The 72,089-nt window shown below is 29.7% G+C and overlaps 5 protein-coding genes and 1 non-coding gene across 13 annotated transcripts in view; 2 read left to right on the top strand and 4 right to left on the bottom strand.

Moving 5' to 3' along the window:
* The window catches only part of LOC103487494 (uncharacterized transporter C405.03c-like), a 2,771-nt gene extending 258 nt beyond the window's left edge, over positions 1-2,513 (top strand). The window contains exons 2-8 of the mRNA XM_008445821.1: positions 1-351; positions 978-1,195; positions 1,279-1,349; positions 1,749-1,850; positions 1,978-2,095; positions 2,189-2,324; positions 2,424-2,513. The exon at positions 1-351 is cut by the window's left edge and continues 87 nt beyond it. Coding sequence (XP_008444043.1) covers positions 1-351; positions 978-1,195; positions 1,279-1,349; positions 1,749-1,850; positions 1,978-2,095; positions 2,189-2,324; positions 2,424-2,513 — 1,086 coding nt within the window. The remainder of the gene's footprint in view (positions 352-977; positions 1,196-1,278; positions 1,350-1,748; positions 1,851-1,977; positions 2,096-2,188; positions 2,325-2,423) is intronic.
* A 593-nt stretch (positions 2,514-3,106) lies between these two features.
* TRNAR-UCG (transfer RNA arginine (anticodon UCG)) lies at positions 3,107-3,180 on the bottom strand. Its single transcript has one exon. It is a non-coding gene; the product is annotated as a tRNA-Arg (tRNA).
* A 1,216-nt stretch (positions 3,181-4,396) lies between these two features.
* On the bottom strand, positions 4,397-7,143 carry LOC103487402 (uncharacterized). The gene is made up of 4 exons (XM_008445705.3): positions 6,758-7,143; positions 6,137-6,180; positions 5,806-5,998; positions 4,397-5,111 (listed from the first exon to the last, which is right to left on the bottom strand). The coding sequence occupies exons 1-4, from the start codon at positions 6,816-6,818 to the stop codon at positions 4,795-4,797; spliced, it is 615 nt and encodes a 204-aa protein (XP_008443927.1). The 5' UTR covers positions 6,819-7,143; the 3' UTR covers positions 4,397-4,794.
* A 38,016-nt stretch (positions 7,144-45,159) lies between these two features.
* On the top strand, positions 45,160-49,955 carry LOC103487401 (pyrophosphate-energized vacuolar membrane proton pump). The gene is made up of 8 exons (XM_008445704.3): positions 45,160-45,620; positions 46,893-47,467; positions 47,556-47,935; positions 48,017-48,103; positions 48,201-48,531; positions 48,771-49,181; positions 49,279-49,338; positions 49,432-49,955. Exons 1-8 carry the CDS (start codon positions 45,365-45,367, stop codon positions 49,636-49,638), a joined length of 2,307 nt encoding a protein of 768 aa, XP_008443926.1. The 5' UTR covers positions 45,160-45,364; the 3' UTR covers positions 49,639-49,955.
* A 486-nt stretch (positions 49,956-50,441) lies between these two features.
* LOC103503160 (jasmonate-induced oxygenase 4-like) lies at positions 50,442-55,704 on the bottom strand. 8 transcript variants are annotated; one of them, XM_051081593.1, is made up of 7 exons: positions 54,442-55,704; positions 54,053-54,300; positions 53,638-53,965; positions 52,397-53,561; positions 51,771-52,018; positions 50,890-51,226; positions 50,442-50,792 (listed from the first exon to the last, which is right to left on the bottom strand). In XM_051081593.1, exons 1-4 carry the CDS (start codon positions 54,712-54,714, stop codon positions 53,325-53,327), a joined length of 1,086 nt encoding a protein of 361 aa, XP_050937550.1. In that variant the 5' UTR covers positions 54,715-55,704; the 3' UTR covers positions 50,442-50,792; positions 50,890-51,226; positions 51,771-52,018; positions 52,397-53,324. The 8 variants fall into 8 exon arrangements, with proteins under 8 accessions (XP_050937550.1, XP_050937551.1, XP_016903407.2 ...); XM_051081594.1 differs by having other exon boundaries at positions 50,890-51,222; XM_017047918.2 differs by having other exon boundaries at positions 50,890-52,018; positions 54,442-54,731; positions 55,051-55,704.
* On the bottom strand, positions 50,556-51,162 carry LOC127148291 (jasmonate-induced oxygenase 4-like). The gene is made up of 2 exons (XM_051081764.1): positions 50,890-51,162; positions 50,556-50,792 (listed from the first exon to the last, which is right to left on the bottom strand). The coding sequence occupies exons 1-2, from the start codon at positions 51,160-51,162 to the stop codon at positions 50,556-50,558; spliced, it is 510 nt and encodes a 169-aa protein (XP_050937721.1).
* Positions 55,705-72,089: the final 16,385 nt, after the last annotated feature.

The following is a 72,089-nucleotide window of genomic DNA, read 5'->3' as shown; positions in this document are numbered from 1 at the left end:
AAGGAATTCATAGGGAAGATGGTCAGAAGCCATTTTTCAAATGGAAACTCTAGAGAAGTTGCAGATCTTCTCCCCCCATTGTTGCAAGCTATAGAAGAAAGAACAAATCAACGTGATAGTAACAATAATATAATTTCAGAGGTGGAAAATAATGATGTTCGATGTATGGTGAACATTATTCAATATGAAGATGTGAGAAATAATAATAATAATAACAACAACAATGGTGGGTGTGAATGTGAAGCAAAAAATATGGAGATGAGAATATTGAAAACAGTGGAAGCAAAATTTAATACAAAGCAAATTGCTGTGTTGGCTCTCACAATTGGTCCCATTTGGTTTGTTTCTGAGGTTAGTAAATGATTTTTTGTCTATTTTGTTCCATTTCTTTTTAAGGAAAGTTTGATTTTGTTTTCTTGTCAAAGCTTTCTAAATTTGTTTAATTTTTTCAAATAAGTATATAGCTCCATTAGTTTAGGTATATGTCGTCGTCCATTCAAATATGAAAAATCAATTATTTCTTTAATCCCACACCTCATGAAAACTTTAAACTAAGTAAACAAAAGGTGGAAAGGTGTTACTTTCAATTTCTTAGTTCACATTTGCCTTTGGACATATATTATTTTTTTATTATTTTAATTTTGAGTAAAATAAAATTACAAAAAAAATGTGAATAATTCAAATGTTAATATCACAATACTACCCAATATTTTCGTGTATTAACGAAGTTATCTAAATATTTCTTCTTTAAAAATATTTTTAAGCATAAATAGTTGTGAAGATTTGAACATAAGACTTTTTAATTTTCAAATATATATTTTAAATTATAACGATTTTATTTTGAATTATTCAAGATTTATGGATGAAATTAGAAATTTATTCAAATATACATAGAAACATATATTCGTACGATATTTCAATACGAACCGCTAATATTTTACTTACCTCATTTACAAATTATTTCTTAATTTTTGCAGTATTTTACATATGCAGCATTGGCAAGAACAAGTGTAGCAACCACAGCCATATTATTCTCAACATCAAGCCTTTTCACACTCATATTTGACGCTTGCTTGGAACAACAATCTTTAACTACTGTCAGAGTTGTTGCAGTCATCGTTAGCATGGCCGGCGTCGTCATGACTACCATGGGCAAGACTGGGGCTCGAGATGAAGCTTCGTCCTCCTCTTCTGTGTATGTTTGATAAATTGAATTAAGTAGGAAAGAACGTCTTCATTAATACATTGCAAAGTAAGGAATGTATCCTCGATTTTTAGGCACAAAAAGCACTCGTTTATAGGAGATGGATTTGCTCTACTCTCTGCTCTAACTGACGGACTCTACTATGGTTAGTTTTGCATCCTAACTTTTCACTTTACTTAAATAATTTTGGATACAACTAAAGATTTAATTCATAAACTTTGATTTGTGACAATTATAATTTTAAATGTGCAATAATTTAGTATATAACGTGATACTTTAGAATTTTAACAATTTAATTCTTATAGTAAAAAAAAAAATCATCAAAATTAAATTACTTCATTAATTTTGATTATGTGATTCATAATTTATCTTATTCTATACATGTGTATGAAATTTTTATTAAAACTTATTAATATCTTTTATAGTAAGGACTAATTCATTACAAATTATACAGCAAAATTGTTGCTGGATCATCCCAATCACATGTCCTAATTTGAAGGTTTGATTAGTTGGAATTAAGAATATAAAAGATTTATGGATGCAGTGCTTTTGAAGAAGTATGCTGGGGAAGAAGGAGAAAAAGTTGACATGCAGAAATTTTTGGGATATGTTGGGTTATTCACTCTCACTACTCTTTGGTGGCTAAGTAAGAAGACCCATTTTTAATTATTAATAATAATCATATCAATAATAATAAAATCTCTTTTCTTATATATATCTTTAAATTCTCCATTATTAAATTTAAGGGTTTTTTTTTTTTTTTAATTTTTCAGTATGGCCATTGAGAGCCATTGGAATAGAGCCCAAATTTATGATACCTCAATCCACCAAAGTTGCTGAAGTTGTGCTTACCAATTGCTTTGTGGCTAATTTTGTCTCAGATTACCTTTGGTAATTAACTATAAATTTTAGCTCAAAATTTATTTTGTTAAATAATGTGTTTTAGTTATTAATTAAGTTCAATTAACAATTAATTAATTTCAGGGTAATGGGTGTTGTTTGGACAAGTCCACTTGTAGCTGCTTTAGGTGCATCTCTAACTATACCACTTGCCATGGTAGGAGACATGATCCTCCATGGTCGCCATTATTCTTTGGTTTATATTTTTGGATCCATTCAAGTAAGTAATAAACCAAAAATTTGAGAAAACAATGTTATCTGTAATTTTCTATACTACTTTTTATCTTCGTGAAATAATTATTTGTAACTTTGTTTTTAGGTATTTTTAGGATTTATAATTGCTAACTTTTCGGATTGGATATCACCCAAGTTGATATTGAGGAAGAAGTTCTTCAATAGAGCAAAGTAAATACCTAACAAAAGTTGTTCAAATGATATAATATTTAATTTTGAATTAATTGATAATTATTAATTATTCATGTGATTGTTATATTATATTTAGGAGTAAGACTTCATGCATACAAATCTTCACTAAGGGTATATATAATATTTGTTATTTACTATTTTTCTTCCCCTTTTACTCAACAAAAAAAATTAATTATCTTTTATTTCTCTCTCTTTCTTTCTTGACTTATTTATGTTTATTTTGTGGTAATTTTTTGAACCGATATTCATTACTTACCTAAAAACAAAAGGCAGGCTGAGGAAGGTGAAAGTTTGGTAAGGGAAAAATGGAATGAGTGAATAATGAAGGTTGTTGTTTTGTAGTTGATATATATAAATACATTATTGGACATTTTATACAAGAACACATTAATTTCTTATATATGGGATAATTGAGGAATTTATATGTATGTTTGAGGATAAACTTATGTGTTCTTTTTTATTATTTGGAAGAGTTCGAGTTTATATTTTGCAACTTTAAAAATGGAAATAGCTTAAAAATCGTTGGTAATTAAATTTAAACTAAGCAACTTTTTAAGAAGAAGAAGAAAAATAAACCGACCACAGTGGGAGTCGAACCCACGACCTTTTGATCCGAAGTCAAACGCGCTAATCCACTGCGCTATGCGGTCATTTGTTAATAGAAAACAATTATTTTATTTATGTCCCATTATTTATTATTATTATTATTTCGGAACTAAAATCTCTCCTTTCATTTGTAGAGATTTTAACATTTCTTAGGCCCAACTATCTAACAATAAATAATTTCAAATGTTTTCGATTTTCATTTATTCTTAATACCTAAAATTTCAGCTTTAGCTGTCCCCAAAAAGTAAATAAATAAATAAACTAATCGTCGGTACTCGTAAAAGTTATTAAGAATTTGTTTGGAATGAATTAGCTAGAAAAAAGAAATGATTTTCAAATATACATTTTTATTTAAACACTTTTGATAAAAAAAAAATTGAAATAAAACACATGTATTTGACAACTCTTTTTCAAGCATGTTTTTATGTAAAAATTTGTTTGACTTATTATATATTAAAAATATTTTTATTAATTTCAAATTACCATAAAAGAATTTATCAATAGATGTAATGGTCAAAGTTGGCCGAAGATCTTTAGTGATGGTGATCGAAGTTGAATTGAAATTGATTGTTGAAGATGGTAGCTATAGTTTGGCAACAAGGTTCTTGGATGTGACGGTCGGAGTTTTTCTTACAAATTAGAAAAATTAACTATTAAACACTAAAAAAAATCATTATTCTAAAAGTGCTCGTTCTAAACCAATTTATTTTATAAATTTTTTTTTTTTTCATAAAATCCATTCTAGGTCCTGTCATGCATATAATTTTTTTTCCAAAACAGTTTTTTTCTTTAATTTAATCACAGGTATTTCAAACTTAACATTAAAATTAACTCCAGCGGAATACAAATACTCAAAACATATATATATATATATATATATATATATATATAAATCCATGGTAAACTTATGAAGCTCATATTAATTATACATTTCCTGAGTCTCTTAATTTTCAATCACTACCTTCACCTACAGACTTTTATGTCAGTGCCAAATCAAACAAACACAACCTTAAACAACCTTTGAAATAGATTATATTTTCTTTTGGTTTAAAAGTAATCATTGATCCCAACAAGTTACCACTTAATTCTAAGTACTTTGTTTAAAATTCTAAACATAAATGAAGTTAATGATTTGTACAAAAACAAGCTTTTCAAAAAATAAAAATTGACTAAGAGATGACTTACTCATTGCCATCTTTATTTTTTCTAAAAGGAAAACACAAAAATCTACTTCCATGATAATTTCGCTAACATCAATACTTTCTAAACTATACGATTTTAAACATTGATGTAATAAGAAGTACAAAATACCATGAAGATGTCTCAACTAAAATCCTCTGCTGCTATGCAAGATAACAATATTCCCACAAGGTAGCAAAAGATTTCCATATGTTAATCTAGTTCTACACAAAAAGAAATCTAAGGAGGGAAAATCCTCATTACCTTTTGACCCATTATCCTATTTTCTGAATGGTTGTGATTCAAAGTTACTATTTTCTGTTTCTAAATCACAGCCACCCAGAAAAAACAGTGATTGATTAGTTTGGAAAATCAGTCGAGGATGCAAAAACTCCACTTTTCAAGATGCCCATTCAAGTCAGAACCAAGTTCTCTATTTCCTATGTTGGTGCTATGTGATAACATATGTACAACTCAACTCATTCTTGTTCTCCTCCTTTCGAATCGTCGACTTCAGGAGGCAGTTTCGTGCACAATGGACAAGGTGGGTCGCTTCTATCTTCCACACTTGACCTGTTCTCCAGACATTCTGCATGATAGACATGGCCACAAACTAAAACCGCAGCAACCGGAAGTTCACTAGAAGAAAGTGTGTTCCCTAGAAAGCAAAGCTTTCGTCTCATCAGCTTCTGGCAAATCCCACATACCATTCTCATTAAATGAGATGAAATAGCATCCTTCCCCAAGGAATTGTACCTTATCCGTTCTGGCCCCCTAAAGGTGCTCTCAATGCTCTCTAAAATTGAGGCAAAAATTTAGTTAATACAGAAGAACAACATTATCAATGTAGAAGAAGCAACTATCTTCCCCCACTAGAGCGAGCGCTTCAAATGGTGTGGGATCACAGGCTAATATATTGTTTTATACTTCACTAATCATTTTGTAGATGATCGTTAGGATTTAATTTGGCTCAGGTCTGATACCTATGATATGTTTATTTAGGACGTTTTCCTTTGTAAAATAAGTGTTTCATGCCAAACAATTGACTGTTTTTTATCCAGAATTCGAGAACCAGAATCACCAAAACTACAAATAAATCAGAGAGAAACACTGGCAACTGATATCTAATATATTTAGATAAAAAAGAATGAGAATTGCCCATGTGGCATGACTTTCTAAATGCTTAAAAGCACACATTTTTATAAGTCACAAGTCAATCCAAACACAGTCGAAATATGTTTGAAAGCAAGGTGTCTGATCATTTAACTAAAAGAAACGTTGAAATTTAATTAACTTGAGATGTGGTGTACTTACATAATACCTATTTCTAGCATTATTTAGGTTTTCAGGTCTTCTCGTCTGATTAGAGAGAGCCACATAATAATATATACTATATAGGGTATGAATTTTCAAATATCTTTATAACATTTAAAGATCATACAAGTACTTAGCATGCCATCGTGAGAAGTACTCTCATTCAAAAAGGGTACCTATACGGTCTGGAAACTCTGAGTTGCAATGAGCAGCAAATTTGAAAGCGGGTCGTTCCTCAAGGACAGTTCTGACTCGATTTTCACGGGACGTAGATGCATTTGCTTGACTGGTTGAACCTCGCCGACAATATTGATGGCTATAGTGATGACGTGAACGTTTCATGAATATTGGACGGGCAAGACTCGTATCCTGTTGATTCAATGCGGTGTAAGTTTAATAGAATGTGGTCCACTAGCAGGAAAAAAAAAACTGACTTGAATGCTCTCTACTAAGGGAAAGCATTAAAATATTCTGTCTACTCACTTAAGCAAACAAAAGAGTACAGACCTCTTCCGACCGAACATCCGTTTGATTGGAAAAAGGAACCATACCTACAACATGCATACAAATCATGTTACATTTCATCATTCAAAACATAGGATAATTGGAATTCCATCAAAGCATAATAGAGTTAACTTAATCATCGGTTCTAAAGCGTAAAATTAACTCAATCCCACCTTGATATCTAGAACAACACATCTCGATCTTGATAGAATCAAATGAAAGACAACCCAAATGCATCCAACCAAAGCTAATACCAAAAGATATTAAAGTAGCCAATTGACTTAGATTGGTCAACAAACTACATCTCTAAATCAGAATGCATCCTTAAAAAGGCCCCGACCAACTCCAATATTACTTAAAAAGGCAAAGAAAAACTACCTTCATTCTTTATTTCTCCCAGCTCTCCAAAATTTTCATTCTTGAAGAGAAATCCAAAAATGTCAATTACTTAGAAAACCCATATACCCCATTAATTCTCAAAGCTCAAAACAATAAGATTCATCGTATCGAGAGACATCCCACATAAGAAAAACCGTGTACGTATACGAATGAATCATCTCTTTCAGGCATTTTATCAAATAGAAACAGAGCATGATTATGTGATCGGAGAAAAAAAGAGCATACCGGAGAGATGAAGAGGAGGATCGTGGTGGGTCTGATCAGAGCCTCGCTTGCGCTTCCCCATGGTAATTAAGATTTTAATGAAGCGAAGAGAGTAACGATTAATATACTTTGGAGCTTGAATTTAGGCGATGATGCTTTGAAATGGATTGAAAGAATGGTTTTTATTTTTATTTTATTTTTTTCTTTTTGGGGGACCTTTTTGGAGCAGAAACAGAAGAAACGTGGATTTGATATAATTGTAATTGATGCGGATTTACGGTTCAAGGAAATGAGTAGAGAAGAGATGAACAATTGATTTGTTGTATGATTTATTCGACTTCTTCTAACCCTCTTCCTTTCATATTATTCCCTTTTTCTTTTTTGACCGATGCCCTTTCAAAATCGAAATCCCAATTACCTTTGTTTTTCTTTTTCTTTATTTTTTTCTCTAGTTTATTTTTTAAAAAAACTTAATTCTCTTTTAATATGATTTGAAAATCTTGATTGCTAACAAATTCATTGTCATTGTTAATAGACGTAATTTAATAATTATAAACTCGAAAATTAAATGTTTAAACATGATTAGTTTGAGTGATTAGAATTGTTTTTTCAAAGATTATTTAGACTAAAGAGTGGAATAGTGAGAGTAAGGAATGTCCGTTACCTATATCGTTCAAGCTTCATTTATTGGTGAAGGCCAGAAGAAGTTCATACAATTACATGAAAAAATCAAAGGTCAAACTTTATTGGTGTCTACATTTTTTCGTAGGCTAAATAATATAACTTATTATGTTCTTACTCATAATAGTGATAGGCCAAAGAAGGTATTAAAGAACATTATTCTTGTTGTAATTTCAAAGTACATATAAATGTTTATAGATGAGATATCCTCAAATATCTTGATATTATATATATATATATATATATATATATATTTATTTATTTATTTTCATGTATTGTAAACTGTATAAATAATGGTAGACCTTTGAAAGTATACAACAAAATATACTGTATAGAATACATTCACTCCCTACTCTATTTTGTACTTGGACAAAATATTTGAAATTCCATTATGTGAAAAAAAAAATGTTAACAATCACACGTGATAATTTTCACCGACTTTGGTTGCTAGAGCATTCTTGCAAAGTATTATATGTACTACTCACTTAATTGAGTTGTATACTAAAATTAAAGGCATATTGTTTGAAGCCTACCACTTTCTTAACTTTTAGATACAGACAACCTAACAGATTACATAAAATGTAACAAAAATACATAACACTTCTAATATTTTGCAAAAACCTAACAAATTTTACCTTGGTAAAATAGTAAAAGATCAATTTATATCTTTTGCTACCCTTATTGTCTTTGCCGACAATCATAATTCTCTAAGTTCCTCAACTTGGAGGTTTAGATTAACTTGCTCCACCACAAAATGTAGACGACGTAAAATACCATCTTCAAAATTTCCCTTTTCCGTCACATGTAGCTTGTTTGAAATTGATAGTTATTCAACTTCTACTTCTTCAACTCACTTAACCATGAGATAACTTCCATCTCACGATTTGCATAGCAGCCAACTCAATGTTTGCGTACAAACTTGGTGGAATCACTAAAACCATGTCCTCTATCATAATAAAGCAAATATACCATGAGGATGAACCAATCTTTCGATCTTCATAAGAATGGATCACAATCATTCGTGATGATAGAGATGACATTAGCATATAATTCAAAGCATTTTGGGTGAACATGCTCTGTTTGAATAATTCGTTTTCATGTATCCAAACTATACACGTTCTCAACAACCCTTTCTTCATATGAACTCTTTATTCATATGAACTCTTTCTTTTTACTCCAATTGTTATCTACCGGTACTAAATTATCCTTTGACGTCGACGTATGTCTTTTAGTCCATCAATCTTCTTTCCTTTGACAACTTTTACTAGTGTCTCTAACAAAATCTTGAAGTTTTCTTCTCGTACGTGAAGACTAACTTCATGTGTGATCATAAGGAGGAAGTGACAAAAATAAGAGTACTTTTATCTTTATAATTGATCTTTACTATGATGATCTCCAACTCAAAAGCAATACCATTAAATGAAAAATACCAAAATTATCTTAAATTTTCATTCCTTGAACCTTTACTCATTCAAGTATAGTTGACTTGGAATGTTATTTGCCGGATGCACTGTTTCAAGCTTCTCCTAAAGATCTTTGACCATCAAAATTCCATGCACAGCCACAAGAGTACTACTAGCCAAATGTAGCTTGATTACACACAGACCTCAAAGTTGATATCCTCATCACCCATGTGGGACTTTTTAGAACCTTTACTGTGGAATTGTTGTTGGACTCCCCTAAACCAGTATCATTGTTTTAACTCCCAAAGTACCAATGCTTATTCTTGCCTTCATGGTCTTGTTTGTATCAACACATATCCTTGAACTTGAACTTGCCACAAAGTCAAAGTTATTGTATTTATTAATTTATTGTAACACTTTATAAAGGGGCAACTTGAGGATCGGAGTAGCTAAATTTCACTTCCCATTTTGTATAAGTTCATATGTTACCAATATAATGTTGATTGGACTATTTGAACTACTATTCCATTCGGTTTATATTTTGTATATATTGGTAGTAAACAAATATAGAAAGAAGTTTTGTCATACTAAACAATTTTAGCTTTTGGATATGGCTTTTCAGGAATATTGAACATGTAATAGTAAACAATACAATATAGAAATTTTGGCATGAATTGATAGAGTTAAGAGAAATATATCAAAAGTTAATGAGTAATGTAATGTTTAAGTTAACATTACGTAGTACTCTAATCTCTATATCCTTGATTCCTTGTAGAATAACAATCCAATAAATCTATTGGGCCGGACCTACTATTTGGGCCTAAATTAATTATGAGGCTCATTCTGCTGCCTTAAATATAATATTATCTTTTGCAAAATATTATTTTTCTTTTATTTTTTTATTTTTTTATTTTTTTATTTTTTTATTTTTTTATTATAACTCAATAAATTTATATATACATGAAAACCTTTTTCCTTTTATTTTCATTCCATTCTCTCTTTTTTTTTTTTTTTTTTGAACTTTATTTTCATTTTTATAAGTTCTCTTTTTAGAATTAAATAATTTTTTTCTATGTAGGATATTCAAACTAGATTTGACATTTAAATTAATAATAGAATGTTTAATTAATTTTCTAAATTTATGTTGAATATTAAATATATTTATTTTTTTTACAAAAATCACACCGTTACAATTTTAGAAATTTAAAGGACATTTGAATTATTCATAAGTTAATTTATAAAAATGAAATTAAGGTTCAAAATAAATAAAAAAGAGAACAAATGAAAATAAAAGGAAAAAAGATTTCATGTATATATATAGTTTTATTGAGTTGTAATTAAATAAAAAATATATAAAACAAAAATCAATATTGCAGTCTTTTGTAAAGACTGAACTTAAAAAAAATTAATAAATTGTTTCTATTTCAATCTTTTCTAAAGATTGAACACAATAAAACAAAAAATACATACTATTTTTTGCAAATAATTTTCATACATCTTGTTTTTGCAATTTCTTTTTTTCCAAAATGGACCTATTTTAATAGTTTAGTATTATCTACTTGTATTAATCTAATCTTCTTAACCATTGAGTTGTCGTTAATCAAAACTTTTGGACCCATTTGGTAACGTTTCTGTCTATTTCTATTTTTGTTTTCATTTATTTTAAGAAACGAAGTTGTTTGGTAACGTTCCTTGTTTCTCATTCTCAAAAAAGTAAAAACGTTTTCTATTTTATAAGAAATTATTGAAAACTAAAAAAAGTGGTTTCTTCCGTTCTGTTTCTCAATTATTTCTCTGGGTTTCCTTTTCCTTTTTTCAATATTATTTTTAGGGGTCCTTTAAAAAAAACGACAAATTATTTATAATTTATAAAACAATTCCGAAAACCAAAAAAGCCTAGAGGTCCACTGTGTAAAATACCAATAATGGCCTGTCAACCACGCGTAATATGTTTGTGATCGTTTAGATTTGGTTATTGTTTGGTACACGATCTTTTAGATTTTGCTATTTTTTTGTACAGTCAACCAAATGTAAATATGAGAATTGTTGGGAACCAAAAAAATCGTTTCTTCCTTCTCAATTTTTCTCTTGGTTTCCTTTTCCTTTTTCTAAATTATTTTTATCGGTTTCATTTTCCTTTTTCTCAATTATTTTTATTGGTTTCATTTTCCTTTTTCTTAATTATTTTTATTGGTTTCATTTTCCTTTTTCTCAATTATTTTTATTGGTTTTCATTTTCCTTTCTCTCAATTATTTTTATTGGTTTTCTTTTCCTTTTTCTAAATTATTTTTATTTGTTTTTCTTTTTTTCAATTATTTTTATTAGTTTCTTTTTCGTGTTTCTCAGTTATTTTTATTAGTTTCTTTTTCGTGTTTCTCAATTATTTTTATTGGTTTTCTTTTCTTTATTCTCAATTATTTTTATTGGTTTCCTTTTTCTTTTTCTGAATTATTTTTATTAGTTTTTTTTCCTTTTTCTCAATTATTTTTATTAATTCCATTTTCCTCTTATCTCCATCATCTTCCCCAAATAACCATCTTCTTTCTCTTTCTCTCATCATCTTCCTCTTCACGTCGTCTTCCTCTTCGCCTCTCATCGTCTTCGTCTCTCATCGTCTTCTACTACAACCCATACTCTTCCTCTTCACGGGATCCATAGTTTTTGCCTGACTCTTCCTCTTCATCAAATCTGTAGTTTTCGTCTTCCTCTTTGCGTGAATCTAGGTTTTCATTGTAGGTTTTTCTCTAAAACATCATAGGTAGCAAAGTTAAATTATTTTGTTTTGTTTCTTTCAATTCTGAATATTGAGAAAATAATAACTTACTTTAAAATTAATATAACATTTTAGATGTCACAAATATCGATGAGGTTGTAGAAATTGATGGATTAAGAAGTGAGTCGACATCATCGTAGAGAAATGTCTCGAGTGAGAGATGATATTGACAATCAAATTTGGCAACATTTGAAGAATAAATACAATTTTATGTTTGTGTTATTATTTTTATTTGTGCATCGGTACTTTTTTGTAATAAATCAATAAACTTTTTATAATTTTATTTTTATGTTTAACGGATGACATATATTTTTGTTTAATGTTTAATTGAATTAGATAGAAATAAAATAAAAAATAGATCTAAAAAAATCAAGAAACAAGAAACACAGTTATCACACATTTTTTATTTCTGTTTCTTCTTTTTTTATGAAGCAAGAAACATAAACAATTATCAAACACATTCATATTTCTTGTTCTATAAAAAGAAGAAATAGGAAACATGAAACAAAAAACAAAAAACAAAAAACAGGAAATGGAAAATTTACCAAAGGAGGCTTTAGTTTTTGAAATTATTTGTTTCTAAAAGAATTCTTTTCAAATATAATAAAAATATTAAAAATATTTATAAATGTAGTAAATTTTTACTAGATATACATTTATTAGTAATTTGCATCACTAAATTGATAGAAGACAATTAACTTTGTCATTCAAAACGATTTCACTAAATCTTTTATAATTTTTAACTAATATTTAAAAAAAAAAAAAAAAAAAAAAAAAAAGGACTAGCTATGTTTCATTATTCATTAAACTTCGGATTATGATAACTTGATAAGCTCTAGAAAATATAAAATAAAAACTCGGATTAAGATGATGCATGGACACGTTGGTTCAATTTGCGGCTTTGACCTAGTCAATCAAATTAGAATATAAATATCTGTGGATTATTGACTTCTTATCTCTTGATTTTTTTTTTTTTTTTTTTTTTTTTTGCATTATTCTAATCTTGCACGCAACAAATATTAATTTGTGAAGTGCGATATGTTCATGTCAAGATATTTTGTATATTTTAATGTAAAATATTAATTTCATCTCGACTTTTGTTTCGTTTAATTCTCGTATTTTTATAAATTGTAAATATATATATATATATATATATCTTTTTTATGGACATATTATTAAAGTCTCGAAGGATAAGCGTTTATGATTTTGAATGATTAAAATTTTTAAAATTTAGTAATTATATATAGATTAAATTCAACGTTATAAAACCAACTTGAAGGGAAAAAAAAAAAAGTGGAAAACCAAAATATGATATTGGGGTTTGCTGTATTTAATTTAAAAAGGGAAAATGGGTGGGGGTTGTTGTATTCCACTTTATTTTATTTTATTGTTGATTATTGATTAAATGAAAAGGATTTAGGGTATGTGAATTATTTTGTTAATACATCGTTTTCTAGGTGTGAATAATTGAATATCACGTGTTAACCTCTAAACCTCCACTACAAGAGACGTGGGTACTCCCGACGCACAAATACGTCGGCGAAAATGCAAAGAACGTCGGGAAAGGATATCCCGACGTACAAAACGACGTCGGGAAGAACGTCGGGGGAAAACCTTATTCCCGACGCCGTTTATGCCGACGCATCTCACGGCGTCGGGAAAGCCTATTTTCCGACGTTTTTTTCCCGACGTAATGAACGTCGGGAAATATTTTTTATATATTTTTTAAAATATTTTATTTTTACTTTTTTCCTTATAATATTTTGCTCAAACATTCACAATGATGTTCGGATTGCTCAAAAAAATTTGGCGACGTTTTGGATTAAATTAATAAATATACAAACACAAATTAAAAAATAGAATTAAAATTAATAATACGAATAAGTTGACTACAAGAAAATATAGTTTTCAATATACAAAAAACATAAACATAAGACCCAATCTCCCAACGAGGTGCGTATGCGCGTCATTCTACACCTTCGGTCCTAAAAATGGTATAAAAATAACTAAGTTTAATACATAATCATATATTGCAAAAACTTAAGAATAATAGAGACATATACGACGTACCGCAGGGCTAGGGATCATGTGGTGGTCCCTGTTGTGCACGAGTTAGGTCTTCAATCATCTTTTTCATAGCTTCCACTTGTGAAGCTAATGCTTGGTGATTTCTATCTTGTACTTCAATCCGTTCCAAAGCTTCATGAAGTTTAGCTTGTAATTCAATCTCTTTTTGTGTGGACTGCGAACAAGATGTCGACGAACTGCTTGCACTTGCCGTTCTGCGGGCCTTCGGCTTGGGTCCCCAACCAAGGCCTTTTGAGTAGCCTGGTCGTCGACCCAACACCTGATCGCATATCTCATCCTCAGAGAGTGGCTGACTACCCTCTGGGGTAGGCTGGGATTGGAGTTCCAGCATTTGATTCTGCAACAAATTTAAAAATTATGTTAGGTAACGCGCTAAAATATATAATAAAAGTGGATAATTAATAAGGGTATAACTTACATGCGCATCCTCGGCGGCCTGCGACACGAATGTCCCAGCTCCAAACTACAAAGGCTACCATAACTGCAGGATAGCCAACACAAACATAAACAAATTCAAAACAAAAAAGGCTACCATAACTGCAGGATAGCCATCCCAAACATAAACAAATTCAAAACAAAAAAGGCTACCATAACTGCAGGATAGCCATCCCAAACATAAACAAATTCAAAACAAAAAAGGCTACCATAACTGCAGGATAGCCATCCCAAACATAAACAAATTCAAAACAAAAAATGCTACCATAACTGCAGGATAGCAAAAACAAATCTTAACACACATATTACATTCCCAATTCAATTTAACTATTAACTCCCCCCCCCCCCTTCAAATTTCAATTTTTCATTCAACTATAAATTCCCCTCCCCCCCCCCCCCCCAATCTCAATTTTCAATTTAACTTAAACCCCCTCCCTCCAATTCAATTTTAAATTTAACTATTAACTCCACTCCCCCCCCCCCTCTCCAATTTCAATTTTCCATTCAACTATAAATTCCCCTCCCCCCCCCCCCCTCAATCTCAATTTTCAATTTAACTTAAACCCCCTCCCTCTAATTCAATTTTAAATTTAACAATTAACTCCACTCCCCCCCCCCCCTCTCAAATTTCAATTTTCCATTCAACTAAATTCCCCTCCCCCCCCCCCCCCCCCCAATTCAATTTTCAATTTTCAATTTTCAATTCAAATATAAACCCCCCTCCCAATTCAATTTTCAATTTAACAATAAACCTCTCCCCCAATTCAACCCCCATTCAATTTTATTCAATTTTCTAAAACAAAAATCCTAAACCATTCAAATTTCAAATTTCAATTCAACTACAAATTACACACACTCTATACAAAAATACATTTAACAAACAAAAATCTATTCCAAAAGAAAATCCTAAACTAATTTTCATAAAAAATAACCCTAAACTAATTTTTATCAAAAAAAAACCCTAAAACATAAACTTAAATCAAATAAATTTACATATTTCACTTACCTAACGTGGCAGACGGCGACGAGGAACAACGGCGAGGGCGGTCGGCGACGGACGACGGCGGAACAAAAGGAAACAACGGCGGCAAGGCGAGGCGACTTCTTTCTTCTTCTCCTTTCTTTTTCTCCTCTCCTCTCGGCTTCGGTTCTGTATTCACAGAACCGAAATGAATTTAAAGGGGATTTCCCGACGCAGTCACGAGGCGTCGGGAAATCCCCCAAAATGCGTCGGGAAAAGGGGAATTCCCGACGCTCATTAAACCCCTTTTCCCGACGTTTTACGTGGCGTCGGGAAAAACCCCTATTCCCGACGCCTCTCCCGACGCACTGTGCACGGCGTCGGGAAAAGTCCCTTTTCCCGACGTATTGTTGCCGACGCCTTCGTGGTGCGTCGGGAAAGATTGTTTTCCCGACGCATCTCCCGACGCGTTATTGATGGCGTCGGGAAAGCCCTTATTCCCGACGTTTTTTATGCCGACGTGATTTTCGGCGTCGGGAATGGGCCATTTTCTTGTAGTGCTCCCTCAAATCTCACATTATTATTATTATTATTATTATTATTATTATTATTATTATTATTATTATTATTATTATTATTATTATTATTATTCCAACTTCATGAATTATAATAAATAATCACTTTTAATTCTGCTTAACACCAACCTCCCTCAAAACTCAAACTTAATAATTTTTTAACAAAAAATAAAACTATCATTACATTTTATTTACTTAAAACATCTATATTACACCATCGTGTTTACGGCTGGTTATGAAAAGGTCAAAATCACTTTATTTATTTTCAAAATCGCACTAAATATCCATTTAATTATTTAGAAAATAAATTTGGTGGTAAAAAAAAAATTACATTTAAAAGTTAAATAATTTTTAGATAAAAAGACATGTTCTCTTAAAAAAAAAAGAGTGAATTTAACAACTTTGAAATTACGAAATCAATTTAAAACTCTCAAACTCACTCTTAATGCTTTTTTTTTTCATTAATCGATACTTGGAATAAATTTTTTTTTTCTTAATTTAACGAGTAAATCTTACTTATTGTCACATAATTATTAATTGGATAAACCCCACGTTAATTTCTCTTATTTCAACTCTAAAGTGTAAAGAAAAGTGGTATCATTAATTACAATAATAATTACACGTGATATTGAAGGGAATGTGGATTTAAGCAATAATGCATTAATTAGCATATGCTGATTAAGTTAAGTGTAGTTTGGATATCATTGTTATTAGAGGGACATAAATAAATTTGGAAAATTAGTTTCTTTTGCTCATTCGCACCTTTTCTACTTTATTCTTGTAAATAAATTCTTCAGAGGTATTGAAATTTGAATACATTGCTTTTTCCTATGGAAAAGAAAAGGTTTTTGTTCAGTTTCTGTCTTGGTTTGGCACAATAATATTCTATGAATATCAGCAACTTTTGAGATTAGAGTTGATAATTATTGGTTCTATGGGGAGGTTTAGATGACCTTTATGAGTTATATTTCATTGACACTTTGAACGAAGGAAACAAGGAATATGAATTTTTTGCTTTCAAACTGTAGTTCTAAAAGCAAATCGTTGTTGTAACATGGAAGATTAACTGTCTTGATAATAAAATTTGACGTTACTTTGGTGCTTGTAATGGTTGCACTCCAAAATTTGCGTAGCCTCCAATTCAAAATATGCACTCGTTAAAGAAAGGAATGGAATCAAGAAAAATATTTCACTTATTATCCAAAAGTACAAAAAAGATGGAGTTAGAAAATTCATGTTTAACTTGAGAGGGGTTAGTAAGAATATGAAAAAGAAGATGAAACTACTAGATCAAAAATCAAATCAAATTCAGTAATAACCGATGATTGTTCTGAAAAAGCAATAAAAATTTATAAGTAAAAGAAACTTTTTTTTTTTTGTTTCAAACTCGTTTGTCCAAATCAATGATAAGTGGGTTAGGCATTTATGGAGAAAGCTCATCTACTTCCACCACAATCACAATTTGAAAGCTCTAATGTAATTCTTTGTATCAAAATCCTTTGGTTTATCAAAATCTTCCCATGTTGGACAGCTTACTACTTTTCTCCCAAAATGTATTATGTTTTTTGCTATATGTGCGAAAGCTCAAGTCATTCTCTCAATATTATGGACGATTTTTGAGCTAAGAGGTAGAAGCAACGTAACGAAGAAGACAAAAGTAAATGCACCAAGAAAATGACAGTACATAAACAAGCAACTGGCTAAGAGAATAAGATGGCTTTAAGGAAAAAGGATAATTTGGTTTGGAGCTAAAGTAGCTTGATTGGCCTCAACCATGGCCAAGAATGATGCTAATATTGACTCTCTTTGTTTGGTGCATGGAGCGTTATACGACTTATGTGGGTCTTGAAAAGAGGATAATTAGGGTCAAAAACCCAAACCACCTTCCTTTGCCAAAAATGAGATCAATGTCAAATCTTCAAATTTAATGAATTGGGCATGCCAAATGCTCGCCCTGATCCATTTGGTTTAAGAAATGACCTGAAATGACTAAAAAACTCTGAGAAGAATAGTATGGGTCAGGATCTCAATATAATATATCATTATGACTTTAGAGGAAGTAAATTCATTCTAATAATACATGTACTCTTTATTTGCTACGCATATACACTTTCCGACTTAACTATCTAAGTCTGTGCAGCGAACATTACACAAACGTTCAAATGATCTTTTGATCTTGTAGATCACGTTTTTTTTTTTTTAACTACAAACTAATTGTTGCAACAAGAAAGTTAGGTGTGTTTTTCCTTGTCCAAATTTTGGCATCGAAACCCAATATGGTAAAATCTTAAATTTATTCTCCACAAAAACTTCCCTTAGAGGGATTAAATTTAAGACTTACGTTAAAAATATCGAAACTAAAATTCATCTTTAAAGTATATCGATCAAAATAATATTTTAACATTGATTCTTTTTTACTTAAAAATTTTCAAATTGCTTTTGTCGATTTATACTTTGGTATGCAACTAAAATTGAACTATAAAAATATAGAGAGCATTTAATTCTCATCAGTATAATGTTATTAAGTCTCATTTAATAGAAATCTTTTTAATAATTATATAACAGATTTAAAATTTAGAAAATTTTTTAAAAAATATAACAAATCGGTAAAATATTTAGACTCTATAAAACAATTTCGAAAACGAAAAAAACACATAGGCCCACAATAGGAAATACCAAAAATACTTCAGTCAACATGCGATTAATTGATCATAAGCGCTCGTATATATGTAATCTTCTTCTAAATGATCGTGCACTGTATTCTAAACGAATGATCTACAATCATTTAGGTCATGATACACGATGGTGTAGTTCTTTTTAACAATGGAAAAAATGCATCAATTTTAAACGATCATGTTGATCATGCTAAACGATCATATTGATGATAAGTGATTTAGATCACATCCACACGATTGTGCAATTCTTTTTAAACATTGGAAAAAATGGCTTCAAATCTAAAAGATCGTGATGACTATGCTAAACGATCATGTTGACTATGGTAAGTGATTGTTTAGATAATATCAAAACGTCATGTAGTTCTTTTTAAACGAAGAAAAAATGGCTTCAAATTTAAACGATCATGTTGACAATGGTGAATGATCGTTTAGATCATGTCAAATGATATTTAAAAGTACAATCTTGATTTATCGAACATGAGGAATATGAAGTAGTTTCAAAGAATCTTACAAAAAACGATGAAGATGAAATAAGAGATTTAAACAGAAGAATAAAACATTTAAAAATAGAAGAAAGAAAACATGGAAGAGGGATGAACAAATCGCAAAGAGAAGAAAAAATCGTTCGCAATATTCAAGGATAAATCTGAAAATTATGAAAATATTATACCACTTTCATGGAGTTTTGCTTTTTGTTACACAGAACTTAAATATTTTTGTATTTTTGCTAGATTTATAAAAATTAACCTAAAATTTATGGGAGAAAATATTTTTTACACTAAGCACAAATTTTTATATCAGAAGATTTGAAAAACTTCTCGTCTCCGATATGTTAATTTTTTCTGTACAGTTTTTTTTAAAAAAATTCCAAACTCAATTTTATTAAATAGTTGCAATTTTATTTAAGAAGAAAAAAGAAAACGAAAATTTTGGTTCTTTAACTGGAACTAATTCTTAAAATTTATTTTACCTTCAAAGTTTTTCTTTCTCATAAAATTTTTGTTATTTTCCTTAAACTTGGATTAAATAATTTTTTTTAAAATGGTAAACAAACGAATTGCGTTTCGTATAATGTACTTCTTACCGTTTCAAAATTTTAGAATGGAAAATAAAAAACTTATCTATGAAAAGAGGTGGTACATAGGAATGGTTTATTCTCAAGCAAAGTGTTAAAGTGGAAATAAAACTTAAATTTCATTATCGTCTGTACAATAGTTTCCATTTAAAAAGTTAAATTTTCAACTAAACAATTATCAAAATTATTAAAACATGTTTAATGAGGCAACATGAGTACGTACACTACTCAAACTCGTGTGAAATATTCTTGATAAGAAGGGTAGATACTTGAATCCTATACTATATTTGATGAACTTAATTAAAAAAAAAAAACATGTTTATAAATGAAATTAAGAATGTTATAAAAAGGATACGCGGGTTGAATTCAAAACATAGAATTACAAAACTTTAGATTAATTTTTGACATATAGTACAACCAATCGATTAATTTTTTTAAAATGATACACAACACAATTGACATAATAAAAAATATTTAAAAATATGAATAAATAATTTTTTTGGTCTCTAAAAGGTTTTAAATAATGGAATATTATTTTAACTTTAACAGCTAATAATTTAATTAGGGTAGATTTTAGTATAATGATTTAAGTAATAGTCCATTAAACAATATTTTGATTCTAATTAATCAATCTTTTTCATTTAAATATTGTAAGAACTTTTATACGTCTATCCCAATATATTTTTCATTTAAACATTGTTTATAAAAATTACTTATTTATTAAAATAAGGAGGAAAAGAAAACATTTGTGCCTTCTGAGTACCTTTTTTTTTAAGTATTTTTATATACAAATATGTTTTGATTCGCTGTGTATTAAAAATAATTATTAATATTAAAATATCATGTTAGTTTCTATATTTTAAAATTTGTTCAATTTTAATTTATGTATTCAATGATATAATTATATATTCTTTCTGCAGTACAACAATAACATAAAGATTCAACTTTCGATCTCTAAAGACAAAAGATATGTCAATATCATTAAGTCAAATTCATTTTGCCATCAAATAATTTGAGTTCTTACGCTTTACATATGATCTTCCAATTCAATTTATTATTGATTATTTTTTAAATCTTTCTTTTTTTTTCTTTTTTTTTTTTGTTATAGATAGTATTTTTTACAATAATTTCTGAAAATGTATTCACAGATTATATTTTCTAGCATGAAAACTAATATTATTATTTAATCAATTTTGATAAAAGGTTAACTTTAAGAGATAAAACTTAAGATTTATTAAACCATAGATAGTATAATTAAATATTTGAAAGTATAGAGACTAAGGTCCGTTTGAATTCCCTATTGAAAAAAATGTTTATTTAGGAATACGTTTTCTAAAAAACTTTTTTTGTAAAATGAGTTTAACATCTAAATACTTACATATTTGTTTGTGATTTCTTTATAAATGTTTATATGAAAAATTGTGTTTGGTTTGTCTTATACTAACAATGTTTATGCTTAGATCAAATTATCATAAAAGACTAGTAAATATTATGAATTAATTTTGTAAAGAAATACATACAATTTGAATCTTTTTTTCATAAATATATTTTTAAAATTAATCGCACATCATCTTAAAATTATTAATTTTTTGGTTACTTGAAACTAAACATTAATATCATTTTTTGTACTAATTTGTCTGAACAATTCAATTTTAAAAACACAAATATCTTGAAAGGTAAATACATAACCATAAAGAAAAATAATTGATTTCCAACAACAAAATATAAATAAGATAAATAATTTTTTCCATACAATATAATATCAACTAGACAAGAAAAAATACAATTCGATCACGTTCTTTATTCATCTTCGTTTCACGAACCGAATGATTATGTTCTTCATTGACATTCTCATAATTCCTTTCACAAATGTTAAAGTGAAGTAGATTTGACAAGAGAAATATTTGCAAATCCCTATATTTATATGTATGCAAACACATTAAAAAATATTCAAAATATTAAAAAAAAACCGAACGATAGAGTGAAAAGCAGAAAAGAAGAAGAAAAATAGAAAAAAGAAAAATAGATATTTGGGAGGGATTCCTCGTTAAATACCAAATAAACATTTATTCTAAAATTTGGTTGGATGTATTTTCTCTACAATGGTTTATTTCATAATCTCATTTTTTAAAATATTATTTTAAATCAATGCAAAACACGTACTCCAATTTATCTTAAAATGAATTATTTTAAAAATTAAACACTTTCGAAATCAATCCTAACTGACTCTAGATCTAAACAAACTTTAACATACAATATAAAAAAATAAATATAAAACACTATAAGCTAATAATTTATGATTTGCCCTTCAAATTAATCCTTTGATGTGAGGAGTTGGTGGAAGTGGTCGGAAAGAAATTTTGTGTGGATTAAAATTGTTTTATGTAGCTTATGGAATCAAAGGTAAAATGGTAAAAAGATAGTAAGAGAAGAATGAAAAAGTGGACCGAAGAAAAGTTGGAATAATCAACCTCAACCCGTGCCAAGGTCGAGTTCCAAATACCAAAGACCCATCGTAAACTAGGCCTAAAAGAAATGAAACCATAGCACGTGTAGGAGGGATTGTTGAGTGGTTCAACTTTGATCCAAGTTAGAGAGGTAAAATGGTGATGAGATATGAGTTAGAAGTGATAAGTTGATGAGTTTAAGTAAGAGTTGTATAAGGTGTAGAAGAAAATCCTGTTGCTCACATAATAATAAATAATAAATAATAAATGAGAAGAAAAATGAAAGGGGGGGGGGGGGGGGGGGGGGGGGGCAGAAATGGGGAGGTGATAGATAGATCATAAAGGGTGCAAGTTGAAGAAAAGGTATCCTCGAAGCGCATGAAGGGATAGGATCCCTTATCTTTTGGGGCAGCTTAACGTTTTGAATACTCCAAAATGCCTTTTAAACCTATTCCAAATTTACTCTTTTCTCCCTTCTACGTTCTACCCTACCTACCTCCAATTAATTCCCCCTAAATCATATTTTGCCCTTTTGAGGGAATTTTATGTATGGCCCCCACTTCCTCGTAAACCAAAAATTATGTGAAATCACTCCCTATTCTTATTTCTTTCTTTCATTCAATTCCCTTTTTACCAATATTTCTTCCTCTTTTCTCTCAGATGCTTCTCTCTCATGTATATTCCTTTTCCATCTTTATTTTTATTCTTCCAACTTCTCTTTTATCTAATTCCATTCCATTCCATTGTGCACTTTTTATTAAATTATTTTTATTTTCTTTCATTACGATTAGTTTAAATTATAAAATAACTTTCCAAAATATCACTATCAATTCAATGAACATCATTTGTATTTGTTTGTTTATCTTACCATTGGTTGTAATGTTTTACTATACTTATAAAAAATATTTAATAATTATCTAGTTTTTATTTGTATTTTAAAAAATCAAGACCAACTTTTAGAAACTAAATATAGTCCTTTTAAAATTTATAATTAAAAATTTATTTATGCATTTCAAATGGGTGAAAATTATAATTGATAAATTAAAAATAAAAGAAAAACAAACATAAAATTTACAAACTAGATAGGTGAGGAGTTATGATAAGTAAGTACTTGAATAGTTAAAAGTTTCGATTGCAATCTCAATCACCACAAAATTTTAGTTCGAATTTTAATTGTTCCCCTTTAAGAACGCCTTTTTTTTACCAATTTGGAGATTTTTTTTCTATTCTTTAGCAATTACCTAAGTTAATCTAGTCGATTGAAATTTTCACCTCCAAATTGAATTGGTATCAATTTTGTTCTCTTTACTATTCATGTACCAATAAGCTCTATGTGTTGTTCGTATACGAATTGTCTTTTCGTTTAAGTAACTATTTTCAACATAAGATTAAAATTATTAAAATTGTGAAATTAGATGCTCGGAAAACATATTTATCGTATTAGACACTATACATTTTATGATAAACAATTTAGAATTATTTAATGTCTCATTTAGTTTTGTAATTAATGGTAAATATTTGATATTATTTTGTAAATATTTTCCTTTTTTTTTTTTTGGCTATAGTATCAATATTAACACAAATATTTTCAATTTAAGCAACAATAAAAAAATTCAATTAACTAATTACAACAATTTCAATCAAAATTTGAGAAATGTTTTTTAGATTTCCAATATTATCGTAAATATTAATATTTTGAAACTTTGCATTAATGATTTAACACATGCTAACATGATTATTGGTACTCATTCAAAATGGGATGGATGAAAATGAGTGATTCTTAAAAGGTTTGTGCTCCAAATGGGATTCACACAATTTTTTGTGTTTAATGGCGCAGTGTCTAAAATATATAAAGTAAATATATAATTACTATTGGCAACCTTGGGTAGTTGTTTAGACCTCATCTCATAACTGTTTCATTCTTCTATTTTTAATATGTTTTTTAAGCTTAAATTTACACATATTTTTTTTCCATTTTTGTCGTGGTTAAATTTTAAAAATATTGGTAAAAAGTATATAACAAAACAAAAAAATTAAAAAAATTATCTTTTTAGTATGTAGATTTTGATGAATATGTGCATTTGGTTCATGAGATCTTTTCGATCACTAAGTTTATAAGAATAGACTAATTCAGTCTTCGAGTTTTCAAAATGACTTTTAGTCCTCTGAGTTTTTAAAATAGGTTTAAAAAGCCCCTCAAATAACTTTATATTTTTAATTTAAATAATTATATGATAATTTAAATTAGAATAGTAACTTCTAAAAATCAAATCCTCTTTAAAATTATTTTTTATTTTAAATATCATATAATTATTTTAAAAAATCAAATATAAAATACTTTTAGGATCTTACAAACCTATTTTCTAAAACAGAAGGATTAGAAAGGTACATTTTGACAAAACCAGAACTAAATATGAGGTTAACGTCATAGACTTAATTTTTTTTTAAAAAAAAAATTATTTTTATAATTAACATATAAATGATATTTATCTTAATATCTTAAAAACCAAACTAACTTTTAAAAAGTAGAAAAATAAATTTTAAAAACTTTGTTGGTGTTTGTTAGAATTTTGTTAATTAGGATTTTAAACTCTTTTAAGAAATTAAATAAGAAATATGTTTAATTTATAACTCTACTCACATGTTCAAAATATATATGATTTAAGTCCAATAAAATTATTATGTGAAGAAAAAAAAAAGGTTTCACTGCCACACATATTATCACATGCAATCCAACTCTATTATACATGAATAAAGGTTAATCGTCATATCTCAATCATTCTATTATTGATTTCTATGCATCCTGACATTATTGGATATGTCTCTTACATTCTAAATATGACAATATATATGCTTACATGTTTTTTGTTTTCTTTTCCCATGACATAATCAAACAATATTTTTTGTTAATAATTAATCATGGCAAGAGTGCATGAATTCACTAATAATAAGTCATAGAAAAAATTATCTCAAATTAGTAAAATCTAGATTTACCCTTTAGATACTTATTAACCTATTTCAATAGAAAATAGGTCGCCTATAGTGTGGATACGTAATTATTTGCTATAAACAATTTGAGGCTTAAATTAGTTTTCAGTGGAAGTTTTTAGAGAATAAGATGAACTTACTTAACATGGAGTTATCATGTTCTATGTATAATGGAGTTAAATCTAGGTTTCTTTTATTTCTTTATGAAATAAACTCGAAAAAGTTGAATTTCAACCTACACTAGGGAAACAATAAGTTGGTTGGCCTCTAGGGCTAAGGCAAGTCTTTTAGATCATTTTGCTCACTTAGTTAAATTTGTTGGCCTCTTGACTTTGTCCTTGAGAGTTCCTTTTTAGGCCAAATCACCAACCTAAGGAATTTAATTAGTTGGCTTCAACCTCGACCTTGAGGGCGAGGTAGCTACCTTGTTTTATCTTTATAGGGCCTTTTGAGCCAAATGACTCAATCACCTTACCCACTTTTTAGTTATGTTATGATCTTGAGTATGTTTCCTACTCGTTTTATGTATGTTTGTAATTAGGTATCTTTCTTGGTCTTATCCTCAAACTTAAATTGACTTTCTTTTTTTCTAATGATCTTTTTCATATGTCCGTAATACTCATAACATGAAACATAATTTATGCCGATTTGAGAAGAGGCACCTTTTTTGATTTTATCCTCAAACTTTGACTTCCTTTTCTTAATAGTCTTTTTCTCGTGTCCAAAACTCTAAAACCAAGTCAACTTTTTTTCTTAAAATAGCTTTTTAGAACTTTATTTTCCTTACAAAATTTGGTAAAAAGAAATTCAACTAGAAAGATGAAGATCATTGCAAAAAAAGAAAAAAGAAAAAAGAAAAATATGTTCAATATTTAAAAACTAGACAGTAAATAATTATCTAACTAACATCTAAATTTAAGATTCATCGAAAATATAAAGATTACAAGTAAAACAAAAAAGGAGTGTTTCGAATTCCAACTTAAAGTGAGTTTGAGTTGGCTATAATACCTCACCCTATGTTTGACGCATGTGAAAAGATAATGTGTAGGTTTTATTTTAACTCATGTTTTGCTACAAGAACTATCCATAACTTAAATGGTTAAAATACGACCTTACTTGAATATGATATGTTTTATAGGTTGTACATTTGTGTCTTTGAGTTCTAAGGTGGCTAAAATAACAATTACTCTCCAATGTTTTCAATAACTCTACCAATTAATAATCAATTTCGAAAACTAGTTCTTGCAACTAACTTAATTAGATGATCAACTTCAATGTCCAACTTTGATAACCACCATTGCTTACTAACTCTAGCGAAGATAACCTTGGAGCCTAAACTTCGACAACCAACTTTAATAATCATTATGGTAGTAACCAACTCAAGCGACTATCACTTTTTAACTTCCAATTTCAAAGAGAGGGTAACAATGCTAGCTCTAATGACTCACTCTAGCAACCAGTTATAACATACATACTAACCTAGAATCAATAGAAACAAAGGATTTTAGAACCAAAATATGATATGGACCTATATCTTGGAATACAAAATTTGGAGGTGAATAAATTAATAACTTTGTTTGTTTATTAAGGGGTTATTAATAAGGGGGGGGCCCACAATGCCAGCTGTAGATGGAGGATGAGGAGGTGCCAGCGTGGCACTCAGCGCAGTGCCACCGACATTAAAACTGGGTCCCATCACCCCCCAAGATCAAACCAACCATTAATGTTACAGCTCAACCTTTCACCTTATTTTTTTTATATCCTATAGTTTATTATTATTATTATTATTGTTTCTTAGTCTCATTATAATTAATGTTGAAATATCTTGGAAATTAATTTAATAAAGAAAATACGTCTGGATTCTGGATCCTCTCACACGTGGAACTACAAGTGGGTATATGGATTTTTGTGGGTCATTTACTTTTCAAACACGTGTGAGTTTTTGTTTGAGTTGGAGCTGATGCGGATTTTTAGTTGTTATTATTGTTTCTTTTAAATAACCAAAACACCACCAACAAATAAATAAAATAATGGGTCCTTTTCTTTTATTTCATGACCTTAAATCTTTTTTGGTTTCAAGCTTTCCATTGGAAACCATATCTGAAAAAATATATACACACACAATAGTATAAAATTATATTACTTAAGTTGGTTATTACCATTCAAAATTATACTATTTAATTAATTTCATCCCTTATGGTAAAGGTTTTAAAAAATATATTATCACTCAAAATTTGTCACATTAATAATATGGGATGAGAAATAAAAACATTTTATGTTGAGATTGATTATAGTATACTTTTTATGTTAAGATGATATAACTAAATAATTATATTTTAAAAAAACATCATATATCTTGACATTAAAAGTCATTCTTAAAAAATTGGAAATTAAAAGATGGTATAGAGATAGTGAATATATCTATTACTACAAGTTCAAAGTAAAAACACAAGAAAATCCTAAACTATTATTATTATTATTATTAAAGAAGGTATTGTTATTTGTTGTATGTATATATGTGTATATATATATGTATATAAGAAAATAGAAAAAAGAAAGAAAAGAAAAAGACAAAATAAAAAGAAGAAAAGAGGAATTATATGAGGAAGAAAAAAGAGGAAGGGGGAAAGACAAAAGAGAGAATCCTATGATTGTAATGTTTGTGTGTGTGAAATGGTTGCATAATATTTATTTGATACATATAAATAAGTAGAAAAAGGGAGAAACTCAAAATTCTCTTTTTGAGAAAGTTGGATCCCTCTTTTTGAAAGCCATATATATTTTTTTCTTTATTCTATATTCTTTTGGCATCTCATTCTATGAATTTTCCACCTTGCCCTCAATTTTGGAACTCCACACTTTTCCCCCACTTTCCTTCCAATTATATTCATTTTTTCTATTCCTTTTCTCTCTTTTAAAATATCTTCCATTCTAACTTTCTTATATATATATATATACACACAAATATGGGTTCAACTTAAACGTTCCAATAAAAAATAACAGTTATAAAAATGATTTGAAAAATATACTTTTTTAGTTTTTAAGTTTTGATGAATATATGCATTTGGTTTTCGAGTTTACAAAATTGTACTTTCTAGTCCTCGTGTGTATAGGAATGGATCTATTTGATTCATCAATTTTCAAAATGTACCTGTTTAGTTTCAAATTTTCTAAAAATAGGTTCTTTTGTTTCTTTTTTCTAAATAATCCTATCATATTTAAAGTTGGAAAAAAAAAGTTTAGAGATGATATGAATTTTTAGAAATTATTCTAATTTCGTATAATTATTTAAAATAAATGTATAAAATTATTTGAGAGATTTTGTTTAACAAACTTTTAAAAAAAAAAAAAAAAAACTCAAGGAACCAAATGATTTATACTTATAAATATGTGGAACCAATAATCACATATATATTTTAAAATTTGGAATACAAGAAGGTAATTTTTCGAAATGATTTGTATACAAAATTCAAAGATATAAATGTAAAGAACTAATGATGAATTTAAAGTCATGACCTATGTTTTTTTCTCCATTTTTAATTTAGGGTTAGACAACGATATAATTCAATTGAATTAACTATATGAAAGACATAAGTTAAATCATAAGTTGATTAGTTATTCGATCTATAGAAACTTTGAAGCTTGAGGTTTATGCATATTTGATTTTTTGAACTTTATGAAGAGTTTAACGAATCTTTTAATTTTTATTATTAAATCATTTAATGATAAAATTTCTGTTTAATAAATTAATAATTTTAAATTTTGTCGTTAATGGAGAAAATTTTTAAAATTTTGTTTAATAAATACGTAATTAATTTTATGAAAATTTAATCAAATGATAAAAGAAAATTAGAAAAGAAAAGCAATCCATATCATATCTATTTTGCATATTACAAATATAACAAATAACTAGATATCTATCAAATGGCTATTAAAGAATTATAAAATAGCTACATTAATTATTTGTTATTTTTATAATTTAAAATATATAATGACATGGAATGGAATGAATGTGATTTATTTTTGGATGGTTTTGCAAACGTCCGTTAATTTTAGATTAAAAGAGAATGGAGGATAAATTAAAATTGAAATATAAAAATAATTTTCCTAGAGCGACTAAAAAATAATAATAATAATAAAAAAAAGGGATATGTTGATTTGATTTGGGATTATGAAAAGTCTGATACCCACTTTAGTGGCACATAAAAAGCAACCAATAGCTGCGTCCCACAACACCCCCTTCCCTTCTTCTCTCTCTTCATTTTGTTTCTATTTAACCATTTAAATAACTGCTCCAACTTCTTTTTTTTTCTTTTTCTTCCTTTCTACTCTAAAATACTTTCTAAACTTTTGAAATTTTTGATAGTTCCAATCTAAAAAAATTTCGATTAATGTTGTTAACCTTTTATGATTAATCTTTTCAATTATTCACAGTAAATAGAGTAATCTGAATTGCAAAATTGGATGAATCAATACAAGGCTTCTTATACTCATATTTCTTTTTAAACATTTCTTAAAGCATTTAAAAAAAATTTGAGCAATTTTTTAAATAAAATGGTAGCAATTTTCATCCAATACTAACAATAAAAACATTTTTTTTTTAAAAAAAAAAAAAACTCTTTTTGGAAGTCTTAAATAACTTAACGAGCTAAATTGACGGTTGATAAAAAAATTTAACATCATATTACAATATTTTTCCTCACTTGTTGAAAATAAAACAAAACTTTCTAGACCATATGTTCTAATATCATCTTAAATCATAAATTGTCTAAAAAAATTAACCAAATAGATAAAGATAAATATAATATTATATCATCTAACATGAATATTTAAAAGAAATTTCGGAACTTTTGAAAGGTTGAAAGTATTATTACTAACGGTTAACGCAAAGTATAAAGTTATTTAAAAATATTTTTAAAAATAAATTATATAAAAAAATTCATACATTTGGTGGTTTGTGTCAAAAATATTTTTAAACTTTTAAAATTTTCAAAGAATTTCTTAAACTTTTAAAAAGGGTTAAAAATTTAGTATTAGTTTTATTTAAGAACAGTAAAAATTTTATTTTGAAAATAGTTTTAGTCTATTAAAAAGTCTCATAAACATTCTTAAACTTAAAAGAAAAATAATAAAGAAAATAAATAAATCCAATTCTTACACAAAATTTCTTAACACTCAAAATAAAAACCAAAATTTTAATCAAGGTTGAAACATAAAATTGTAAAATAAAAAATTTTCTATAAAACATACTAAAATAATAATTAATCAAATAAAATAAACGTATTTAATTATTAACCCACGGTAAACTATTAGTATATAATTTTTTAAATTGAAGTATTAAAGTCTCTGAGTGCTTCTATTATTATATTTACTCTGATTAGAGATAATGTATTTTACTAAAATATAGGATTTGATTTATTTATTTATATGTATTGAAAAAGAGAGAAAAGAGAAAAATAAAGAAACGGTGTATTTTAAATTTATTTTTCTAAATGTAAGAGCATTTTTAATAATTTTTAAAATCTAAAGATATCATCAAATACATTTTTAATTTAACTAGTTATTTCTTAGTATGTTTTAACGAGAAATTTTTATTTTAGAATAACAAGATTTTGTAGATTTTTATATTTTAACTTAAAATTTTGATTTCTATTTTTTTTATAAGAAAATTAGCGTAGATTTTGAATCAACGAAAATATTTTAAAGTTGTATTTATGAGAATTTCAATCGTTTTGGGGTTTTCTTAAAAATAAAACGTTTACCTCCTAAACTAACTACAAAAGTATTTTTGAACCATTTTTGAAAATCTATGGATATTTTTCAAACTTTAGAAAATTTAGATATATTTTTTACCCAAAATTAAAAAAAAAAAAATTCATGTACATTGTTTATAATTCAACCTATTAATTATAACGTTTCTATTAGTTTAGCTTAAAAGTATGTTTATTTTAAAAAAATATATATTTTATCCCAATGTTTCTTGACTTCTCATTTTCTTATATCTTTGTTTAAATTCTAAAGTTCATTTATAATTTAATTTGTGAGTTTCTGTATGAATTTTTAGAATTTTTAATTGATCTATTTTGGTATTTAATAAGTATCTATATATATATATATATATATATATATATATATATTCTAAGTTGAGAAATTTTGTGTGAAATTAATGAATATTTATTGCGAACTTCATTTCATTTAATGCTTTTAGCCTTGTTGTTGACATTAATTATAAATTATATTATGGCAGGTTGTCGCAATTTCCGGTAAACTTAATTATGTGTAGATGAATCAAATAACCTTTTTTTTTTCTTCTCTTTTAGTCTTAACCCACTTAATTCAAACTCCAATGTTAAGATTATAATTTGTTTTACAAACTTTATGTTTTTTGAATTTGATTTTGTTATATATATTTTATAAAATATTCGTTAAATTCTTTGATCCTAATCTACTTTGACAACCAAGATCATTTAAAAAAAAAAAAAAAAAAAAAAGAGAGATTTAGAAGCTAAGTTTAGAAACTAAACAAATATGAGCAACAAAAAGTTCAGAAGTAAGTTTTACAATTCTCTTATAATATATATATATATATAAACTTATGCATGTGGGACATGGGAGTGGATCGGATTAACAAAAACTATATAGTTTATAAGTTTTAGAAACATATGACTTGAATTTTGAAGGTATTATAAAAAGTGGATAACAAGGTATATAAATAAATGTGTTTAAGTTACGTAGTATTGTTGAGTCATTAGTTTTTTATTTTTTATTTTTTAATTTTATAATAGTGAATAGTGAATAAATAGACACCTACACATTCAACAAACAAAAGAACCAACAAAGAATCATAAATCATACTTTTCTTTAAATACTTTCCCTCAAAATTCAAGTCCTAGATCAAATCACGATAGATATAGGCTAGAGATAGAGTCTATACAAAAAACGAATACACGAAAAACTTCTGGACTGAAGAGAGTACCCACAACGAATAAAAAACTAAAGCACAGAAAACTTCTAGATTGGAGACAGAACCCACGAAGAATTGAAAACACGAAAAACTTTTGGGTTGAAAATAGAACCCACGAAGAACTTCAAGTTTGAAAAGAAGGATCCTCATAAAGAGATTTAAACCAAAACCCACAATCTGCTAATTTTTCAAAATGAAGGAGAGAACAGAACAAAAACTAAAAAATGCAAAGAACAAAATCAACTAATTAAACAATGAACCAAACTTAAGGAACTGAAAAACAAAAATAGAACTAGCGATGCTGAATTCCATTACGATAGATTTGACCTTATCTCTGCCGACATTGTCGTCAACGGAGACAAAATCAAGACGACACAAGCTGAATAATATGAAAGACACACCATGTTAAGTTTGTGTAATATATTATTGAATAATTAACTTTTTCTAATTTTACAATAGGGAATTGACGAATAAATAGACACCTAAGTAGGGAAGAAAGAAAAAAGATATTAAAAAGAAAAATAATAGAAAAGAGAAATAGTAATTGGGAAAAAGATAATCTTAAACCAAAATTTTGTTTAAAGAAATAGAAATGTATGGATGAAGAGGTTATTGTAGTTAGTTGTAGTTTATTTTCTCTAGTATGGTAGAATTAGTGGTCATAAGTTTAATAAGTAAAAACCAAATGCTTATTTGAAAAGATAAACCCTGTAAAAAACAAGTACAATTTTAAAATATAAAAAAAACATAACAATTTGTGTATATATATTTTGAGCCTCATTTTATATATATATATATATAATGAAATAAAGGTCGTCTAAGAACATAACAATTTGTACCTTTCTACCTTCTAATGAAATTCACTTACACTTGATGAGCACGATTCTCTTTAAGTATGAGACTCTTTTTAATATGATGTAAACGGTTCAACAAGATCTAGAAAACTATCCATATTTACAATAGAATAAACAACTTCGCAATCGTAATTATAATATTAACATACATATATTTCTCATCACGAACACAAGAAACCCGCAATATACTTTCAAAGTAACAACCCTAAAAGGATAATCATGTTTCCCTTATTATACAACAAAAAATGAGAACTCACCATATCGAAAAAAAAATCAAGATTAGAAGAAAGAACACACGACTTTCAAGATAAAGGAAAATATATTTGGTTTGGAATTGCAATCGGTAAGACATCTTCAAGGACCTCAAACAACATTTAAAGACACATTTGCCATGACAACCTTAAAAGTCGCTACCAACATAGTTTTCTGACAGATAAGTAAGTTTGTTTTGTCTCATTTTCTTACCATGATTTAAATATTTCTTAAGTACGTAATCATTTTCTTAGCCAAATTCAAAAAACAAAAACAAATTTTCAAAATTTCACTCGATATTTTAAAATATTGGTAAAAAGTAAATAAAAAATCAAGTAATAAATTTAAAGGTAAAATACGTGTTTGTAGACTTAATTTAAAAAAAAAACGAAAAACAAAAATGGTTACGAATGTATTGGTTTTTGTCATTTCTAGAAAAAATTAAATCGATTTCTCTCTATTATTTCCATTGTTTTGTATCTTTTAAGTAAAAAGTTAAAATAGTCAAGTTAATATATATATATATATATATATATAATAATTTGACTATGTTCAACTTTTTTAAAATTGAGTCTATAAATGCTTATTTTCACCTCTAACTTTATTCGTTTGTTATCTATACTCTACCAATAATTTAAAAATCAAGCCAAAATTTAAAACTAAAAAAAAAATGTAGCTTCCAAGTTGTCGTTTTTGTTTTAGAAATTTAACTAAGAATTCAATCGTTATATTTAAAAAATATGCAAATGGCCATCAAACATGATCTAAGTTTTTCTAAAACTACATTTTTTTTAACTCGACTTAATTTAATTTTAAAAAAATTCGTAAAAGTAAGTAGATAATTAGAGATAGAACATGTTTACAAGTTTTTAATAAATGATTTTAAAAAGATAATAATAATGAGACAACCAAACAACTAAAATTGATGTTAATAAGAAAAAAATTGCACACACACATATATAGTAGGCATAAGAAGAACAATAAAAATAAAATTTGAAATAGAAGGAAAGTGAGAAAAATTAAAATAATAATAATAATTATAATAAAAGAGGTAAGTGAAGGTTATAGTTTTTAATGGGAATTTAAACCTTTAATTTTGGTCCCTAATCTAAGGCTAAGGTTGTTGTCTCTTAATCTTAATAATTAGTTGAAGGCTAATATCTTGATTGGGTTTTTTCTCGTTTGTAACCATTATTATTATTATTATCAAACTTTCACATTGAGTATGCACTAAGATAATTAATTCTTACGCCTCCTTTATTTCATTACATATATAAATATCTCTTCATTTCATTTATCACTTTCTTTATTAAACAAATTATTCACCCACTTTTCCATTACTAAATTAGTATTAAAATAAAAAAATGTTTGTGATTTTTGGAGAAAATAATAAACGGTGGTTATGCACACAAAAATTATCAATCTTTTAATGAAAGATTATTGCGTAGATATTCACAGAGATAGTTTTGAAATGGTAATCGATATTCACAGAGATAGTTTAGAATTTTGAAACGGGCAACGATCATCATGAGTAGTATTACTATAACATAACATAATTAGCTGATTTTGTTACAAACAAAATTTAATAAAGTATAGGTTTTGTAACATGTCTTGTATACTATGACAAATATTGCAGTTTTTGCTTGGAGATTATTTTTCTATGATCCGTTGGAGTATTGTAGCGCAATTTTGTTGATTTTGCTTCCTTCCAAAGAGAGAATTTACGTTCTTTCAAGTTTGTTGTTCTAGTTAGTCAAATATATCTTATACTAAATTTGGTTTCAATTTAGAACAAACCCCTTTTGAAATAGAAGAGTTTGTTTATTAATGATTTTTTGAGTTTAGACATTGTCTAAGTCTCAACATTTGTGCGCAATCGTCGTTGAGCTTGATGTACTTTGTTGTTGAGAGTATTACCTACGATTGATTAGATGAGGTTGGTTGATTGTAAGAGTAGTAAATCACTTGAGATCAGTAAGTGAGAACTCGTGAAGTGTAGTTGACGTTGTATTGAGAGAACCGTCCCAATCAAAGGCATGAGAAAAACTTGTGCATGGAAATAAGGAGACAAAAGAATAGCTTTATGCGAGTTGTTGAAGAAGGAATATCAGTTAAATTTATCATCGTCATCACATAATTCTTTATGTAGTGTGAATTATATTTCTACTGAGAGAATACAACTCCCGTAGTAGATGTTTTTTTAGTTTGTTTTGGATTATCAACTTCTTTGTCTTTTCATCTCTACTTTCTTTATGTCTGATTTTAAGTTGATTGATTTTATCAATTATCTTTTTCACAATATCGTGTTTAATTTATGTGTATACTATATTAGATTCATACGTTAAAATTTCAAATGACATATACTTTGTTGCAAATTATACCAAGAATGTTATCTTACTTTTAATTTTTAATTAATTTGAGATAAGTTAATTAAATCCATCCAAAATTAATGTCTTCTTTAATATAACAACTCCAAAGACAATGGAATATTTAGTCAAATTACTTTAAAATTAAGTTTAGAAACTACGTTGCAGGTAATAATCTTTTCAATTCTAGGTTTCTTTTTCAAAATTTGTGCGTATTTTTTCTCAACTCTTTTACTAATCATTTCCTAACTTTGTTTGAGCAACATTTAAATTTTTAATTAACTTCTAAAAAAAACTTCCAAAATACTTTTTTTTTTTTCTGTTTTTAAAACTTGTTTTAGTTTTTGAAAGCTTACTCGTATAGATAGAAGTAGTGTTGAAATTCCAAAAACTATTTGTTTTTTTTTTTTTATATAAGAAACATCTTAGGTCAAAACAGTGTTTGTCGGTTTTATTTATTTATTTATTTATCTATTATAAAAAAATTATGAAATTGTCCCTAAATGAACCTATTTTTCTCTCATTTCAATAACTACCACCAAAAACAAAACAAAACAACTTTTTGTGGATCATGGATGCAATATATTTACAACCCTATAGCCATTTGAATGTGACAAAATAAATCTAGTACAAAAGTGTTTTTGAAATCATTTTAAAACGCATTATAGGAATAGTAAAATAAAAATAAATGGCTGTCAAAAAGAGTAAAACAAACCAATATTGACATATAATAATAGAGAGAGAGAGAGAGAGAGAGAGATAATGAATGAGGTGTTGGGACATGAGTTTCATTGGAAGGTGTGTGTGTTTGTGACCTAACTTGTTGGTGTACCTTCAACTTGCTTCCAAGAAACTTGTAGGGCATTTGATGATTTGAGTTGTTTTGCGAGTGTTTTCTGTATATATATATATATATATATATATATATATATATATATATATATATATATATATATGTACTTTGGATTTCCAAAGGCAATAATAAATAAAAGTTAATCAAAGTGTCCAAAGCTTTTGAAAAGACTAATTAAACTTCATTTCTCAAACACCATCATGACTTCAATCAAATTTCCCATACCAAAAATAACCTATATTTTCCATTACTCACTCATTTTTTTCCTGATCATTCATGCTTGGCATATAATTACCAATCATGTTTACTTTTTTATAAAAAAAAAAAAAAAAAAACAAGAGGAATTAAATCAAGATTTGGACCATATATGAGCCCATTCATCTAGATGAATAGTGATGTGCATTGTTAGGGTTTGGAGGGATGGCCGTCTAACATTAATCTTTATACACTGTTTGCGAACTTTTTATGTTCCTAAGTTGATTGTTTATGAGTGAGGCAAATCACTTGGGGAGTAAGTGAACTCGAGATGAGTAGTTGATATTGTCCTTAAAAGAATCTCATACCTAAAACTTGGGAGAAGCTTACTAGTGAAGAAGGTGAGGGGATGATAAGGAAATAAGTGGCCATGATAATGAGTTGACAACACAAGGTGACAATGAGATTTAAGATGAAAATGAAACTCAAATCAACTCGAATATGAAGTTTATGTTGAAAATTGACGGAAGGTCACCTAAAGTCAACCTAATCATGAGACGATCAATATGCCATAAGAATTGATCATGACAAGAGCTAGAGTTAAAAATTTTTAGGAAAGATTAAATAATGCATTGGTTCAAGCTTAGCTTTCAACCTATGATGAAGAATTGCAACATTTGAAACTTCAAAAATCTCAATAGGTCACTCAAGAGTCATAATGAATCTAAAAATCCAAATTCATCTGCATATTTAATATCATATATATATATATATATATATATATATATATATATATATATATATATATATATATATATATATGTATGTATTATTTATTAAGGTTCATGTGTGAACTTTAAAAGTTGACGTTGAATTTAGATTTAATGGATGAAATGTTGTGTTCTATTTTAGTGACCTTTCATTTGGTTTAAATAGTGTTGTATATTTCATATTTTGGAGGAGAAAATTAAAAAAATAGATTAATAATGGATTTTAAACCTTGATTTTTTTTGAAATTTTGTTTCTTATGTGTTCTCGTTATAAAATGCGTGAATATTTGGAACATTCAAGTGAGGATTGCTTTTATATTGGTTATGAATTGAGTGTTTTATGAAGATCAAGGGTTACAATGAGAGTTTCAAAGCTTTGTCGGATAATCGATTTATTAAATCATTTAAGTAATATGACATCCAATCTATTTTAGGTGTTGAGTTCTTTGGGTATTGATTATTCAACATGGTTCTTAGATCTGACATCGGTGGTTTTTAGTCGTACCTTAGTTTTTCGGAATGTATTTAATTCTTCCTGAAGTCTTTTAGTTTTGGATCTTGCCATTGTTCTTTGTGGCATAATGATTGTCTAATGTATTGGTTGACTTTGAGTGGCCTCCCATTGATTTTCAAGCTGAGTTTGTTGAGTTTTATTTTCATCTTATAGAATCTTAGTGACACCTTGGGTTGATCAACTTATTATCGTTGTTGCTTATTTTCTTATTAGGGGAGCTCACACTAAAAGAAGAATCTAAGTATATTTTATTGAATATATCTCATATAAAACGTGGTTGATTTAGTAAGGGAGCTCAAACTTAAAAGGAATAACCTAGGTTATACATGAGCCTCTATAGAGTAGATTGGAGAAGCACTTCATTCTAATCGTTTAACTCTTTGTATTATTGAGTTTCTTACCATTGGACAAACAACTGCACAAAGTATATATGACATTTGCACCAAATCCAGATACAAATCTTGTGTCTCTCTATCTCTATTGTTATTGTTCGATATATGACATTTCAATCTTGTGTTTCATATCTATATTTTATATGATCCACTTTAAAACTTTAGTATTTTCAAATGAGACATGTTTTAGTACAATTAGACAACGATTACCCATTCATAAACACAATAAGCCAATGATAATTTGAAAAGTTGGCCTCATTTGATTATGTTTACCTAAATTTCTTAATCGTATGAAAATACAAGATTCACTTCAAATTCTATAATAAAAAAATGAAATCTAATTAAGGAATTGTTGGTGTTCAATCTAATTGCGTTTGAAATTTAAGTGGGACCCACTACCTTATAGAGGCAATTAGATCAAATAACTTCCTAATTACATATGTATTTGGAAGGATTATTAAACATGCTTTAACAAAGAACCAAAAAAACAAAGTTTGAAAATACTAACCTTTGGAGCTTAAATCCTTCACAATCTTAGTTGACTCTGATCACAAATTCTACAAGGGCCGCCACATGATCTTTTCCACCATCTGTACAACTTAGAACTTAATTGTGGGATCAAGTTTATGATCAATTCTGGGAGAGTATTTAAGGAGTATTATAAACTATAGGAAACTTTTAGCAAAATCCTATAAACACGAGTGATTATATAGCCAATTATAGTTAGTAATTTGACTTTGAATTTGTGTGTGGAATTTGTGGAGTTGCGTGAGAATTACAACACATGAAGTTAGCACCTTATTATTCAACCTACAGTTGAAAATCCCACTATTTAAAAGTCAACAATTTTGACTTATTATTAAAACGATATTTTCAATTTTGAAAAATCAATATTTTCCAAAATTATAAAATTAAATAATTTCGTAATTAGTAATTTTTCTAACTAATTAATTTAAAATTATTTTAAATAAATAATTAGAAACAATGTAAAATCAATTAAACTAATTTGATCAATCAGGTTGACTTAATTCGAAATCCTATTTTGAATTTTTGATATTTAAATCTTACATAAAGAACACTTGATCTCTATAAATTTGTAATCAGTTAATTATGTTGGATATTATCAATGATTTATTCTCAAATACAATTCAAACCATTTAATTTGAATTTCCCCATCACATTGACTAAGTTTAATTCTATAACGAGCTAGTAAAGAGAGTTAAGGGATCTACAAATTATGAGCTCCAACAATCCACACGATTAACTAGGCTAAACTCTTTAACCTAACTAGCCAACATTCGTTAACTAACAAGATTGTTTACTATAGCTCATAGCTACACTATTTTCGTTGTAGATATATTTTTATCAACTTGATATAACCATAATTAGTTAGTCAATTCTTCACAAGTCGTAATTTTAGCTAGTCAAAATACTTTCTTACCTCCGAAATTACATTTTGTTCCTTAAGTCTCAGCTGATCCTCTGATGAACAATTGGTTTATGGTACAACTAATAAACTAAATCCCTCTATGACCAATGAGAGGGTGGGACCCATTGTTTAAGACCTAGAGTCAGCACTTAAGGAAACGATTATCTCTTTATTATCCCTAAAAACGAGTAGGAGTTTTGAATTCCGTCTTGCATCCTATATCTCCAGCTGTCTACCCAATCTTACCCTTGAAATGGGAGATCTCTTGGACCAGCACTGTTGAGCAGCCCTCACCTATGCATATCTAAGTATAATTTTGAATAAATAAAATTAGTTCATAGTTAGCTCAGAATTAATGTCAAGTTACTTAGGTCATCAATGTTGAAATAATTAGTTTTGAACAATAAACTGTGTTATAATGTAAAAGTGATTACTTCCTGTTTTGACCTTATGCAAACTCTTTTATATTGAACACCCACACTCGCATGTCTCTACATGAGAAATTTAAGATCACGTTGCTAGTACTAAATACAAAGTGGGTCTCATGCATAATGTACCCAGAATAAGGTGCCCAATTTTATTTTTATACTATAAACCATTTAAACTATTAACCAGAACTTGATGCATGACACTATATAAAGTTCAAATATTTGTACTATTGCTAAGGAATCTTAGTTTATTTGATCCATAGTTTATAAAATGAGCAAATTTCTTATTCAATAACAATTTATAAAACAATACTTCAATAACAGTTTAACATTCACAAATTGCGAGTTTTAGAATATATAAAACCCGACACAAATATAACAAGTTATGTCCAGAGACAATGTCGTATAAATAATTTGGAAAAAAAATGTAAGAAATAGGGCTTGAATCTAGATTAAGAAAGGTTTGATGATAGTTTTAATTACCATTGAGCTACTTACTTATAGTATTAATATTATTTCAATTATATATATATATATATATATATATATATATATATATATATAAGGCCTCGAGCCTCCTCTAGGCCTATACTAAATCCACTAGTGTCTAGTGGTATTTATAATTCTAAGTAAATGTAACCAAATCAATCCAAATGTGTTTGTAATTATGATCTATTACCATTGATCTATTAATGAAATCTCTTTACGATTACACCAATTTTTATTATATCTAAAAATGGAACCATGGTGCTTAGATTGAAAATATTGTTGAAAGGTCGCACAAGATTTCTCAAACTAATCAAATATGCCTAAACTCTAAACCCTAATAGTTTAAACAGTTAAAAGACATTGTTAATTTATTATAATTATAATGTTTTTTTTTTTGTTGACTATGTGTTGTAAATTATTTAATTTGAAATTAAGGGTTTTTGTAAAGACCCCCTCTTTTTCTCAACCATCAACTTCAAAAGGGTTCTTTAAGTTTAATTAATAAACATAAAAATAAAAAAAAAAATCAATCAAGGGGTTCACCTTTTGTTTTCTTTCCCAAAGATAGTTGAACCACCCCCCCTTTAGAGAGGGTGAGAATAGATGGGAAACAAATTTAGGAAAATATAAGAAACAAAGGCAAATTTGTTGTTTGCCTTTTTAGAGTATTTTATCACTTTTTTATTTTTATTTTTTTTTATTTTTATCTTTTTCATTTAATAAAATTAGACACTAGCATTCATTAAATTTTGCAATTTTTGACATGTCATTCAAATTTTACTATTTTACTCACTAATTTTATCAAAATAAATAAACATAAATCTTCATAACCTCATTACTTTCAATAGTATTAATTGATTAGTGTTTTCTTATATAAATTAAACCATTAATCACTTTCCAAAACTCACCTAGAATGTTGTGTTTGTTTAAATCTTTATCGATTCTATGCCACACATATGTTTTATAATTGATTTTATTTTGAATGAGAGAATTTAATTTCCTCTACTTTTTTTTTAAGTTTTAGAGTATATATATATATATGATCTTATTTGGTATTATGCATTATACAAGTTAATTAAATTCTCAAAATGTGGTTTTGTAAATAGAGAAGTTCACTAAATGTGTTGTGTATTTTTAGTTAAGTCCGTTCTTGGTTGTTATATGAATGATATTAATTTCATTAATGTGATACCTACTTAAAATTGATAATTATTATAGAATTAATGTGTCTTACCAAATTTGAGGTATTAATTATTAACATTTTGAGACTTGAATTATTAAAACGTTTGCATTTCAACAAAAAAAAAATAATAATAAATAAATAAATAACACAAAAATTAAAGATGGGTTTAGTTTAATTATATCTATGGTGCTAAAAAAGATTACTTTAGAATTGATAGAAATATGACATATATCGAATCAACTACATATACTTAAAACAATTATAGAATACTATCGATTTTAATTTCAATAAATAAATAATTTCTTTTTTTCAAGGTTTAGATGAAAGTTATTGGGATCGAGAAAAAGAAAATTGGAATCGAACGGTTGTTAATTATACCCATTTCAAGTGAGTCGAAAACTTTTAAATTTTTGTATTTGAGTACATGCATGCACTTATTTTTTAGTTATTTACAATTGCATGACCAATATATAAACTATGAAACGTCTTAGTATATAGAGTCGTATTTGTATTTCTTTCTAATAAAGTTGTTCTCCCTCTACCAGTATACATAATTAACACATGGTTGGTGAACTGCGCATATCTCTATGTTGATCTTTATACATTTTTGTATTGTTTAATTGTTAATTTCATACATTATCGTAACAATAATGTCATAAAAGAGCATGATGCATAGTTTGATGAGAAAGAAAATAATATCAAAATAAAGAAAAGATGACCCGCTTTAATTAATCCTATCATTATTTAAATTTGATAATAAGGTAATTAATTTTCATCCAAATTATTTCTTAAGAAAAAGAAAAGATGTGATGGTCGAATTATTAAATTAGACATTTATGTTGTGAGAATTCTTTTTTAAGTTATCAATATACGTATCAAATCTCAAACTTAGAAACTTTTTAAAATGGTGTAATTTAACTATATAGTTAAAAAAGAATCTCACTTTTCAAACCAAATTAGTTCTCATTCCTACACTTTTCCCCTACTACATAAAGAATAAAGATAAACTTAAATAAACAAAAACCATTCAATACATTATCCTACCACGTAAAACCTCTCTTCTTTTCTTTTTTCTTATAAAAGTAAAATTAATCCTAACAAAAATCTCTAAATTTTCTATTTGAAAAATTACAAACCCCATCTTACCATTTTATTTTATTCAAGCAGTCAAAAAAAAAAAAAATTAAAAAATGAAAATAATATTAAAGGGATGCAAATTAAATAAACATAATTGGTATAACTAATATTCTAATATTCTTAATTAATTAGTTTTAAAGTAATAATTAAGGAAAAGAAAGACAATGTTGATAAGGATGCGAAGGCAAAGGAATCGGAACATAAGTCTTATTCTTGGAGAGTGGGAACTTTAATGAATTAGATTCTTCTTCTTTTGCATACAATTACATGTCACATTTATAACACCATCTTAAAAACTAAAAGTACATCTTTTTTATTTAAATCATAACCTTAATTAATAATATATAACACTGTTTTCATTTCTTTTTCACTCTCACAAATTTATACACATTTTTGTTCAATAAATAAATTTGGCTCAAACATTTTATTTGTTAGACTCAATTATATTTCAATTGATAGAATTAAAATTATCTACGTACAAATTGGTATATGGTGCACTGTGGGTACTATGATATATGTCATAAATGATTTATTTTGAAAAATAAATAAATGCAATCTCTATCTATACAAATTATATGATTGTTCTATTTTTTTTAGGCGAAAGATTTAAGGGATTGGATTCTTTGTTAGGTTAAATTTCTTTTCGAAAATATCTTTTTAATTACAATTCGGGTGGAGAATTTGAACCTAATATGTCTTGTCCACAAAACCTACAATGCAAGTTACTAAATTTATGTTGACAATGTTCAAACATTTTTTTTACATCGGTCCATACATTTTAAAGATATTTGTTGTGGTAATTAAACATTTGACTTCGTCCATCTTTTAGATATTCTTATACATTTAAAATGTGACAACTTTTAGTTCCATGTTTATTTCATTATTAATAAAAAAGATAGTCACCTTTTAAAAGTTAAAAAAGTTAAAATTAGTCATTATTTGAATTTTTGAAAAGTGATTAATGAAAAGTAAAGGAATGTAACAAATCAAAATTCTTTTACAATAAACTCTATGAATCTTACAATATCAATTTTCTAAAAATACATTCAACGTAACACACACCAATATGATAAGAAAAAATATAATATAGAAAAAAGAAAGGTAGGAAAAAAAACAAAATAGTTATGGTAATGGTAATGAAATGAAAGAAGATGAGATTAAAATATTGTTGGATAGATATGATGTAATTAAGGGTAAATGAAGGTGAGATTAAAGAGAATAATAAACATATTTGAAGAAAAAAGATTAAAAAAAAGAAAAAAAGAAAAAAAGGAAAAGAAAAGAAAAGGTGATTCGGATAAATAATAATAGGATGCGTTTGGTTTACGCTCTCTCTCTCATGGGGTTGAGTTGGGGTTCTATCTTGACAGGACTTATCCCTTCCATTGCCACGTCATTAATATTTTCATTATTTTAACTAAAACAAAAAAAAACCATATAGTAATATTAAGAAATAAATTAATTAAATTAGAACAACGGCGGAGACGAGGCTTCCAATTTAAGCAGAAAAAGAAAAAAAGAGAGGGAAAACAAAACAAACAAACCCTCTTCAGGTAACAGTTAACATGCATTTTGAAATGCTTTCTCCTTCAAACGCTGTCGTTTTTTCACTATCTCCTTCCAAAAACCATCCTTTTTCCTCTTTTTTTAATTATTATTAAAATAAAGTATCCATTTGGTACTGTTTGATTGATTTTGCCACTACCCTTCCTCAAAACCATTTTTCTTTAATTTATTTACACTTGCATCTTGTGTTTTGGTAATAATAATAAATCATGCACTTTTGATTGATTTAATGGCTTAATTAAAGTTAATTAGTTTTAAACATTAGGCGGCACATTGGATTTAAGAAGTTTCATAGTTCGTTGGTTTTTAATGAGTTAAAGTGGTGAATCACGTAAAAATGAAATTGACAATATGTTTTTAAGTTATGATGTATTGAACATGTGATTCAAATTAAAATTTATTATTGTTTTGAAAATACAAATATTAGTATTTAAAATTTCAAAAAGTTTATAATTTTTCTTTTAAAAGTATCATAGCAATAGCAATAAGAGGATTAAAATTACATATAGGTCGATTGTTAATAGATGAGTTGAAAAAAACAAAATATTTATTGATTGATAAGAAAGAAAATAATTTAGAAAAGAAATGAAGTGGATGGCAAGATAAAGTAAATATGAAGAATTCTATGGACGATTTTGATAGCGATGGTTAATTTTTTTTTAAAAAAAAAAAAAGAAGAAAAGAAGAAAAGAAAAAGGAAAAAGGAAAAAGGAAAGGTATGTGTTTGGTTAGGAGGAGAGGAAAACCAGTAGGTGAAAGAAACTAAAAATAGAAGAAGAGAGGTAAAAAAGAGGAGGAGAGAAGAGAAGAGAATAAGGTTAGCCAGGTTAATAAGGAATGTGGGAATAGGAAAACAACAAAACCCAAACAAACCCTAATCCGTAATTAAACCACATTTGTTTGTTCAGGCGCGTAACACGCACAACACATCCTATCCCCCGTTTTTTCTCTCTCAAACATAATATAAATCTGAGTTCTCATTTTCCCCCACAATCTCATCATCTCTCTCCCCCTTCTTCCTTCATTCATTTCCCTTCACTCACTGCTCCGTGAGAAGAAGAAGAAAAACCACCCACACCCCCAACTCTCTCTTTTTTTCGTGCTGTCTTCCCCCTTTTCTTCTTTGTTTCCGCCATGGGCGCCACCATTCTTCCAGATCTCGGTGCTCAGATTTTCATTCCTCTTTGTGCTATTATTGGAATCCTTTTTTCTTTAGTCCAGTGGTACTACGTTTCACAAGTTAAACTCTCTTCTGCTCGTGATTCCGCTAATAACAACTCCTCTTCTGCTAAAAATGGCTACTCTGACTACCTTATTGAAGAGGAAGAAGGTGTTAATGACCATAACGTTGTTATTAAATGTGCCGAAATTCAAAACGCCATCTCTGAGGGTATAATTTCTTTTTATTCTTTCCTCTCAGATTTGTTTTCTCTTCTCTTTTTTTTATTGCTAGATCTGATGCCTGGATTCTTAGATTTATTCATTTTTTTTTCATTTTGTTTTTATTTTTGTTTATTTTTTTCGTTTTTTTATTGCTTTAGGGTTTATCTTTATCTTCTTTTGGTTTTTTTAATATCTGGAAAGATTGGTTACCTGCAGTTTGGCTTACGTGTTTTTATAGTTTTTACGCTATTATTATGTGTAGTAGATGTTTGGATATTACATTGGTTCTTTGTTTGTTGTCTTTTAGTTATTATGTTACGATGGAATCTGAGGCATGCCTATCCATGCCTTGCTTGACCGTGAATGCTGGGTCATTTACTGGTTTCTCCGCATTTTCATGGATGCGTTACTTAACTAACGTTTACGAATTAATTGTTTGTTTTTTTTGGTTATCGTGTATGTTATTCACGTAGTTTGATGGTTTATTTTTTTCAAGATTCTTCAAGGGAACTATGAAAGTGTGAATTTATGAATAGATCTAGAAAATGACGGAAATGACTGAATAGTGAATAGTTTTTATTTATTGAAAACAGAGCAAGACGTACTGTCAAGTGTCAGATTCCTTGGAACTTATTCTCTTATATGGGTGTCGTTTTTATCCTTTTTGGGTTTGTAGCGTTTTCCTTTTAATTAGTGGATAGAGATAAGTTCATCACAATATCTAGAGCCGAGGAACATTTCTTTCTAGCCTAGTTCATGAGATACCTGTTTCTTTGAATCAGATTCTACGTTTAGTCTTTTGTTTGTCCCGTGTGATAACTTGATGTAATTGTTATTTCTGTATACATATCCTTACAGAAAATAATATCAATACATGTATTTTTTTTATTCAGAAATTGGAAACATTTCTATGAGTTATTTTTGTTGATGTTTCTTTGTTGGTGGCCTTTAGAAAGATTTTTATTTCCCTTCGACATTTATGGATTCCTTTTATTGAAGATGCATCTTACAGAAATGAAAACTATTGAGCCGAATTTGTTTCCCTTGTAATGAAGAAACAGTGAGAAGTATTGTAGTCTCGTCTTTGGCTAATCTGTAGTTTAAGATGGTGTAAGATGTAAGATGGTTTAAGATGTAATGTAAGGTGTAAGATGGTTTAACCAGTTTCTTTCTCTCTAGTCGATCAGAATGTTTGTTCATTACAACCTTATAGCCATATAATCTCACATTGTGTTGATTTGGAGCTGTTTTTAACCTTTTTAATTCTTTAATGTTTTAGGGGCAACCTCCTTCCTTTTCACGGAGTACAAGTATGTTGGCATCTTTATGATATTGTTTGCAGCATTGATTTTTGTATTCCTTGGATCAGTGGAGGGTTTTAGTACCAAGCCCCAACCGTGCTCATATGACAAAACAAAAACTTGTAAGCCAGCTTTGGCAACGGCTACATTCAGTACTATATCATTTCTGCTTGGTGCAGTTACTTCAGTGGTTTCTGGTTTTCTTGGAATGAAAATTGCTACATATGCAAATGCCAGAACCACCTTGGAGGCAAGAAAAGGTGTTGGAAAGGCATTTATTACTGCTTTTAGGTCTGGTGCTGTCATGGGCTTCCTCCTAGCTGCCAACGGTCTCTTGGTTTTGTTTATTGCCATTAACATCTTCAAATTGTACTATGGTGAAGATTGGGGTGGTCTTTTCGAGTCTATCACTGGGTATGGTCTTGGTGGATCTTCCATGGCTCTCTTTGGTAGAGTTGGTGGTGGTATCTACACTAAAGCTGCTGATGTTGGTGCCGACCTTGTGGGTAAGGTGGAAAGGAACATTCCTGAGGACGACCCAAGAAATCCAGCTGTAATGATCGATGCTCTAGATATCTTTTTGTATTTCATTTTCTGCTGATACTTTTGTCTCTTAATTAGATCACTCAATGTTCTGGCAGGTGATTGCTGATAATGTGGGTGACAACGTTGGGGATATTGCGGGTATGGGATCTGATCTTTTTGGTTCATATGCTGAGTCATCCTGTGCTGCTCTCGTTGTTGCTTCTATCTCCTCTTTCGGCAACAACCATGAGTTCACAGCAATGCTCTATCCACTCATCGTTAGTTCTATGGGTATCCTTGTCTGCCTGGTCACCACTTTATTTGCAACGGATTTTTTTGAGATCAAGGCTGTTAAGGAAATTGAGCCAGCATTGAAAAATCAACTCATTATTTCCACTGTTATAATGACCTTTGGAATTGCAATTGTTACTTGGGTGGGTGTTCCAGCAAAATTCACCATCTTCAACTTTGGAACTCAAAAAGTTGTACAGAACTGGTTAGTGCTTGAATTATTGTCTTACAATTTCTTTTATTTATCACTAGTGGTTTGATCCACCGGAAAATATTTGGCCTTCAGGGAACTTTTCTTGTGCGTTGCTGTTGGTCTTTGGGCTGGGCTGATAATAGGATTTGTGACAGAGTACTATACTAGCAATGCATACAGGTAATTGATATATTGGCATTTATCTGGTCAGTTCTCAATGATTTAACTTATTTTATAAAAATGAAAATCTGATCACTTATTTGGTTTGGCTTTTCAGCCCTGTGCAAGATGTTGCTGATTCTTGTCGAACTGGAGCTGCTACAAATGTTATTTTTGGCTTGGCCTTGGGATACAAATCTGTCATTATCCCTATCTTTGCAATTGCAGTTAGTATTTTTGTGAGTTTCTCCTTTGCTGCAATGTACGGCATTGCTGTTGCGGCCCTTGGAATGTTGAGTACAATTGCTACTGGTTTGGCCATCGATGCGTACGGTCCAATCAGTGACAATGCTGGAGGCATTGCAGAGATGGCTGGCATGAGCCACAGAATTCGGGAGAGAACCGATGCCCTTGATGCTGCTGGAAACACAACTGCAGCAATTGGAAAGGTAATTTATTTTTATTCTGTGTGTTTAGACCGTACTGGGTGGATCGTTCCTTTATTGGCATTTGTCTTGGTTTTCTTAGAATGTCCAGAAGGCAACATTGTCTCAATATTTCGTTTTCAGTCTTTCCTTCAAAGTATTCCAATGATAATAACATTAATTTGTACGTGGATACCATGCTTGCCATCATTAGCAAAAACAACCCAAGTCAAAACTTGATTATTTTTTTGTATTTTTTCCAGGGTTTTGCCATTGGTTCAGCTGCTCTTGTGTCCCTTGCCCTCTTTGGTGCCTTCGTTAGCCGTGCTGGTGTTGTCGTTGTTGACCTCTTGACACCCAAAGTTTTCATTGGCTTGATCGTTGGTGCTATGCTGCCATACTGGTTTTCTGCCATGACAATGAAGAGCGTTGGGAGTGCAGCCCTGAAGATGGTTGAGGAGGTCCGAAGGCAATTCAACACAATCCCAGGTCTCATGGAGGGTACTGCCAAGCCCGACTATGCTACATGTGTCAAGATCTCAACTGATGCTTCTATTAAGGAGATGATCCCACCTGGTGCCCTTGTCATGTTGACACCCCTCATTGTTGGTATCCTATTTGGAGTCGAAACTCTTTCTGGTGTCCTTGCTGGATCCCTTGTTTCTGGTGTCCAGGTATGTGATTCCTGGAACTGCTAGTTAAAAGTTTAAAACTTTTGCATCAACCTTAAAATGCCTCTAACTGATTGATTCTTGTTTTGCTCAACTGTAGATTGCTATCTCCGCATCCAACACCGGAGGTGCCTGGGACAATGCTAAGAAGTACATCGAGGTATGTTGAATCCATAAGAGTCATCTCTACAATGTTACAATAATTTTGCAGTACTGGATGTAATAACAAGTTGGTCTCAACCGTCATGGACAGGCTGGTACCTCTGAGCACGCAAGAACCCTTGGCCCGAAAGGATCAGATCCACACAAAGCTGCTGTTATCGGGGACACAATCGGAGACCCACTCAAGGATACATCTGGACCTTCTCTCAACATTCTCATCAAGTTGATGGCTGTGGAGTCACTCGTGTTTGCTCCTTTCTTTGCCAGCCACGGTGGTATTCTGTTCAAGATCTTCTAAGAATGAAAGAGGAATGAATCTTTGTGCCATTACATCATCCTCTCCTCCTTCCATTGACATAACCTCTCCCCTCTACGAAATTTTCAATGCTTTTTTTAGACTTCATATTATTATATGTTCAAGTCTGTAGCTTTGATTCCCTTTTGAGAAACTTGTAGTTTCAAGTGGCAGAGCCTTTTACCCTTTCATCGGTTGTGATGATGATGATGAAGAAGAAGAAAGATAAGAAGATAAATCGGTCAAATCTTGTGAAATGAGACTGCGAAGTTAAAATTCTCTTTTTCCCAATTGAGAACAGGCTATTATTGTTATTCTCACTCCTTTTCCTCCCTCTCTCTTTTTCTCTGTTCAATGCTGAGTTCCATTTTGAATTTTGAGGACCTAAAATTTTTGAGGATCTTATACCAAATGCATTCGTGGGTTCTCTCTTTGTTGAAAATCTTTGCTTCTTTCATTCATTTAATTTAAAGCAAGCTGTGGTTGGTAACTTATTCTTGATCCAAAAAAACATCCTCGTATTTGAAAAACTTGTCTTAGTGCCTTTTATTTTTTATTTATTTTTCATTAAACCTGATTGTTTTGATCTTCCTTTTAGTTTATTTAGAAAATTGCTTTTATAAACTTTCCAGCTTTTTAGAACAAACATGTTTGGATCTGGATGATAATACACGTGAAAGTCTTGTTTGAATCGAGTGTCAAATGAAATTTTTATTCAGTTACATATTTATCATTGAGATTTTCAAAGGCTAACCAAATCTAGTTTTTGGAAACAAAGATAGAGGTGTTGATAGTGGGAGACAACCTTTTCAGTTTCATACTTTTATTCTAATGTGGTAGTAAAAGCTCAAGAATCACCATGAAATAAGTTATATGTTCCTTCTTACAAACACCATGAAACACACAACAACATGGGCACTCTAAATCCTCAATCCATCTACTGATCTCTCTCCCTTTTGGTAGTTCTGGAAATATGTTTGCAAATAGTTCTTCGTACTTCTGAACAATCTCGGTCTCTTCTCGTCGATCAGCCCCTCGATTGGCTTGATCTCTATATCTTTTTCTGGGCAGCAGAAAGACACCACTGAAATCCTCTGTCTCTCTGAATTCGTCACCGCCCGATGAATAAGGCTCTTGAAGATTCCATTACTCATGATCTCCATACACATAACACATAACATTAGTAATCCCTTAAAAACCCAGTATGTAACATCAAAAATAAAAAAATCAAAATTAAGTATTTAATATTGTTACTTCGGCTTGTTCCCCAATGATGATGAGAAGAGAATCAGCAACGGCAGGAACAGGGACTCTATACCACTGATCATCTTTTCGCAATTCGAGGCCTTCAACTTGTTTGTCGAGTAGAAGAACGGTGATAGCTGTGCCATCGGAGTGTTCTTTGAGTCCAAGAACAAGATGTGGTGTCGAACACGGCGGATAGAAATTGAACCTTTTGAATAAAGTTGGTCGCTTTCCTACTTGATCGGTAAAGCTATTGGGCTCCACGTTTAGGGATCTTGCCATGGCTATCAGCACTGTGTCGATTATTTTCATTAATTTTACTGTATACTCATGTAGATCTTCCTTGCTTGAATAAGGGTAATCACTCAATAATAATTCCTATCTATTTGTTTTTGGGTTATTGAAAAGGATTAAAATATCCATCACATGCTGATATATAATGTGTTATTGCATAGTTTTAGGGTTAATGTTTTGAGGGCCGATATATTTCATGAATAGAATTACATGTATAAATTAAAAAATAGATATCATGAATAGAATTACAGGTAGAATCTCAATTTAAAATCATTGATGGAATTACAGGATCTCAATCTAAAATCGTTAAAGAAATCACATGGCAGAATTTGAACTAAAAATTGTTAATGGAATCACATCACATGGGTAAGTTCATATATTAAAATGAAAGGGATCATCGTTGATTGTATAAATTAAAAAATAGATATCAGCAACTTTTTTTATTAAAAATTTGAACCATTTTCATTTACTTGTCGTCCTCTATCTTTTCATCCATTAGGAATTTCACTTTTGGAAAATAATTTTAGTTTTGAAAAATAATTTTAAAAAAAAGTTGAATTGATTTAAATCTACAGAAATTTAGAGTTTAAACTGACCTGAAAGATGGAGGATTTAAAGGCCAAAACTCGAGACGTCTTTCATCCTTAGGATTTGTCACGAGATATAAACGATCGGACCAATCTAGAATTTGTTGGTTTGAAAAAATTAAATCATTCCCGTATCCTTCCATTCCATCCACTTCTCTTCCATATCTCATCTTCTCTTCAATGGGCAATGAGAAAAATTGCTCACTTATTTTTCTCATTTTCTCCAAAAATGAACTTGAAATACCGTGATTAGTTGCCTGAAACCCCACTCTCAAATTAATTAATCGATTGCACTCCATTTCATAACCATTTACGTTTACTATTTTATTTCAATTTTTTAAAAAACTATACTTCATATGTATATACTATAGTTTCACATTTCTTGAAAAAGAAAATTTTGAAAATATTAGGATGGTTAGTAGATAATAAAACAAAAATATATACTCTTAAGAGTCTTGAGGTACCCAAGAACAAACAGATACGTGTCCTCAATCTTTGACACAGGCAAACAAACTAAAGTATATCTAATAATGTATTTGTTTATATTATCCCTATCTTTAAAACACCAAAAAGTTAACAACAGTATAATACGTTTTCAAACGTAAAAGGAATTGTTGAGATTCATGAAAACTGACCTGAAAGCATCCCCAAGTACTAAGAGCCAACCGGAGGTGGTTCAGCGGAGCCTCGCCCACCGACGCAGATGAAAGTTGAGAAAGGTCAAGGACCGGAATCTGTGCCAATGGAAGTGGAGTATTATTGTTGGAATCTCCGCCGTGGTAGCCGCCTTTGTAAATATAACTTTCGGGCGTATGGCCGCCATTGATGAGAAGTTGTTGTTGGAGTGTTTGTGTTTGTGGGATCTGAGAATTTTGTGCCATTTGTTTATGATGATGTAGAGGTATGATTATGTATTCATATTATCTTTTTATTAAAGATTTAAAAGACTAAAATACCCTTTTTGATTTTGATTTATTACACTTTTATGTCTTTTCAATTCAAAGCATTCATTATTGAGGAGGAAGTGATTTATTTTTCTTAGAGGGGTCCATTTTGAATTGTCTTCCATTATTGGTACTCTCAAATTTGTAATAAAATAAGAAAGAAAACTAAACTCACTTTTAGTTTTATAAATTAATTAGCACACAACTAAAATAAATGGTCCGAAGGAGAAGAAACCCTCTTGAGTGCCCCAATAGAAACTCTACACCATGTGGAGAAACAAAGCAAAACCTTAAATTGAACGACCAAACTAGATTTAGGACTCAACCAAATTTAGAGAAATTAAATTCAAGTTTATAATATAACTTTTTTCCAAGAAAAGAAAAGAAAACCCTTCAAACTTCAATCAATTCAGTCTGGAGAAAGCCCCATGCCGGATTAATCAAAATCAAAATCAAAAATTAATTAATCAACCTCAATCTATTATTAATTATTACACTACACCAAATTCTTAAAAATATTTTCAAGTTCAAACTATCAACCTCCAACTTCGAGTCTACCCTCCCATGCATTACTCAAAAACTGAGATAGAGGGTAGAGCTGAAACACCATAGAACAAATTTAGATTCTTGCAGCCTCCATTGGTCTCTCTCCCTGTTGGTAGTACTCAAAGTAAAGCCCAACAAAGTTCTTCACACTCTTGTACAACCTTGGCTGACTTTCATTAATCAGCTCCTCTAACGGTTCAATTTCTTTTTCTGAATCTGGAAGGTAAAACACTGCCAAGGATATCCTCTCCCTCTCTGAGTTTGTCAATACTCTATGAACTGGACTCTTGAATATCCCATTACTTGTGATCTACAATCAAATCACCACTTTGTTTACCAACATGTTTCACATGCATTTTAGAACAAACAAGTGTTTCTTTTTTTACCTCTACTTGATCCCCCACATTGACGAGAAGAGCGTCCGTAACAATCGGAGCATTGTACCACTCATTGTCTTTCATGAACTGAAGACCTTCTACTTTCTTATCCTGCAACAAAATGGTTATGGCTGATCCATCAGCGTGTGGCTTAACACCGAGAACAAGATCGGGATTTCGACATCGAGGGTAGAAGTTGAACCGTGCGTCAAGTTTAACTTGCTCGCCGTATTGGCTAAGAAAACTACTCTCATCTAAATCCAATGACCTTGCCATGGCCTTGAGGATTTTCTCACTTATCAGCTTCACATTAGTAGTGTACTCACCAACAACTTCCCTACAATGAATCCAAGAACAAGATATGTTTATGTAGATTCATAAACAAAATCACAAACAAAACAAGATTTTAGAAAGAAAAACTAACCTAAATCTTTGAGGATTTGTTGGCCAATACTTGAAACGACGGCTTTGGTGCGGATATACAGTAAGGTATAAACGATCAGTCCAATCAAGAATTTGTTGGTTTGAGAGAATCATGTCGTTCCCATATCCTTCCATTTCATGTTCTTCTTTTAAGTGTTTTAATTTCTCTTCCATTGAAAGACCAAAGAATTGTTTCGTTAATTGACGAACTTCATCAAGATATTCACTTGTCATTCCATGATTTATAGCCTATAAGAACATCACAAATATTTATGAATATCTTCAATTTAATCTTTAACGGGAACGAGATACAGAGTCCACAGAAATCAGAAATTCCTAACCCCCTTTACAAATTAGTGTTTTAGAGAGGAAAATCAAGAGAAATCGAACCTGAAAGCAGCCCCATGATTGAAGTCCATGTCGGAGTTTCTCCAGTTCCGGTCCGGATTTGGATGAAGAGGAGAGGAGAGCGATGTCGATTACAGGAGCTGCCATTAACGGAGCATTTCGAGCTCCTCGATCGCTTTCTTTATGGATGTATCTTTCAGGGACTTCCCCTTTAGAAGCTACATCTTGAACCGTGCCGGAAGGGTTAGTACTGGCCATGGCTGGTAGGTTGGAAACGACGGCGTTCTGTAGTTCCGATCGCAAAACAGAGTGCATGAAATGGGCTTAGAATCCTTTTCAAAGAGAAAAAAAAAAGGAAAAGAAATGGGTTTAGAATCAAAGTTGAAGTTATCGGCAGCAATATCGAGAAATACAGAGTGTTGAATCGGAGCCTTATAAAATTATAATATAATATTAAAAACTACAAGAAAAACGAGGAAGTTGAATTAGACTTTTCAATCAACAATTAAACGAAAACCCATTCTAGAACAGATCTTATTATCATATATTTCTTATTATTCTAAGAAATTGAAGCTCCCCACGAAGTACAAACACTCTTAATCAGAATCATATCAGCAGAAGGAATTCCATTAAAAAACGAGGAGGAACAACTTTTGAGCTTAGAAATGGCCTTGCAACAAGTGGGATGAGGAGCAATTGGGTGTTTAAACACATCGATCATACATTTCGTCGCCTCTGGAACAAACGAAAAGCAGGGGAAAAAAGAGATATCCTCTGTTAGGAATGGATCAGGTTGAGTTGGCGCCACTGCTGCCTTCATGGCCTCCGCTGGTAGTGTGAAAATGGCTGTACAGCATAGGAATACGAGGATTAGCTTCATAGTAGATGTTTTTAGTGATTTCGCCGCCATTGTTAGTGGAAATTTTGAGTGTAAAGGTTCAGAGAAGGGTTGAATTAGGGGATCTTTTTTTGGTTTCTGACAGAAAATTGGGGAGTACGGAGGTTAGATATAGGGGAAGAAGAATTGAGTTTGAAAACGTTTGGTATATTTATGGGAATTGAAACACCGCAATTCTGGTAATGAAACTCTGGAGTTAAAGAATTTAGGGTTTAATTTCGAAAATTTTCAGCTACCGGAGCGTTTCTGTAACTCGAAGGGAGGAAGACGGCGATTGAGTATTTGCTTGCCGCTGTCGACTGCTTTCCGATGTGTCGTCGTCGTCTTAGCGGAGAGAGGCAGCGGAGCAGAGTCGGTATAATTGGAATTTTTTCTTCTCGATGCCTACTTACAAAAATAACTCAAAAAAAAAAAAGATCGTTTGAAAAATATAAAAAAATAAAAAAGTATTTGTATATATAACGATTTCGAAAATAGAAAATGCATTAATTGGGTTTTAGATTTGTATGTTTAGATTTGGTTAGACAATGTATTGTTTAAAATCTAAACCATTTTTCAAAATTTGGTATACCATTTTTTTCAATATCCTTTATACACACTTTTTTAATATAATTTAAATGTCTAACCAAACATAAAAAGAGAAAAAATAATAAAGAGGATAGAAAAGAAATAGTACCCAAATCTAAGAACAAATGATCACAAAAAAAATTGGAGGGAGAAAAAAAAAATTGGAGAAGAGAGAAAAAGATGGAAGGACAAACTTGTAATATTTAAAAATGACTAATGAATTTTATTAGATGACCATAAATATTTTATAGTTTATTATATTTAGAAAAGTTTCCCAAAAAAATCCTAAAACATTGTTTCGAAGTTTTTTTCTGATAAAAAATAATTAATTGTAAGAAAAATAAAAAAATGATAAATTTTATAAACTATTTACAAGATATAGCTAAATTTATATTCTAGTAAACATCAACCATAGTGACATTAGTAGTCAGCTATAAAAATTTATCTCTTTCGATAAAATTCAAAATTTCTATATATTTTATAAATATTTTAACTCATTTTATTATATTTATAAAAATTCTTATTTAAAATTTTTTTTCATAAAATTCATACTATAGTTTTGACTATATTTTTAGATAATTATAATTGACCGCAAATTTTAGAATTGAGACTGAAATCACACCCTACGCCATCATCAGCATCTACATAACTCACCTCCTCCCTCCCTCCTCCCTCCTCCTCCAAAGACAATCTATTTATATTGTCACTTTCTTAAAATTGAGACTTAAAATATTTCCGTTGGAATCTTAAAATTATTTCTTATCTTAAAAGAAAAGGCAAAACTTGAATTAAAAAAGAAAATCTTGCCAAAACTTTGGAAGTTGAAATTTAGTTTCGTTCTCCAAGCATTAATTCCCACCTTGCGACAGGGTGAAATAATCAAACACTACATGAAACCAACTTCCCAATTAAGTAGGTGGTCAAGTCAATCGTTTATGTTGATCAATTAAAGTATATATGTCGGCTAGATTGACACACTTATGGCCTTTGACAAACGGTAAAAAGAAAAATATGTACTAGTTCTCATATTTCAGATGGAAACAAAATCCACTCTTCCTTAAATTTATAAAATACTACTAAAAATGATAATTTTCTCTTATTCATTACGATCCAATCAACTCAATTAAACAACCTTTAGCATGAGAAATCGATCAAACACCCCACAAAGCACAAATCTTTTTAACCAATTCCTTGTCAGCAGAGGGAACATCTTTGTAAGCCTCGGGATTACAGTCGTTAAGCTTAAGAATGGCTCTGCAACATGACGGATGAGGAGGCATTGAATTCTTCATCACATCGATCATACATTTCGTCGCCTCGAAAGTAAACACCGTGCAGTTCACCGATGCAAAATCCTTCATTACGAATTGATCAAGCGTTGTCACGGTACGTGCCATCACGGGTAATGCTAAAATGGCTATGCAAACTAGGAATATGAGTGGTACCTTCATTGAGGCGGCCATGATTTCAATTTAAGAGGGATTTGAATTATTAGATATATAGGGGGGAAACTGTGTGTTTGGTTATGTTGTGTTTTTATTCAGACCTTTTTTTATATTAAGTTAATTAGTGTATTACTTTTAGTATGTATTCTAAATTAGTGACAAATGTAAGATAAGCCTTTATCTTTGGGTTTCCTTTATATGTATGGTGCAGTATTATGCTATCTCAAGGTTGATGGAATAGCATTTTGAATACCAAGAATTTCTCCTCCATTTACTCTCAATTTGGCCTCACTTTCCTAGGTTTTTTAAATAACAATTGAGTTATGAAAATGAATTGTTATTAGTACGTTAGTTAAGTTTCTTGTTGATTAATTAAGAATGATCTTAAATATAAGGAAAAAAAAAAAAGTCAAATTTGAAAACGTTTGAAGTCATTATAGTAATTAAAAGCTGCAATATATGTTGTTGGGTAACTTCTTTTGAAAAAGGAAACCTTCATTGTTAATGTGCATAAGTGCGTTATTATTTTTAGCAATGTTGTTGATGATTCTATCATGGACATTGTTGAAGTAACATGCCCTTTGAATTTAAAAATTGAAAGTATAATTTGATTTTTTTTTAAAATTATGGGTTTCATCGAGCTAAAGATTGTGTTTTATCAAACATGTAGGATATATGTCAACTTCGACTTCTTCTTAAAGAAAAACTTTAAAATTTGAGATTTAATTTCTTCGTATTCAAAATTCCTTGGAATAATATATTTGGTGGCACGTATCAATATCTATATCTCTATCTATGTTATGAAAGCTGACTGCATAGTTGTAGAAAAGTCATAGCAAGTGCTGAGAAGGCTATGAAAGTTTGAAAAAAAATGTTTTGTTACGAATATAAATTGAGAGAAAACATTAAACAAGCCGATGCTTACTTGATAGTTGAGAATACTTGTCTATAATAAAAGCTTGGAAAATAAGTGTTGAAATCCTTCTGCTTAGTAAAATAAAGAGAACAAGCATTTGGATATAAGGTTTATTTTCTTTTTACGGATGACCTATTTTGAGAGGCCCAAATGAAATTTTGCCTGGGGCCTCATTTTTTGAAAACCAACGTTGTTAGGCCTTCTGCTTCCTAAAATTATCCAAATGACGTCTATCACTTTAATTTTTGGGAATTCGTGAAAATGACAAATATAAGAATGGAAATTTGAAAAATAGCAAACTATTATTTTTTATTTATTTATGGCAAAACTATCTGTTTGAAATAGTTTCCCACTTTCTTGGTCCGAAATTACCCCTCAACGGATGAGAACTACCCAGATTCAAATTCAGTATATCTAAGGAGATTGAAAAATCAAATAAAATATCACATGTCCGATTACAGTGAACACATAATTATTAACTAAATCAAAAAATTATTATATTCTTTCAAAGATCCCTAAACATATTCAATTGGTTTCAATATCTCCTAGTTATTCCGATTTTTACCTTCAATAATTATATATTCAAACTTTAGCTATTAATGCAATAAATACGTCCTAAAATTTTAACAATGAATACTTTCTAAAATAATGATAAAGATGATGCAATACTTAACTATTAACAAAAACATTAAAAAAGTAATGGAAAATCATTTAAATTTAAAAGATTCAAATTTCAAATCTCAACTAAAATTCAAATTTAAATTCCAACCATTGCAAATATAATGGAAATAAAATCAAATCCCAACCCTCCTTAAAATCATGCCAATGTGATCTATCTTTAATTTTGTTAACCAACCGGAATTAAAGGAAAAGAAAATAGAAGATTGACAATCAACCGGAATTAAGGGAAACGAAAATTTGTACTAAAAGAAGAAGGTGGAAAGCGACGGTGCGGGTGGAAAGCCATTTGAAAATTTGAAGAATGTTAGAACCGGAGAAAATTTGAAGAAAATTTTGAGAACTTCGTATTTTTTACCGATACATGCAGAAAACAGAGGAAAAATCCAAAGGTTGAAGAAGGAACAAAAGTGTGAAACGAAACAACTCACCGGTACTTTGGGTGGTGCAAACCGATTAAAAAAGGAAGGGCGCGCAGACGGTGGAAAAGCGAGGGAAGAGAAACCGATGGTGGAAAAGCGACGGAAGAGAAAGCGACGATGAAAAAACGGAAGAGAAAACTACGGTGGAAATGCGCCGGAAAACCTTTAAAAACAGAAGAACAAATGCGTCGGAAAGTCTTTACAGAAGATGGTTTTATTTTTTTGGGAGCGAAAATTAGAAAATTGAAGGGAGTACATAGTATGTATTAATTACAGGGTATTTGTGGGTTTTCTTACTACTGTATTTAGGAGTCTATATTTTAAAGTAGGTAGGGGCATTCAAGACATAGTTATCCCATTTATTATGTGGAAATTAACTGTTTTGCTATTTTGACAATTTAAAAATAAATTTGCCATTTATCCAAAGTAAACCTTAGATTTTGCTATTCTTCTTGTCGCCCCTTAATTTCTCAACCCTCATCTTTCATTCTCCATCTTCTTCGACATCTTTCTACAATAATCTCTTTCTCCTCTCGATGGTAGCTTGTAGCACAAGGAGATTTTTTAACCATCGACGTAAGCATAAGGCCAAAAAAAGTAGGCATTCTTGTGCATAATGTCAATTCTTGAGTAAATAGAGAGTAAGTTTTCAAAGTTTGAATATCCTTCAACTTTGTAGAAAAAATGCTTATTTTCTCATTTAAAGGGGTGTTAGTCTTATATTCCACAAAAACCAACTTCCTTATGTAATCTAACTAAATGATACTTAATAAATAAAGAAAAAAAATATCCACCATCAAGAATGGATAACTTTCTTATTCAACTTCATCAAATTTATAACTCAAATTACATTAATTTAGTCTAAGAAATAGAAACTCCCCATGAAGCACAAATGCTCTTAACCAAAATCATATCACCGGAGGGAATGTCTTTGAGAAACTGGGACGAACAATCATGAAGTTGAGTGATGGCTTCACAACATGAAGGATGAGGAGCAACTGCATTTTTAAGCACATCAATCACACATTTTGTTGCCTTAGGAACGAATGATATGCAGGAAAACGAAGAGAAATCCTCCGACGTGGGTGTTACTGCTGCTACTATTGTTGGACGAGCTGTTACGGATGATGCTAAAATGGCAATGCAGACTAGGAGTACTAGTGGTAACGTTGTTATTGCTGATGTTGCCATTTCTTGGTACCAAAATTGAGTATGAATTAGGTTAAGAGAAGGATTGAATAAGAAGGTTCTAATTACTCTCTAAAAATCAGTAGTCCTGTTTGGTTTGTGTGGGAGAAAGGACTAAAGAGGTTAGATATATAGGAAAATTGGAAATGTTCGGTAATAAGCTATGAAAACTGCAATTTCTTTAATTTTTATGTTAACTTTGAACTTTAATTTGAAGTTACTAAATTTTGGGTTTAATTAATTTGCAATTTCTTATATTTCTATGATTTTGGACTTTGGGAGTTATATATATATATAGGATCCTATTGTTGCCCAAGTTACATTTGGAGTTGTTTTTTGTTTTCAGTTAATTTAATGATTAAAACATTCATATATGATAATGATGATAATATATAATATATGTATGCATAGTACTTTTAGGAAAAAACAACCATATATTTGTAGCAAATTATACTTTTGCTTGTTGGAGTTTAGAATAACTATAAAATTGGAACAATTATTCAATATTTTTATATTTATATCACTTTTATATTTACGTAGTAACGACATAAAAATAAATAGTAAATTTAGAAATATCATAATATACTATCTCAAATTTTTTTATTTTAATTATAATTTGAAATGAAATTATATTTTTTTAATACAAATATGAAATTGAATATTTCAACCACAGAGGCATTCATGGATATATGATATAAATAACGCAATTAGAAAATTTATTTACAAAAATATTGTTATTTTCAAACTAATTAAAAAAATAATGCTGTTTTTCTCTCTTTCTTGGTTGTTGTGTTTTTATCTCTCCTGCTTTAATTCTCTTCTTTTTCTCTCTCTCCCTTTTTTTTTTTTTTTCATTTTTCATATAATGTTTTATTTCTTTATTTTATTTGAATTTTATTTTTCTTTTCTAAAATTTAAATTTTTATTTTTTAAATTTAGTATTAATTTATTTTTTCTCTCGCGATAAACCTATTTTTAACCAAAAAAAAAAAACGTACTTTTACTTTGATGATTTTTTTTTAATTTTTCAAATTATGTTTATGTTAAATTTTCAAGTTATGAAGATTTATCGTTATAATTCATTTGTTTTGTATTAATTAAAGGTCGTAATTTTTCAGTAATCAATTAAGATTGGAAAATAATTAAATATAAAGTATAATGTCTAATACAAGAATTAAACAATTTTTATTCAATGGAAAAAAAACAATCAAAGTGTTACACAATCGGGACGTCGTCGATTTTTAGCCGGTTATCGTCGTCGATTCTGTACTCTTCGTTGGCAACATATTATCATAATCATCACTATTTGGAACAATTCCTAATAGTGGTTTTACAACTCCTACGTATCAATGACGTAAGCATGTTTTAGATATATGCAACAATAACAAGGGGGTCAGGGAGAACATATGCTATATATATGATGTACCTATTGTACCTGTACCAGTTCAAAGAAGACGTGCTCGAGTGCAAGAGCCCGATGAATTGGAAGAAGTGGCTCCTGTGACACAAACACAAAGTGTATAAACACAAATACATACGAAGAATTAAATATATATACATTACTTTCACATTCAACTTTCTTCTTTTGTTATTTATATTCTACCAATGGTTTAAAAAACAAACCAAAATTTGAGAACTAAAAAAAAGTAGCTTTCAAATAATGTTTTTTTTTTTTTTTTTTTTTTTTTAAATTTGGTTTTGAATTTAATCATTATATCTAATAAATATGCAAATCATTGTAAGACATAAACAAAATAGACTTAATTTTAAAAACAAAAACAAAAAACAAAATAGTTGCAAAACGGGATATTAGATATTAATAAATTATCACCATGAACATATGACGAGAGGATCTTAATTAAAGATGCCTCACAAAAGTAACAAATGGTATTGAAACATCCAAATAGACAATACCATAAGAAAGACACAAGATATATAATAAAGAATATTGACGGCTAGAGTATATGCAAATTTATCTTACATCTAATCTAATCCATCAATCTAAAACCCTAATCAATGCTCTACAACGAGAAAAGATAAATTGGTCATTCTATACACAACCACTTTAGGTAATACTTAGCTATACAAAAAATCAATGTGTTAGTTTTTTTTAGAACCGACTCATCATCTTCATAATGAATATTTGTACTACAAAATGCCTGTAGTAGTACCCGAGCAACCAAATGAGCAACAACAACAAGATAATCAGGAAGGACTAGAGCAACAAAGGATACAAAATCGACGACAACAACCAACTAGAAATCGACGACGTTCCAATTGTGGAACACTTTGATTGTTTTTTTCATTGAATGAAAATTGTTTAATTATTATATTAGACATTATACTTTATATTTAATTATTTTTCAATCTTTTTTGATTACTAAAAATTTACGACTTTCAATTAATACAAAACAAATGAATTATAGCGGTAAATCTTCATAAATTGAAAAATTAATATAAACATAATTTGTAAAATTAAAAAACTTTCATAAAGGTAAAAGCACGTTCTTTTTTTTTTTTTTTTTTGTTAAAAATAGATTTATCGTGAAAGAAAAAAATAAATTAATACTACATTAAAAAATAAAATTTTAATTTTAGAAAAGAAAAATGAAATTCAAATAAAAGAAATAAATAAAATATTATATGAAAAATGAAAAAAAAAAAGAAGTGGCGAGTTTTCCACCGAAGGAGAGAGGGAAAGAAAAAAAAGGAAGTGAAAGAAGGAAAAATAAAAACACAACAACCAAGAAAGAGAGATGAAAAACAGTATTATCTTTGTAATTAGTTTGAAAATAACAATATTTTTGTAAATACGTTTTCTAACTGCATTATTTATATCATTTATCCTGCACCGTTACTATAAAATAAATCATTCAATAAAATAAATATCATTATTATATATATATATATATATATATATATATATATATATACTTTTTTTTTTTAAATGTGTCATTAGTTAAATCATTAATTAGTACTTGAACAACTTATTTCTTATTATATCATAATTTTTAATGATTTTGTAGGTAGAAAATTAAAGAAAGACTTTAATATTTATTGTTTTACACAATTCAAATCATATTATATTGTTTGAACCAAATCAAAGTATAAATCACCCAACAATTTCATTAAATAAAATAACAAAAAATTAAATGAGGAAAAAAACATGAACAAGATTCTCATGGTTATATTAAAAAAGATTCTCAATATTACATGATTTAAACATAAACAGCATAATATATATATATATATATATATATATATATAAGTCAAAAGTTAGTGGTTTAAATTTCCCCACCTTTTATTGTGTACTAAAAAGAAACCTATGGTTGAAGAAATATACACAAGCATACTGCTATATAAAAAAATAGACATCAAAATAAAAAAAGAAAAGAAAAATGGAAGAGAATAGAAAAACATTATTTGATTTCTTCTTCATCCTTAGCATTTTGTTGTGACTTGTGAATATAAATGAAAAAAAAAAAAGATATTTATATCCGAAGATTTGAAAATGAAGAATTTGAAAGATTGAAAAAGATACAAAAAGTTAATATGAGAGAAGTAAATGTGAAAGTTGGGAGAGAAATATGAATGGATTTGGATAAATTTAAATGACATAACTAATTTGAGAGAAAATTTTTAAATTTTGAGAAAAGTTGTAATAAGAAGATGAAAAATTGAAAAAATCATTTCCACTAAAACAAATATTAAAAGTTATAATGAAAATGACAAAAAAACATTAAATCTATGTGAATGACAAAATTGACATTAAAGTAAGACTAAAAAAAAGTTACAATGAAAGGGTAAAATGGAACTAAAAAATTTCTTCACTTGCACCAAATATATACTATAGATATAGATATATGTTTGTTGTTGGAAATTTTTGAAGGGATGAACGTCTTTTTTTTCTTTTTCCTAGAAAGTTGGGAGAAATAGCTTTAAAGTTCCTTGAAGCAATGTTTTAGAAAAGATTTTTAAAATTGTTAATTTTTTGTTGTCGTATACAAAATTACTCTTATGAAATATATATATGTTGCAAAATTGATTTAACATTTAATTTTACACTTTTAAATGAAGTTCTCATATCATCAAAATTAGTCTTGAAATATTAAAATTATTTCATACATGATAGACATCTCAAGTCATCCTAGACTGCATGACCTAAGGACTATTGTTAGTTAAGAGTCTCAGGGAGGGAGTATTTTAGAAAGAGATACGATTTGGATTAGTAAGGTGAACAAAAGCATCTGTAGTAGTTGTAAACTCTTTTAGTATCCTCATAATTCCCGCTTCAAAATATGTTCAATAAAGAATCAAAAAGAATAAAAGAGCTAGAAAGCAGGCCATAAGATACCTATAGCCAAATTATGAGAAAGTGCTAATATTTAAAGTGATGGTGGATGAAGAGTATTATGAGAAGAGGTGATATCAACAACTGGTAAGCTTGCAAAATGTCCTCCCATATATAGATGATGCTAGTGTATTTGTGGTTGAAAGTTCTATCGTTTCTTTCAAGCTAGATAGACCATAAAAGTAGCCACCACAGAATTAAATAGGATAATACCTTTTCTGTTAGATACACATGGAGCGTAAATCTTTGCAATTTTGGTTATTGTTTTTCCATTTAATATTGTCTTGGATTTGAGAAATCGAGCAATGGAGAAAGAGGGGTCAAAATCGTCACTATGCATGGCTGTTGCACAAAGAGCACCAATTGGAAGTAGACAAGAATTAGGCAGCCTCCTTTGAAGGAGATCAATCATGAAGATGCTATATCATGCATAAGAGTTTAAACAAAAAAAAATTTACATTTGGATTTTTGATTTCCATAAGGACTCGTATACTCTAGTCTTGAAATTGGGATTATCATCAAGAGATCAGGAAGAATGGATGAGTTGTTTTATTGAGGATAAATTGAAAAAGTACCATCCCCATTTTGCTTCCAAATGGGTTTACCGTGGCCTCTACCATCAGATGAGATTTTTAGAAATGGTTTTTGCGAAGAGGTCGTCCGGGTTTGATATCCCAATCACCAATATCATCATTCCAAGCTTCTTTTATGGAGGCATTTTGAATTTGAGACACAACAAAAAGCCTTGGGAGAGACTAACATCTAAAGGAGTTTTGCTGCTCCATAAACTGTTCTCTAGAAAAGATAAATGGTCATCATTGTTGACTCTCTATTTAATTTATGATTCAAATCAGTAATGCCCTTGATAATGGAGCTTTCCATGCTGCTGTATTTACCCAATTGTTGGTATTTTATCCCTGCTTGTGTATTTGGCAGTAAAAACCTTCTTCCAAATTGCCTTTGCTTATGTGTAGTAACGCCATAGCCATTTAGAAAGCAGGCAAAATTTGTGTTAGTAAGTCTAGACAAACCTAGACCACACCTTTTTCCTTCAATTCGGACAAGATGCATGATTTTCCTGTTAGAGATGTGTATGTTGTATTCATCATTGTAACCCGACACGTAATAGGCCCTCACAACACAAATCAAGAAACAAGAGAAGAAGATTGTTCTCTTATTCACACAATTTAGAAGAAATAAGAAATTGAATAATATTTCTTAAACTTGAATTTCTTACTTTCTTTCTTCTTGCATACAAATAAGAAACCTTACGTATATTTATACTAGTAGGAAAGTACATTAAAAGTTATAAATAATAAATATCAATACATGTGACTCTTCATATATCAATGTATTTAGTGATTAACGGTTTCATGTGTCTCAACTATTCATGCATATTTAATAGTACAAATTCATGTATTAAGTTTAGATTAATTTAATTTCAACATTAATTTCATAGGAAGTCGTGTCGATGTTTTTCAATATTTTTGCATGTAGCCACAAGAGCTTTAGTGACATATAGCTGATATACGTGGAAAGACGGGAGACAGTGGAGTTGATGAGAATAAGTCTTCCTTCCGTCGAAATATAAGAATATTTCCCATTTTTGAGTTTTTGTGTATCTTTTTAGTTATGTTCTCCCAAAAAGTAGAGGAAAGAGACTTTTCACCCTGATAATTGATTGAGAGGGGTGGTGCCCATTTGGAAGCCACCTGATTATGCTCTGTTACTGTTTACCTTTTATCAGTGATAGCGTGGATTTAGATAAGGAGAGACAAAATGATATGGTCACTAATTAATCATATTGATTTCAACTACCAACAACAAAAAAATCACAAATTCACATAAGGTAAAGTAAAAAAAAAAAAAAATTGTTTTTGAAAAAATTCATTTTTATTTAAACTCCTTTAATAAATATAGTTTCAAATATACCTTTGAAAGTATCTTTTAAATAACCATAAACAATAATTCCTCTCCAACATCGTTCACTCTCCACCATAAACCGTGAATTTATAACAACCATATAGTGTACTGTGTAGAAAAACAATGCAATTTATTGTGATATAAGTTCTTTATTCATCATGATTATCCAATTACTCATAGGCCATAAATTTTCTTAAGCACATCCATGCAAGGAATATGTTGATAAATTTCGGGAGCACAATCGTTAAGGTCAGAAATGGCTTTGCAACAAGAAGAATGAGGAGCAACAGGAAGCTTGATCACATCCACCACATACATCGTCGCTTCTAAAATAAAAGGAGCGTAGTTTGAGAAAGATGAATCCTGATCAAGTAGTACAAATAATGGACTTGGTGCTTTTGCCATCGCCTCATATGACCAAATTGATTAAACTCATCTGAAGTTAACCACAAATGCACGTTCTGTGGATCAGAAGAAAAATCAGAAAACTCACAATCAAAGTGTTTTCATCCCTCCGCATAAGCTTAATGTCTCAACACATCATTTGTTTCAACATGTTTATCCCTATGTCATCTCATGTCAGCGGACTCTTCCTGCGATACAAACAAGCGCTTTAATCTCGGTACTAAAGGAAAATAGTGCAATACCTTATACAAATTTTTTTCCCTCTGTTATGATTAACCTTGTACTGAGCTCGCCACATAAGGACAATGTTACAAATCAATAAACATTTTCCAATACAATATATAGTCGTACTTGCGCACGTGAATAGTCTCGAATCCTAAGCCCAAGTCACGAAGTTTCTGTTTGGCTTCATAAAATGAACTAGGGATAGTACTACTACACATTGAAAATGCTGCTCTTAGGAGTTATAACAACATGTCGAAGAACTTGTTACTCCAACTGTTTAGAACCTTCACATGCATCAACTTAACGAAAAAATTCGAGGAGGAAAATTCAGAACAATTAGGATACAACTCATTACGTGCTTCATTCAATAAGCCCTGAAATATGTTTGTTGTATCTTCATCTATATCTACCATAATATTCCTCGATATTTCATCCTCCAAACGACCTTCCTCTGTTTCCTCTTCCTATTTCATTGGGGCATGTAAATCATTCAACATACCAAACATATCATCTTCTTCATGAAACTGTCTACTACTAGTTCCTTCATCAAAAGGATTATTATTAGTTCATCCATCAAAGTTGTTTGTACCTCTAAAGCTATCTGACTCTCCATGATACACCCATTCTATGTATTAGGGGGATATTCCAATAGTTAGTAGATGTTGTTCCACACCTTCTAATGAGTTCCAATTTGAGTTCATACATCTCTTGCATGGATACCTTATTCGTCTGTAGGCATCAACGTGAAACTTGGCAAATTCTAAAAATTGGGCCACTCCCTCTCTATACTTAATGGAAAGTTTATTCTTAAGTTTCATCCAACTCTTGTCCAGCGTTAAAGTCCCTAAAACATAAATAAGTTTGATTATATGCATATTCCTCCTCTCACATCCTAAACTTAATTACTCCCTTGAATATACAATCTCCCAAAATTTTCACTAAAACTAACTTCAAACTATAGAGGCTACTATAACTGCATAATAGCTATTACAACCTAATTAACCACAAAAAACTTCAATCTTTTCATCCTACCCACCCCTTCCAACAATGCTACCTTACAAGCTACCCTACTACCACATCTTCAAACCCTAAAAAATACAAACAAATTCAAAACAAAAAAGATTACCATAACTACAGGATAACCATCCCAAATTAAGAACAAAGTTATTCAAAACTACTAAGAAATAAACAATTAGAATTGAACTAAAGACTACTATAACTGTAGGATAGCTAAAACGAATCTTAACACAAATTACAGATTTTTTAAAACAGTAATAACACTTGCCCTCCCTTAAAATTTCATCCTCAACCCCCCTCTAATTCTTATCCCATCCCCTTCAAATATTCAATTAGACCCACCCACCCCCTTGAAAAATTCAATTCATCATTAATCCCTCTTCAAAATTCCAATTGAACCCCCCGTAAAAAATTCTAATTCAACCCCCTTCAAAATTCCAATTCAACCCCCTTCAAAATTCCAATTCAACCTCCCTAATTCTTAATTCATTTTATTCCATTAAATTAATTCTAAACCCCCTTCCCCTCAAATTTTCAATTTTTCAACTGAAAATTTAAATTCCCCAACTCAATTTCTCAAATAACCCCCTCTCCCCCTCAAATTTTCAACCCACATTCAATAAAACTAATTCAATATTCAATATTAAACTAACTTCAAAAGACAAAACTATAAACTAATTAACTTAAACTAATTTCTAATCTAAACTAATTTCTAACCAAAACTAACTTCAAAACTAACAAGAAATTATTTTAAACTTACCAAAAATTGAAGAACGGTGGTGCGATAGAAAGGGGACGACGACGGCGAGGCAGAGGACGATGAGGGGAAGCTTGGGCGCGGTGACGAAGTCTTCAGAGTTCTCCTTCTTCTCTTCTCCTCTCTTTTGTTCATTTCAGTTCTGTCTTTTACAGAACTGAAATGAAATATATAGGAGAACTCTTCATGCAGCATGAATGCATCGGGAGGTCCTACCTATTCTCGACACCATTAGTGAATCATCGAAAATAATTCAAAACATTCCCGACGATTCACGAATGGCATCGGGAACAGGTATAACCATTCTCGACGCTATGCATGGGCTATCGAAAATCTTGCTCTGACATAATTAATGTTCGAATATTTTCTAATGTCCATGCAACCCGTCGGGACATATGTTACCCATTTTCGACGCCAAATGAGAACCGTAAAAAACAACTGTCACCATTTCTGATGCCATGCATAGGGCATCGGGATACATTATATATTTAATTTAAGTGTGAACTATTCCTGACACCCGAGACACAGACGTCAGAAATGGTACCTTATTTTCCGATGCCTTTCGTAAAGCATCAGGTCAAGATAATATTAAAATAACGTTTTCGTCGTGTCTCGATGTATGCAAAACGACATTGGGAACATGCATCTATCCAGACATTCCTTCTTCCGATGCCGTTTTGTGCATCGGGAATCCCCCGAATTTCTTGTAGTGGTAGTTGTCTCTGACCTTGATTAGGGCCTCAATCAGTTCAGTTTTTTCAACAGTTTCTCTAACAGCCTCAACAAAACCCTTACAAGCTTCTCCAATATGAGTAAAAGCTTTCATATTCTAGGCATATAGAGGGATGCCATGGACCCTTATCCAACCTCCATAACTTGGTATAAGTTTTGGTTTGGCATGTAGTTCATGGGACCATTGTTCAAATTTTACATAAAATGTATCAACCGTACTCCACCCTTTGTTTCTGCATAACATTTTAACCAATTCGCATCTTTGAAGAAAATGAGGGCCTTTTCAGCATGGAACGACCTATAGGAGATTTCAAATTTAGTCTGTCCTTTAAGCCTTTAAGTAATTTCACTCCAATCATCATGAAAATAGCGCCTGGTTAAAACAATAATTTTGTTCCATTCGAAAACTTCTTTTTGTTGGATCTATTTTCAAAATCATCTGATGCACACTTTGTAAGATGAACAGCTTTGGAAGATTTGGGTGAATCAAAGTCAGATGTGGCAATTTGAGAAACCACTTCATCATAGTATCTTCAAGAGGAATCTGAGTCAGAGGATGATGTGGATAGGACTTTGTAAGCATCTCACTTTGCATCTTTGTTCGGGTTGATGGTAAACTATAGTCATCTTCTATCCATCTCTTTCTTAATTAAAGTCAGCATATTAGTGAAATGGGCCCATCCAAACTTGTCTGTACCCTACAAGACCAATACACAACATTTACGACCCCTGTCATCAACTTGATATATCTCTCAAATGCATCCTTTCCTATCATAAGTCCTTTGGACCTATAGTCAGAAATCAACATACCTTTTTTCCAAGAAGAATCTAGTGGTGTGCGTGGCGTATTCAACAAAGATTTGAAGGTATTCCTCAACCATTCAAGTGACTCAGAAGTGATTGCAATGAAGAACGATTTATAGGGTCCCACCTTAGTGATGAGTAAATGAATGTCTCTAGATCTTTTGTTAATAGAGAGTACAAATTCTTTTTTCTTTCAATTGTACAAGAGTGCGGGAGTTGTTTCAACATGGCCATGGTATCAGAAAATCCAAGGGGAAACAAAGGGTTTAGAAAAATAAAACAAGGAGAAGAGAGTGAAAAGGAGTACCTTTTTTGGAGATTGTCAAATTAAAGAGGAAGACCAACCAAGCTTAGTAGTTGAGGAGAGTAAATGTTCCTAATTTGAAATCATGATTTTTCAGGTGAGGAGTTGCAGCTGCCCAGTGATTTAAATCGGTGATAAGGAAGGTGGAGGGACATGAGAGTAGAGAGAACTTTTTGGAGAGAGAATCCATCCTTGTCAGTTCTATAATTTTCATTACGAAAAAAAGAACTTGATCCACTACTAGAAAAATTGGTTTTAATGACACTACTAATCAAGACATTGTGTCGTTAAAAAAAAAAGGGGACGGGGTGAGCTAAATTGTGTCGTTGAAAATAAATATACGAATTTTTTCTTCAATCTCGCATCCGCGAGCTCCAAATCATGGTTTCAAACCTCTCCGACGATTATTTTGATTTCTTTTCTATAAATACGTGTTTTTTCTCTAATTTCTCTTCAATTCTTCAATTCAACTCCAATTTTCACCAAAATTCTTTCTAAATTTCATTTTGACAGAACTCCCCCTCTCCATTCTGCCATTTTTCTCCTAAAAACTCTAGCAATCTTCTTTACTCTTCCATCTCCATTCAGTCATTTTTCTTCTAAAAACTCCAGCAATCCTGTTTAATCCAATGGAGAGGTAATCTTCTCAAAGGTAGCGCAATGGGTATTCAATTTGTTTGATAGTTTCTTCCCTTTATTTCTACTTTTTGTTTGTGAATTAAATTTGCATCTAAAAAACAACTTATTTTGATCCTTGTTACAAATTCTCTTGATATTCCCTACATATTCTTTTATGTTTTATGTTTTCTTTTTTCTACTAATCACTTTCCTTTCAAAATCAATCCAAATCCAATTTTCACCAAAATTCTCTCTAAAAATTTCATTTTGCCAGAACTCTGCCATCTCCATTATGCCATTTTTCTCCCAAAAAACTCTAGCAATCTTCTTTACTCTTCCCTCTCCATTTTGTCATTTTTCTCCCAAAAACTCTAGCGATCGTTCTTGATCTAATGAAAAGGTAATCTTCTAAGAAGCTGTAGATACAAATTTTGTCCTTT

Source organism: Cucumis melo, chromosome 2 (genome assembly GCF_025177605.1).
Source record: "Cucumis melo cultivar AY chromosome 2, USDA_Cmelo_AY_1.0, whole genome shotgun sequence".
Taxonomy (NCBI): Eukaryota; Viridiplantae; Streptophyta; class Magnoliopsida; order Cucurbitales; family Cucurbitaceae; genus Cucumis; species Cucumis melo.
The sequence above is the reverse complement of the archived record's forward strand: the minus strand, read 5'-3'. Positions and strand labels throughout refer to the sequence as shown.

What these genes read in the sequence shown, in the direction of transcription:
- LOC103503160 (XM_008467313.3), bottom strand. Translation starts at nt 54,714, where the DNA reads ATGCACTCTGTTTTGCGATCGGAACTACAGAACGCCGTCGTTTCCAAC. An exon ending in AATCATGGGGCTGCTTTCAG is followed by an intron (nt 54,301 to 54,441) that starts GTTCGATTTCTC and finishes ATGTTCTTATAG; the next exon opens with GCTATAAATCATGGAATGAC. An exon ending in ACAAATCCTCAAAGATTTAG is followed by an intron (nt 53,966 to 54,052) that starts GTTAGTTTTTCT and finishes GATTCATTGTAG; the next exon opens with GGAAGTTGTTGGTGAGTACA.
- LOC103487402 (XM_008445705.3), bottom strand. Translation starts at nt 6,818, where the DNA reads ATGGGGAAGCGCAAGCGAGGCTCTGATCAGACCCACCACGATCCTCCT. An exon ending in TCCTCCTCTTCATCTCTCCG is followed by an intron (nt 6,181 to 6,757) that starts GTATGCTCTTTT and finishes TGCATGTTGTAG; the next exon opens with GTATGGTTCCTTTTTCCAAT. An exon ending in AGAGTTTCCAGACCGTATAG is followed by an intron (nt 5,112 to 5,805) that starts GTACCCTTTTTG and finishes CCTCAATTTTAG; the next exon opens with AGAGCATTGAGAGCACCTTT.
- LOC127148291 (XM_051081764.1), bottom strand. Translation starts at nt 51,162, where the DNA reads ATGGCAAGATCCCTAAACGTGGAGCCCAATAGCTTTACCGATCAAGTA. An exon ending in TCATTGGGGAACAAGCCGAA is followed by an intron (nt 50,793 to 50,889) that starts GTAACAATATTA and finishes ATGTGTATGGAG; the next exon opens with ATCATGAGTAATGGAATCTT.
- LOC103487401 (XM_008445704.3), top strand. Translation starts at nt 45,365, where the DNA reads ATGGGCGCCACCATTCTTCCAGATCTCGGTGCTCAGATTTTCATTCCT. An exon ending in TATACTAGCAATGCATACAG is followed by an intron (nt 48,104 to 48,200) that starts GTAATTGATATA and finishes TTGGCTTTTCAG; the next exon opens with CCCTGTGCAAGATGTTGCTG. An exon ending in CAACTGCAGCAATTGGAAAG is followed by an intron (nt 48,532 to 48,770) that starts GTAATTTATTTT and finishes TATTTTTTCCAG; the next exon opens with GGTTTTGCCATTGGTTCAGC.